Source organism: Diabrotica virgifera, chromosome 9 (assembly GCF_917563875.1).
Source record: "Diabrotica virgifera virgifera chromosome 9, PGI_DIABVI_V3a".
NCBI lineage: Eukaryota > Metazoa > Arthropoda > Insecta > Coleoptera > Chrysomelidae > Diabrotica > Diabrotica virgifera.
Genome location: NC_065451.1, coordinates 215,327,825 through 215,399,913, shown reverse-complemented (window position 1 = coordinate 215,399,913; position 72,089 = coordinate 215,327,825). Strand labels below are relative to the sequence as shown.

The 72,089-nt window shown below is 33.6% G+C and overlaps 1 protein-coding gene across 1 annotated transcript; it reads right to left on the bottom strand.

Moving 5' to 3' along the window:
• Positions 1-39,425: 39,425 nt before the first annotated feature.
• On the bottom strand, positions 39,426-69,345 carry LOC126891616 (uncharacterized). The gene is made up of 2 exons (XM_050660800.1): positions 67,515-69,345; positions 39,426-39,493 (listed from the first exon to the last, which is right to left on the bottom strand). The coding sequence occupies exons 1-2, from the start codon at positions 69,343-69,345 to the stop codon at positions 39,426-39,428; spliced, it is 1,899 nt and encodes a 632-aa protein (XP_050516757.1).
• Between the last annotated feature and the right edge of the window lie 2,744 nt (positions 69,346-72,089).

The following is a 72,089-nucleotide window of genomic DNA, read 5'->3' as shown; positions in this document are numbered from 1 at the left end:
TAGTTCTTTTCACTTTAATTATTCACAAAAGTCTTTAATGGTTCCTCGGAAAGCTCGTTAAAAGAGAAATCTATTTACATTCACTAAATTCTAATAAATTTTAAAACAGCTCAATATACAGGGTGTATCAAATTTATGTGCCCGCGTTATTTAAAAAAAATTTAATTTAATTTTTATTTTGCTTTTGATTGATAAATTGAAAACACAATAGTATATATTGAATAATCCTGGAGATACACAGCATCCATTTCTGAGTCCTTTAGTGACCAGGAAGCCTTCTCACATTTTATTTCCCAATTTAATTTAAATATCATCGGAAGTGGACCGAGATCATCCATTAAAGTCAAGCCAAGTAAAGTCAAGGCCATTGTGCCACTTTACCACGTCCAAATTCAAAGGGCATTGTGCTATTTTAGCAAGATTTCGAGTCCTAAGACCTTTTATACTGTAACACATATATTTCTTATATTAATTTTCTACATGTCGGCAAAAATTGATCCAGTAAAATCTGTCTCTTTTGACTACAAAATATCCTCCAGAGAGACTGCAATTAACTACTTGTAACACAATTTTGTGAAGCTACAATAACTGCGAGTACAAACACCACCTCCAAGCTTGAAGTCGCCCAGAACACTGCCCTTCGCGTCATCACCGGTGCTCCAAAATCAACACCGATTACATCAATGGAAGCCCAGACCGGTATTGAACCAATACAATGCCGCAGAGAGCAACACGCGTTAACCTTCTGGGAAAGGCAAAGACGAATACTTCCACAAAAATGGGACGAATATAGACAAGCAGCCTCACGTCTTAAAACACAAACCACTCCGCTTATAGTAGCAAATCAAATCATGGAAAAATACCACATTGACCTGTCGAAAGCCGCCCCCTTCCCAGCGCAAACTACACTCGCCCGCTGTCTACCAAACACAGAATTGCGTCTTGAAAACCATAACGACCCGAAGCACTTATCGTCAGACATTGTCCTAAGGAAAGCCGCCCTAGAGACGATACACACTAATTACCCAGCGCATGAGTGGCTCCACATCTACTCCGATGGCTCCTCGATGCCGGACTCGGGAAGAACAGGAGCAGGATATGTCTCAACGTTCTCCAAAGGCTCCATAGCTGTGGGTGCCTTTCTCACCAACTATGACGGCGAAATTGCTGCTATACACGAAGCCCCTAAAAGTCTCGAGAATCTCCAACACCCCCAAAAAGTTGCCTTCTTCATCGACTGCCAAGCCGCAACCCTCGCCCTGTCGACAAATCGATATACCGACTGTGCCCAAACAATACCTTGCCGCGTCCAGCTATCGAACTTGCTGGAAAAAGGGTGGCTGATTACTTTACAATGGATCCCTAGTCATGTCGGTGTTGAAGAGAATAAAGCGGCGGATGAACTTGCAAAAGAAGGCACTACTCTTCCACAGCCCCCTAGCTTCCAATCGTACACATCAGCAAAGTCCACCATTAAAAGAGGAATCAAAGCGAAGATAAAAGACCAGCAAATACAAGCCGGTGCTGGAAAATCTTGAGCCCACCTAATAGAGTCACCAATTCCTCAAAACTTGCCGAGACCCATCAGTGTAGCCGCGTTCAGAACAACTACGGGGCATGACTACCTGGCCTCCCATCTACATCGCATCGGCGTCCGTGAAAATGACAACTGTCCACTATGTAATCAGCCCCAGATGGATGCTGCTCACCTCCCAGAGTGCCCAGCCCTGATAACAGACCCACCCGAGGAGGATGAAGATCGCCTACGAGAAACGGCTCGTCTATACTGGTCAGCGCGCCGCCAAATGGCTAACATGCCAAGGGTGGGCGTTGGCTACTAAGTAAGTAAGTACAATTTTAATGCGTGATTATGGCAGTAGGTACCAATTGTTGAACTGTTCCCACTGATTTCCATTCAGTCAACTACACCTGCATACTATAACTATGTTTGGTTATTTCCTACTAAATAAGTCTTAATTCATTTTAAGCTCTTTAGACCAGGAAGGATCTGTTTTTAGGGGGATGTGAGAGGTGGCATTCGGATTTTTGCGGATAAAGTTAGGTGATAACTTCGTTAATAATAATTGACTTATTCTCCTTCTCGAATATGCCCGGAACATTCATAAAAAAATTTAAATATTTAAAAATTTCAAAAAATATCGATTTTTTTTCTATTTTATTTGCTTATAACTTTAAAACGATTCATTTTGGAACAAAGTCGTATAGGAATAAAACAAAGATAATTAAATTTTCTATCAGATAAGATTGGTTAAAAATGTCTTAATTTAACACTCTTGCTGCAAAATAGCAATAAATATAAAATAAGGGGGCAAAACAAACCTGTCCTTTTCAACACGTAGGTCCGGTATTTCCAACCTCACTTAAGCCAAAGCTTACTTTAGGCCTTTGCTTAAGCTTAGATGCCTGTATTTCCACTTCAATTTGAGGCTTAAGCCTAGGCTTAAACCAAATAATTTTAAGCTCGCGCGGGAGTTGGTTTAAGCGTTTGCTTAAAATTTGTTTTCTGTTTTTTGAGGTTATTTCTATAGATTATTAATTATAGAGTTGTTTTGAAAACCAACTTTTAAGTAATAACGGTATTATTGGATTATTAAATAATAATCTATTAATTTATTAATCGTAATAACGATTATTAAAATTCTTACTACTTTTGGAAGGTGTAGGCACATGAAAATTGTTTATTTCTACAATGCTTAGTAGGTATATTTATTTTACAAAAATAAACTTACATTCCAATTTGACATTTTAACAAAATTACAAAGACATTATTAAATTACAAATTATTATATTGCTTATGCAAAATAACAATAAAAATATAACCAGAGAAAATATAGACAATAAACTAAAAACACATGTACCATGTACACAAAATTAAGTGAAGTAAAAATAACATTGATACAGATGACAAGATAAAATTAAATGTCAACAGTAGTGGTTTTTACCTCAGAACAGTTAGCTCTGGCACTTTGACGTATTCAGAGGTACCAAACCAATTAACTTTACAGCTGAGCATCAGTTTAGTTAAAAGAATGATGGAAATACGGCACCCAGCTTAAGCTTCTCCTTAACTTTTGACACAGGCTTAGCTAAGCAAAAGCTTAAGTAGCTATTGAAATATCGGCCCTTAGGTTACACTTGGAACCTTCCTAATTCGCTTAGAAAATTTTTGTAATGTGCTAAAACCGTCTACCAATTAAAATTGACTTACTAAATTTTGCATAATAATTTTGCAATCTAAACTTTTTTTAAAAAATTAAAATTTTTTAAAATCTTGCACAACAAAAACTAGAACATACAAAGATTTGTCAATTTTTTTACATATAAAGAAGCACTTTACCTATCTAATGCACTTTACAGAATTGAAATCAGATTATTTAAGCAGCCTCAGCAATGTTTTAAAGTTATAAACAATTTTTTGGCTTATAAAAAAATTTGTGCTGTGTTCAGGAGGGGGTGCTACCGGCTCCTTTATTTAGATGGACTTACCCTAGTTTTTTTTATGTACTTTGACCAGTAGAACACGAATTTTTTGGGTAACAGTTGATCCGAATGTCGATAAGATTGTTATAAACAAAAAACTTGAGGAATTACATAACATCGATTTTTCGCAAAATAAAACATATTTTTGTATTTCTTGGGTAATTCTAAGCAAAATACGTTCTTACAAGTTTTTTCGTAGGATACATATTTTTCGAGATAAACGCGATGGAACATTAAAAAAATCAAAACATTGCAATTTTTGAACGAGAATGACTTTTGATTAAAAAATAAAATAGCAATTCTGCTGACAGAATTTGAAAGTATAAGTCAAATTATACCGGTTTTTGTTATTTGCATTGCTAAAAATAATTTTTTTATTATTAAACAACGCTATTTTTTTATAAGCCAAAAAATTGTTTATAATTTTAAAACATTGCTGAGGCCCCTTAAATAATCCGATTTTAATTCTGTAAAGTGTATTAGATAGGTAGAGCACCTCTTTATATGTAAAAAAATTAGCCAACTACTAAATGGTCTACTTTTTGTTCAGAAAGATTTTAAAAAATTTGAACTTTTTAATTACATTTACTTTGCAAATTTATTATGCAAAATCTATCAGGTCGATTTTAATGAAATTTAGTAGACCATTTAAGTAAGTTATAATAATTTTCTAAGCGAATTACTAAGGTTCTAAGTGCCACCAAAGTCATTAAGAAACATCGAATAACAACAGGCGTATTTTGCTCCCTTATTTTGTATTTATTGCTATATTGCAGAAAAGGTAATATCATACAAAATAAATTATCTCTATTTTATTTCTCTACGACTTTGTTCCAAAACGAACCGTTTTAAAGCTATAAGCAAAGAAAGCAGAAAAACATCGATGTTTTTCGAAATTTTTAAATATTTTAATTTTTTTATTAACGTTCCGGGCATATTTGAGAAGGAGCATAAGTCAATTATAATTATTGAAGTTGTCGCCTAACTTTATCTGCAAAAATTCGAATGCCACCTCTCACATCCAAAAATACACGATTTTTTTACAGAGTAGTCCTGGTCTAATTCTCGTATAACTGCATCTTATTTATTTATAAGTCATTATGTTTATTTTGACCCTTTTTAAGGATTTCCAGGGAAGTCTGGTGCTTCTCTGGTTTGGTCTGGTACTTCTGGAAATTCTCTTCCTCTTCTTGTCTACGTTTTCTTCTTTTGGTTCTCTTCTTTTCTTGCCTACGTTTTTCTTTCTCTTCTTTTTCTTCATGCATACACTTCTCTTCCCGTTCATTTATTTTTGCAAAACATGCGTTGATCCGGACGTATCTGTAACAATGAATTAATATTTCTTTTATCCCACCGCTGTCACCAATGTTATAATTATTTCTAATCAGTTTTATCGAAAACATCAAACACTATTACAATATTTGATATAAAATTGAAAACTGAAAAACTTTAATTCAGCTAATCAAGTCCGGCCCTGGATGAAAACTTTTTAGGAGATTTAATGTAGCCATTTCTAAGGTAGAAGGTCGTAATGTGATCGCGGAGCAAGTTTTGTCGAAATGTCGAAACTTTTCTGTTTTTAGGCACATCACAAACAACTGTGTAGATTCCGAAAATTTCCACCAGCTCAATTTTCAATGATAAATTGCACTTGGCAAAAGTTTAAAATATTAAAAATTATTGATAAGGCACTTTTCTTTTGATTTATCGCCATTTTACGTGTCTGTCGAAAAGGCTTCGAATAACTTATTTATAGTTTTGGAATTTTATTCGTTCGATGGACGAGATTTTTGATGTTGCGAGATGTGAGAGGCTGATTTAGATTTATAGGTGTTATGATACGGCATTGTTCTATTCTAGGTGTTTTTTATGTAGATCGATATATTTTTGCTCTATATTAGATAACACTGGTATTTTGAAAATAAAAAGTTATATTGTATTTTTGCAATAAGTTGTTACATTATAATGTCGCATCTTTGTTATTTTATTTTCAAATACTTATTTTATTCTAATTCCCTTAATAATTCATTAACTTCATAACCTCTTTTATTGTTTTACACGTTTTTTCCTTGAAAATTAGTTGGCGCTCTTTTATAGACAACTCTCTTTTCAATCTGATTCAATCAAAGAGATTTACGTTCTATTTTGGGCACATTCCATGTCAATCCCAGCCCCACCGTTTTTAGTAGTGACAATCTCCCGTAATTCGGCCACAATGGAGGTGGCAGAATTAGTTTATTTAAAGAGATGTAGCTTAAGTAATGCTTAATTTTTAGTTCGAATAGATAATCTTCTTGGATTTTTGGGAAATAAATCAAGGAACCTTTCTCCCTTCGGGAGCCTGAAGCCTCCATCACCAGTGATGCCACTACAAGGCAAGAACATGTTGCATCTCGTACCAGACAACAACAACCAACAAATTGCAGGAACCTGAGGCAGAACATCTATGCCCAGGTCGATAACTCAACAGCTTTACCATCCGACATCAAGAAGCTACCGACAAACACCAAATACCATAAGTATAATCCAAATTGTTAGCTTTCGACAAAATTTTGAATATATTTCATTGAATCTAATATATCCTATTATTTTCTTTATATTTTTAATGAAAAATAAACCTAATTAGTTAACTTATTGTTTTATTTGCCTCCATCTAGATCATCATTATTCATATTTTTGATTAAAACAAGGCGTACTCACAACCTGAGAGACTGAGCTATGATAGCCTAAACGACAACAACTATAGTTTATTGAAATAATAATTTACGATAGTATTTCAATTTTCTGTGGTAGTTTATCCTCACACGAATGGCAACCAACGCCTTTACAGGAGAGACGCTATTCGTTACAAAATGGCGCCCAACGCGGGGATTCATTTAATGTATCCATTTCCAAGGTAGAAGATCTGTAAAGTGATTGTGGAGCAAGTTTTGTCAAGACCTTTCTGTTTTTGGGCACATCACAAACAACTGTGTAGATTCCGAAAATTTCCACCAGCTCAATTTTCAATGATAAATTGCACTTGGCAAAAGTTTAAAACATTAAAAATTATTGATAAGGCTCTTTTCGTTTGATTTATCGCCACTTTACTTGTCTGTCGAAAAGGCTTCGAATAACTTATTTATAGTTTTGGAATTTTATTCGTTCGATGGACGAGATTTTTGATGTTGCGAGATGTGAGAGGCTGATTTAGATTTATAGGTGTTATCATACGGCTTTGTTCTGTTCTAGGTGTGTTTTTTATCTAGATCGATATATTTTTGCTCTATATTATAGATAGATAACACTAGTATTTAGTAAATAAAAAGTTATATTCCACTTTTGCAATAAGTTGTTACGTTATAATCGTCACATCTTTGTTATTTTATTTTCAAACATTTATTTTATTCTTATTCCCTTAATGGTTCATTAACTTCATAATCTCTTTTATTGTTTTGCTCGCTTTTTCCTTAAAAATTAGGTCGCGCCATCTTATGGGCAACTCTCTTTTCAATCTGATTCAATCAAAGGTATTTACGTTCTATGGTGGACGCGTTCTATGTCAATGTCAACCCAACTGTTTCTAGTAGTGACAACCTCCAGTAATTAGTCCACAATAGAGGAGGCAGAATTGGTCTATTTAAAGAGACGTAGCTTAAGTAATACTTTTTAATTAAAATATACGACCTCCTTGGGTTTTTGGGAAATAAATCAAGAAATTTTTTCGCTTAGGGAGCCTGACGCCTTCATCACCGGTGATGCTACTACAAGGCAAGAACATGATGCATCTCACACCAGACAACAACAGGCCGAACATCTATGCCCAAGTCGACAAATCAGCAGCTGTATCTTCCGACATCAAGAAGATACAGTCAAACACCAAATGCCATAGGTATAATCAAAATTTTTCGCTTTCGACAAAATTTTGAATATATTTCATTGAATCTAATACATCCTATTATTTTCTTTATATTTTAACGAAAAATAACCCTAATTAGTTAACTCATTGATTTATTTGACTCCATCGCACAACCTGAAAGACTGAGCTATGATAGACTAAACGACAACAATCATAGTTTATTGAAATATTAATTTACGATAGTATTTCAATTTTCTGTGGTAGTTTATCGTCACACGAATGGTACCCAACGCCTTTACAGGTGAGAAGCTATTCGTTACAAAATGGCGCCCAACGTGGCGCTTCATTTAATGTAGCCATTTCCAATGTAGAAGGTCTGTAATGTGATTGAGGAGCAAGTTTTGTCGAGACCTTTCTGTTTTTAGGCACATCATAAACAACTGTGTAGATTCCGAAAATTTCCACCAGCTCAATTTTCAATGATAAATTGCACTTGGCAAAAGTTTCAAAATATTAAAAATTATTGATAAGGCACTTTTCTTTTGATTTATCCTCATTTCACGTGTCTGTCGAAAAGGGTTCGAATAACTTATTTATAGTTTTGGATTTTCATTCGTTCGATAGACGAGATTTTTGATGTTGCGAGATGTGAGAGGCTGATTTAGATTTATAGGCGTTATGATACGGCTTTGTTCTATTCTAGGTGTTTTTTTATCTAAATCGATATATTTTTGCTCTATATTAGATAACACTGGTATTTTGTAAATAAAAAGTTATATTTCACTTTTGCAATAAGTTGTTATGTTATAATCGTCACATCTTTGTTATTTTATTTTCAAATACTTATTTTATTCTAATTCCCTTAATTATTCATTACCTTCATAACTTCTTTTATTGTTTTACACGTTTTTTCCTTGAACATTATTTGGCGGTCTTTTATAGGTAACTCTCTTTTCAATCTGATTAAATTAAAAATATTTACGTTCTATGTTGGGCACGTTCCATGTCAATGCCAACCCCACCGTTTCTAGTAATGAAAATCTCCCGTAATTCGGCCACAATGGAGGTGGCAGAATTAGTTTATTTAAAGAGATGTAGCTTAAGTAATACTTACTTTTTAATTCGAGTAGATAATCCCCTTGGATTTTTGGGAAATAAATCAAGGAACCTTTCTCCCTTCGGGAGCCTGAAGCCTCCATCACCAGTGATGCCACTGCAAGGCAAGAACATGATGCATCTCGTAGCAGACAACAACAACCAACAAATTGCAGGAACCTGAGGCAGAACATCTATTCCCAGGTCGACCACTCAACAGCTTTACCATCTGACATCAAGAAGCTACCGTCAAACACCAAATGCCATAAGTATAATTCAAATCGTTAGCTTTCGGCAAAATTTTGAATATATTTCATTGAATCTAATACATCCTATTATTTTGTTTCTATTTTTAATGAAAAATAAACCTGATTAGTTAACTTATTGTTTTATTTGACTCCATCTAGATCTTCATCGTTTATATTTTTGACTAAGACAAGACGTACTCATAACTTGAGAGACTGGGCTCGGCTAGCGTAAACGATAACTATCATAGTTGATTGAGATATTATTTTACGAGAGTATTTCAATTTTCCGTGGGAGTTTATAGTCACACGAATGGCACCTAACGCCTTTACAGGTGAGACGCTATTCGTTAGAAAATGGCGCCCAACGAGGGTATTCATTTAATGTAGCCATTTCCAAGGTAAAAAGTCCGTAATGTCATTGAGGAGCAAGTTTTGTCGAAATGTCGAAACTTTTCTGTTTTTAGGCACATCACAAACAAGTGTGTAGATTCCGAAAATTTCCACAAGCTCAATTTTCAATGATAAATTGCACTTGGCAAAAGTTTAAAATATTAAAAATTATTGATAAGGCACTTTTCTTTTGATTTATCGCCATTTTACGTGTCTGTCGAAAAGGTTTCGAATAACTTATTTAATTTATAGTTTTGGATTTTTATTCGTTCGATGGACGAGATTTTTGATGTTACGAGATGTGAGAGGCTGATTTAGATTTATAGGTGTTATCATACGGCTTTGTTCTATTCTAGGTGTTTTTTTTTTATCTAAATCGATATACTTTTCTCTATATTAGATAACACTGGTATTTTGTAAATAAAAAGTTATATTTCACTTTTGCAATAAGTTGTTACGTTATAATCGTCACATTCTTGTTATTTTGTTTTCAAATACTTATTTTATTCTAATTCCCTTAATGATTCATTAACTTCATAACTTCTTTTATTGTTTTACACGTTTTTTCCTTGAACATTATTTGGCGATCTTTTATAGGTAACTCTCTTTTCAATCTGATTCAATTAAAAATATTTCCGTTCTATGTTGGGCACGTTCCATGTCAATGCCAACCCCACCGTTTCTAGTAGTGACAATCATCCGTAATTCGGCCACAATGAAGGTGGCAGAATTAGTTTATTTAAAGAGATATAGCTTAAGTAGTACTTCATTTTTAATTCGAATAGATAATCTTCTTATGTTTTTGGGGAATAAATCAAGGAACCTTCCTCTCTTCGGGAGCCTGAAGCCTCCATCACCAGTGATGCCAGTACAAGGCAAGATCATGATGCACCTCGTACCAGACAACAACAACCAACAAATTGCAGGAGCCTGAGGCGAAATATCTATGCCCAGGTCGACAACTCAATATCTTTACCATCCGACATCAAGAAGCTACCGTCAAACACCAAATTCCATAATTATAATCTAAATTGTTAGCTTTCGACAAAATTTTGAATATATTTCATTGAATCTAATATATCCTATTATTTTCTTTATACTTTTAATGAAAAATAAACCTAGTTAGTTAACTTATTGTTTTATTTGTCTTCATCTAGATCATCATCATTCATATTTTTGATTAAGACCAGGCGTACTCATAACCTGAGAGACTGGGCTATGATAATTATTTACGATAGTATTTCAATTTTCTGTGGTAGTTTATCGTCACACGAATGACACCCAACGCCTTTACAGGTGAGACGCTATTCGTTACAAAATGGCGCCCAACGTGGGCAATCATTTAATGTAGCCATTTCCAATGTAGAAGGTCCGTAATGTGATTGAATATCAAGTTTTGTCGAGACCTTTCTGTTTTTAGGCACATCACAAACAACTGTGTAGATTCCGAAAATTTCCACCAGCTCAATTTTCAATGATAAATTGCACTTGGCAAAAGTTTAAAATATTAAAAATTATTGATAAGGCACTTTTCTTTTGATTTATCGCCATTTTACGTGTCTGTCGAAAAGGCTTCCAATAACTTATTTATAGTTTTGGAATTTTATTCGTTCGATAGACGAGATTTTTGATGTTGCGAGGTGTGAGAGGCTGATTTAGATTTATAGGCGTTATGATGCGGCTTTGTTCTATTCTAGGTGTGTTTTTTTTTACCTAGATCGATATATTTTTGTCACATCTTTGTTATTTTATTTTCAAATACTTATTTTATTCTAATTCCCTTAATGGTTCATTAACTTAATAACCTATTTTTTTGTTTTGCTCGTTTTTTCCTTAAACATTAGTTGGCGCCCTCTTATGAGCAACTCTCTTTTGAATCTGATTTAATCAAAGGTATTGACGTTCTATGGTAGACACGTTCTATGTGAATGTCAACCCAACCTTTTCTAGTAGTGACAACCTAGTAGTGACAACCAGTAATTAGTCCACGATAGAGGAGGCTGAATTGGTTTATTTAAAGAGACGTAGCTTAAATAATACTTTTTAATTCCAATATACGATCTCCTTGGGTTTTTGGGAACTAAATCAAGGAATATTTTTCGCTTCGGGAGCCTGACGCCTCCACCACCGGTGATGCTACTACAAGGCAAGGACATGATGCATCTCATACCACAACAACCAACAACAACAACCAACAAACTACAATTGCAGGGGCCCGAGGCCGAACATCCATGTCCAGGTCGACAAATCAGCAGCTGTATCTTCCGACATCAAGAAGATACAGTCAAACACCAAATGGCATGGGTATATTCCAAATTTTTTGCTTTTGACAAAATTTTGAATATATTTCATTGAATCTAATACATCCTATTATTTTCTTTATACTTTTAATGAAAAATAAACCTAATTAGTTAACTCATTGTTTTATTTGACTCCATCTAGATCATCATTATTCATATATTTTATTAGGACAAGACGTATTCACAACCTGAAAGACTGATCAATGATAGCCTAAACGACAACAATCATAGTTTATTGAAATATTAATTTACGATAGTATTTCAATTTTCTGTGGTAGGTTATCGTCACACGAATGGTACCCAACGCCTTTACAGGTGAGACGCTATTCGTTACAAAATGGCACCCAACGTGGGCTTCATTTAATGTAGCCATTTCCAATGTAGAAGGTCCGTAATGTGATTGAGGAGCAAGTTTTGTCGAGACCTTTCTGTTTTTAGGCATATCACAAACAACTGTAGAGATTCCGAAAATTTCCACCAGCTCAATTTTCAATGATAAATTGCACTTGGCAAAACTTTAAACTATTAAAAATTATTGATAAGGCACTTTTCTTTTGATTTATCGCCGTTTTACGTGTCTGTCGAAAAGGCTTCCAATAACTTATTTATAGTTTTGGAATTTTATTCGTTCGATAGACGAGATTTTTGATGTTGCGAGATATGAGAGGCTGATTTAGACTTATAGGTGTTATGATACGGCTTTGTTCTATTCTAGGTGTGTTTTTTATTTAGATCGATATATTTTTGCTCTATAATAGATATAACACTGGTATTTATTAAATAAAAAGTTTTATTCCACTTTTGCAATAAGTTGTTACGTTATAATCGTCACATCTTTGTTATTTTATTTTCAAATACTTATTTTATTCTAATTCCCTTAATGATTCATTAACTTCATAATCTCTTTTATTGTTTTGCTCGTTTTTTCCTTAAAAATTAGTTGGCGCCCTCTTATGGGCAACTGTCTTTTCAATCTGATTCAATCAAAGGTTTTACGTTCTATGGTGGACGCGTTCTATGTCAATGTCAACCCAACTGTTTCTAGTAGTGACAACCTCCAGTAATTAGTCCACTATAGAGGAGGCTGAATTGGTTTATTTAAAAAGACGTAGCTTAAATAATACTTTTTAATTCCAATATACGATCTCCTTGGGTTTTTTAGAAATAAATCGAGGAACCTTTTTCGCTTCGGGAGCCTGACTTCTCCATCACCGGTGATGCTACTACAAGGCAAGAACATGATGCATCTCATACCAGACAACAACAACCAACAAACTACAATTGCAGGGACCCGAGGCCGAACATCTATGTCCAGGTCGACAAATCAGCAGCTGTATTTTCTGACATCAAGAAGATGCAGTCAAACACCAAATGCCATAGGTATAATCCAAATTTTTCGCGTTCGACAAAATTTTGAATATATTTCATTGAATCTAATACATCCTATTATTTTCTTAATACTTTTATTGAAAAATAAACCTAATTAGTTAAGTCATTGTTTTATTTGACTCCATCGCACAACCTGAAAGACTGAGGTATAATAGCTTAAACGACAACAATCATAGTTTATTGAAATATTAATTTACGACAGTATTTCAATTTTCTGTGGTAGTTTATCGTCACACGAATGGTACCCAACGCCTTTACAGGTGACACGCTATTCGTTACAAAATGGCGCCCAACGTGGCGTTCATTTAATGTAGCCATTTCCAATGTAGAAGGTCCGTAATGTGATTAAGGAGCAAGTTTTGTCGAGACCTTTCTGTTTTTAGGCACATCACAAACAACTGTGTAGATTCCGAAAATTTCCACCAGCTCAATTTTCAATGATAAATTGCACTTGGCAAAAGTTTAAAATATTAAAAATTATTGATAAGGCACTTTTCTTTCGATTTATCGCCATTTTACGTGTCTGTCGAAAAGTCTTCGAATAACTTATTTATAGTTTTGGATTTTTATTCGTTCGATGGACGAGATTTTTGATGTTGCGAGATGTGAGAGGCTGATTTAGATTTATAGGCGTTATGATACTTCTTTGCTCTATTCTAGGTATGGTGTGTTTTTTTATCTAGATTGATATATTTTTGCTCTATATTAGAGATAACAATGATATTTAGTAAATAAAAAATTATATTGCACTTTTGCAATAAGTTGTTACGTTTAATTGTCACATCTTTGTTATTTTATTTTCAAATACTTATTTCTTCTAATTCCCTTAATGATTCATTAACTTTATAACTTCTTTTATTGATTTACACGTTTTTCCTTGAGCATTAGTTGGCGCTCTTTTATAGGCGCAAAATATATATATATATATATATATATATATATATATATATATATTTTCTTTCCCTATGACTTTGTTCCAAAATTAATCGTTTTTAAATTTATATGCAAAGAAAGTAGAAAAAATCGATATTTTTCGAAATTTTTAAATATTTAAATTTTTTTATTAATGTTCCGGGCATATTTGAGAAGGAGTATTTAAGTCAATTATAATTATTGAAGTTGTCACCTAACTTTATCTGCAAAAATCCGAATGCCGCCTCTCACATCCACCTCAAAACAAATCCGTCCTGGTCTATCTCTGTTTTATTCCATTTCAAAATTCTATACCTCTAAAAACAACCTATATGGTTATAAACTTTAAGTGAAGCACGAGTAATCCAGAACAAATATAGATAGATAATCAATGTCAAAAGGGCAATAATAATCGCGTAATTTTACTTAAGGTATACTCAATGGGAAAATATATTTTTTATATAATAATTAAATATACTATATAAAACATTGTTTTATGTATTTATGTTTTTCATCTTTGTTTTATAACCGTTAAAAGAGCTTAGCTTACTTATTAAACACATTATTGTTCAGTTTCCAGTGAACACTAACAAACCTAAGGACCGCTTTCCATTATTATTCAAAACATTCGTTGCACTCCTTGTGCAGTCTGCGCTTTCCATACATTTTTCCTTTTATTGCGGCCGGAATAATCAACTCTAAATCAATTTGCGTAGTTCTTTTCCCAACAATTGTATATCTAGCAAGGACAATTGGCGAATGTACATAGTTGTAGTTTGGTATTGGAAGAATATCCGCTGCATTGTTAGTACGACCACGGATGTTACGAAGTGGGAAATTTTAAAGGAAACTTGTTTGGAGTTTATTTGTTCAGTAATTTGCAAAAGTGTGACAGGTTTGAGGATATTGTGTGATTGTGCATGTAAATCGCTTGGAAACAATTTCAATTTTTAGAAAATTTGTAACGATTCAAAAAGCTACGAGTTCAGTACCCAAAGTCCATAACGCAATAACTTTTGTATTAAAATTATTTCTTCTATTAAATGTATTTCTTCGAAAAAAAAGTCTTTTATAAACATTTTAAAATCTTCTAAGAAAAATACTTTAAATATTTGTTTACAATAAGAATCATGAGAAGGATTATAATAAAGATCCAATTTTTCTTTTACTCAGCCAAAATTGCGTCTAATAACTTTTTTTCTATTGGCTCAATTAAACCGTTCGTTGCAACGTTGAGAAATATTATTCTCACTGAATACAGCTGAACAACCGTTAGTCTGGCGTGTAGTCAGGCCTTTAGTCTGGGGTGTCGTCTGACACTTGGGTTCTCCTCCCAGTATCATTAATTTCCAGAGATTAAATAAGGCAAGTGCGATTGTTCCTTTATCCGAACATAAAATACGTTCCAAAGGAATACTTTTGGCATTCCGTTCCTCAGGTTGCTGTAGCTTCCTCCGAAGGTATTGTTAGTTGTTTCTCTAGAAAGTATCAGGATCATTTAACACAATTGTCAAAAATTGGTCTCACTGCTCCTGTAGTGATTACAGTTTGTTTTATAAACGGGTATCCGCAAATGCTTCGTTTTCGAGATAGGGGGTGTTGTTTTCTTACAAACTGACGATTTATTTATTGCCCTAAAACCGTTTGAGATATGTAAATAGAATTTGGTGGGTTTTAAGAGGTAGTTATTGTGCATTTTGACGTACAATTAAGAATTTTATATTCAGCATTGGGGCGCATACGGGTAATATTACCCGTCATTACGTCATTACCACAACACTGATAATGTAATGTCCAACACACAATTAGCATTTAGCCATTCAAACATTAAAATTTACGTGTTTTAAATTTATTTTAGAGTCGCATGTTTTTGAAATGATGAATTTATTCCACACTTTTGCATCATACTGTATGTAAGTCTTAAAACCAGTCCATAATAACAAATATATTATTATGCTCTGTATTTTCTCCTTGTTATGAGATTGACAAGCATCTTATTAATTAAATTAATTAATTTGTTAGTTTAATTTCTACTCATGAAACAAAACCAAAATTTATTAAAAATTTTCAATGAAAATTATTCTCAGGGCTAATTGATTGGATGTATTACTTTTATGTTGTTGGTTCTAGTATTTCTCGTTGCTTGCTTTATCCAGGATAAAACAGAGAAAATAAATATACTCAAAATTATATAAATTTTATAATTACTATTGATTTATATACCATAATATAAATATAAAAATTCAAATTTATGCTGAACTTATTCTGTTGTAAAAATTTCTTATCTAATCAAAAATAAATCTTTAACTCTATGATCTCCTTTTGTGAACCAAAATTCATTCAATTGAATCGGTAGACTGTTCTTATTATTATAAAAAAAACAAAATTTAATTTCCACTTTTTAAATAGATTATTTATATCTTCTATGAATTTATGAATGGATATTTTATGCTGTAATTCTATTAAGTTGACAAAAACAAATATGGTATGTAATACAAAACAACTCTCTATTTTCACAAATAATCTATCTGACTAACCTTTGCTCACTTCCTTATTTCTTCTGATGGATTGTGTTGCCCTCAGTTCTCCCATAACGTGCTCCTCGGATTCTGCAAACTGTCCTCCTTCAAACTGTTAAAAAAAAACAGCACTCGTTCGAATTCTCACCTCAAATTAAAATCTCTGACTCGATAAAAACAATATCAATTTTTAGAATTCCAAGATTTTTTTTCCTCAGCTCGGTATCTCGTGCAAAGTTTATACAATACGGCTACTCGTTCCAGACAGAAACTGGAATCTATTCGGACACAAAGAGTTTGTACTTCTCGACTTGATCACGATTTCGTCCCACACGAATCTGCTTCCACGGTCACCAATTTAACAAATTTTACACAAAAATACTACTTTCAAACTCAACTGATTCCTTTCGATATTAATTACACAATGAATTCTTTTTCTCTCATCAATTTGAAACTCACCACTCCATTCTCCTTTCATCGGTCTTCTGAGCATTCTCCACACATCATATCCCTACTTTTTTTCTTAAGAACAAGCAGTATTGTGTACAAAATTTCTTTCTTGTCACTTTCCAGGAGACATTAAAATTAATTTTGCTCACAATCTAGAAAAATTCTCTATTCTAAACTAAACAAAATTGTTTACTATCCGTTTCTTTCTGAGAAACCATTTAGAAAACACTGTCTATTATTCAATCAAACCGCGGTATACATTAACTTTCTAAACAACTATTTGTAGTCCGTTCTGTTGAAATGTATAAATTGTTCGTAGAAACTTTACCACTAAAATTTTTTTCTTCCGCGAAAACTTCTTACGGTTAAATTATTTTATTTACAAAATTTGAACATATACAGGATCATGAAAATTTACGGTCTCGTGGTCTTTGACATAAATTAATTTTTTAAATTCTCTCCATAAAAATTATTTAACAGTATATTTTTACCACGTCTTTCCGATTCAAAAGTTGTCCTTCCCATCGAAAAATTTATTCCACTTATTTGTATTCGTTCCCACGTCTTACTTCGCAATAGCTTGACTAATTCTTTTCAGCTCAAATTCAAATCAAGCGAGTATGGAAGTCATCAAAGTAACTCTCCGTGCGTAGCGCTACAGGTCCCCGGGGACTCCCATGCCGCACCTGATATCAAACACTATATACTTCAGCAATTGAGATTTCTTCGGTCTTCGGGGTATCATTTGTACAATTGGGCTGTAATTCTGTGACTGTCAAGACGGTTTAAAATACATTTTAAGAATGTTCTTCCTTCCTTCCAGGATTTTTTTATAATTTTATGATCATAGGAATTTTAAAAATTTGTTTTTTATGGCTTTAAAATAGTGGATGTTCTTTTTCTTCTGGAAGTTTACTTTAAAGCTAATATAATTAAAGAATTAACTATATTTGCAATATGACTTATTATGTTCAAAACACACTCAGATATAATAAATAACCAGATAACCTTAATAAATCTCACAGCGGCATACGATACAATATCCAGAGAGCCTTGCTAACTAAACTCTATAACACTGGGCTTGACTATGACCTGGTAAAGATCATTAGATCACTGTTGTGTTAAATGAAAAAAAGAGCAGTTGGGGAAAAAAAAAATGGCCTACCTCAAGGAAACGTTCTGGCGCAGTCCCTATTTAACATCTACACCAAGGACCAGCCAATGCTCCACCAAACTGAGAAGTTTGTTTACGCTGACAACCTTGGCATCACCGTAAAAGAGAAAACTCTTACACAAATAGAGTCAACAATGGACGAGGCTTTAAAAATAATGTCAACTTACAACAAACCAAAACCAATCGCAACTTAAACCCAAGTGTGTGCAATCCATCTCAACGACAATTTGGCGCATGTAAAACTGAATGTATCTTGGGAGGGACAACAGTTGAAATATACTGATAGGCCCAAATATCTTGGAGTCATACTAGACCGGTTACTAACACATAAATCCCTCTATCAGATAAACGTTACTACGAGAAACAACCTTCTCCAGAAACTTGTAACGAGCAAGTGGGGTGCAAATCTACAGGTCTTAAAGTCAACAACTTAAGCCTTATTTTTCTCAGTAGGGGAATATGATTGTCCCGTGTGGAATAGATCTAGACACGCCAAACAAGTCACCACGGCATTAAATGAAACATGTAGAATACCTACTGAAGGCTTCTAACTCCCTGTTATTGTCAAATACGGTATAGCTGATGATTATAATACCCACTTTTATCCGTAAAGTTTGCAAGAAACGTGAAAACAGGGATGTTTTCACGGCCACCGCAGCCGTTAAACAATAAATACCGAGAAGAATGTAATTGAAACATAAGAACAGCATAAATGTATTTTTAAAAGTTCCAGCAGTGTAAAGCGAGAGATAAGTCGTGCCACAAATCTTTTTCGAACGAGAGGAAGGACATTACTACCATTTTCTAACGGGTATAATGCTTCTTTGGAAACGACAAAGTGCAAAGTTTACGATAAACTTTTGTGGAGCTCTAAAAAAGGTCATAAGAGGCTGTTCCATACTTTGTTATTTGTATTAGCAGTGGCAGGGCTATGTAGTGTCATTCACAGAGTATTTCGATGAGCCTAGGGCCAGAACGGATGGCTTTGACAAGTTTTCTCTGTTTCATGGGCGTTACTTATCATTGTAAATAAATATATACAAGTACTGAAATTTATTCTCGGAATTTACTTCTCGGATTTATTCTCTAGATTCTTGATTTGCAATTAACCAGTGTAAATTTCAAGCCAACGTCCCGATGTTTCATGTTTAATTAATCTGCTCCACTGGATATGCTGCGCTGAACTGAGATCTCTGATTTGCAATTAACTAACGCGATGTTTAGTAAATGTCAATATAACGTCGCGATGTTTTAAAATTAATTTCTTTGCTCGACTATAATCCTTTACCGGTGGCTATCGTACCAGTCCAGCATATCAAGTGGAACAAATGAATTAAATATGAAACATCGCGTTGTCTTGAAATTTACTCTAGTTAATTGCAAATCAAGAATCAAACTGATTGCATTGAAAGCCCTATATACCGAAAATAAATTTCCATACCTGTATACCAAACTATATACCAAATATTGTAATAATATATATGCATTAGGTAATGGTGGTAACAAAATTATACTATGCAATAAATAAGAGTTTTATTAGCACAAAGAAGTAAGACTGAAAACAAAAATGAAAGTATTTAATACGAGGATTGCGAGTCGCTTTGGGCGCTTTTCGAACAAGTCCCATACTAAGTATATGTAGTGAGTCAGGGCAAACCCCCCTAGAATTTAGACGAGATTTTTTAAGTTTGTCGTTTGCTTGTAAAGTTCTATCCTCTCCAGATAACCCAGTTTATCATAACGTGCATACAAATCGTTTTAATCAGTACTTCTCATCTCACCCTCAATGCAATCCGCCTTTCTATGAACGAATCAACCGATTACTGCAAAAATATCATATAACATTCCCGACCATATACCATCCTGCCGAAAACCCTCCTCCTCCATGGACTGTAAATAAACCACGAATTATTACTGATCTGTCAAGATTTAATAAACATGAATCCCATCCAACCATAATATTAAATCATTTCAAAGAGATTATGGATAGATTTAGCAACTACCAACAGATATACACAGATACATCAAAATCAGCGGACGGAGTGGGGGCAGCAATTTTTTCCAATACCCATAATGCTAAATTTAAGCTGCATAACAACTGGACTATTTCCAATGCAGAGCTGTATGCAATCCTTGAAGCTTTAAAATTCATTAACAAATCGAACCAGAAAAATTACACAATCATAACGGACTCTATGAACGCCCTTGGTGACATTCAAAACATATATTCCTGCAATCCTATTCATAAAGACATTTATCAAGAAATTCAACATGCTGCAAAGGAAAACAAACACGTGGTATTAATCTGGATTCCATCCCATATTGGAGTACACGGTAACGAGGTTGTGGACCGCCTAGCTCACGAAGCAGCAACAGTGCGTGGCAAAACAAGTGGTCGCAGTGTTCCGAAAAATTAAAACAAATTAAAGCCAACGCTGTACAAAAACAGGCCTTTTCTTTACCTAAGAAAAAACAAGTTATCTTCACTCGGCTCCGACTTGGTCACACCCGTCATACACATCTCTACAAAATAACTAGAGACAATTCTCCATTCTGCCAGCAGTGTCAAACAAATGTAACAATTAAACATATATATTATCCGACTGTCAAAAATACCAGCAAACGAGAAGTAAATTTAACCTTCCCAGAGACATATCTGAGCTTCTTGGAGACGATAAAAATATCAACATCATCAAGTTTTTAACGGATATAGGAATAAAGGACATTTAATTGTACCACAAATTTTCCAGGTTTCCTTTTTGTTAGTTCATATGTACTGATGTGATCTTGATTATTGATATGAGATAATATTTTTATATGTCATTTAATTTAATCAATGCATTAATAATAATCTAATTAATTTACCAGATCACATATTATTATCAATATGTTTTCAATCTCAGGGCTTTTTATAAAATTAATTACTTACTTACGTGGCTTCTAAGTATTTCTCAATGGTTCCTAATCGGGATAGGAAAGAAAAAAGTAAAATAATAACACATATGGGTTACAATTGTAATCAAAATATTGTTTATTTTATTTAAATGGCAATCACTGCTTAATATTTGCTATATCTTATTATTCTTAAACATAACATTTACACATGGGAATCTTATTTCCTTTTGGTTTCCAATTGACAGTTTTTATTAACATTTAACTATTATGATTTATTAGCAACAATTCTATTTAAGTTTGATGAAGCTTTTCTGATATTATTGATTATGTTTCTTCAATTTTAAATGTGGTATTTAATACGAAAAACCCATACATTCATGTCCAAACAAATGAGACTGACCTTTTTCTGGTGAACTGAGAATGTCTTCACACAAGACCCGTTTCCTGCTATCCTTGGCTGCAATCAAAACCTCGTCCTGGCTTCCAGTAATGTTCTCCTTTGAAACTAGCTCGTATAGCTCTCGTTTCCTGCTTCTGTCGTGATGCTGTGTTCTACCTTTTTCGAAACTGCAATCAGCTACCGGGAACTCTTGGCTCAAGGAGGTTCTTTTACTCTCAACCTGGCCTACCTCTCGTTCCACGATAGATACTCCACACTCACGGAACTACACCGGCTTTCTCACTCTCCGTACACTACCGTCTACTACTGGACTTCACTTCTCGACAGCTCAAAACATTCTGATCTCTATTTGTCATTCATTCCCCTACTTTCTAAATATCCCTTCCAGATTCACAAATCAAACTTCCACCACCAACTCTCATTCGCAGTATTCCTCAAAACCAATTTTTAATCTTTCTAAATATGCTTAATGGATTTCAAAAGAAAAATAGTTAATTCCCATTCTAAAATTACTTTCTACTAATTACAAAATTTAATGATCTATTATCTACTTCCACTAGGTCTTATTTAGCATCGGCTAATGATCGAACCTTCCGCGAACAACGATAATGACCTATTATCGATTTCACTTGAGTCTTATTTAGCATAGGCTAATGATCGAACCTTCCGCGAACAACGACAATGGTACGCGCCATTCACTTTGTTCATTCTAAGCGCATTGTCCCGAGTTTCGTTTAATCACTTCTTAAAATTAAATATAACAATTTGTTGTATACAGGTTGTTCTAAATTTATATGCCCGTGGTTGAGAAAATTGAAAATATTTTATATTAAATTGAATTCTGTTTATAATTATCAAAATTTAATTTTCATATCAAATAGAAATATAACAAATCCCCGCCTTGTATTCGATAAAATTTATCTGCATTTTTAAATAAATTTTCTCGAGGCAAAACCAAATCCCTGTATATTTCCTTACTTTAATCTACGTCTTATATCCTAACTTACTATCTACTTCATGTAATTCTGTCTTTTATTCGTGATATTTGTATACATCGTGAATATTATAAATTCCTCGGATCTTTTCCGAGTTCCTGTGCCTCAACTCATAACTATTTATCCCATTTTCATTATTCACGATGTACGGGTCTTCGAAAACAGGCATCAACTTTGCGCAAATGCCACCAGGAAGATTTGATACTCGTAATGCCCTCACGAGTACTTTTTCACCCTTTTGGAAAGTCACTGGTCTTCTTTTTCTATTTTGTTCCTGTCTTTGGATATATTTTTCGTTGCTTCGCCGTAATCTTCTCTGTACGGTTTCAATCACCTGTTGATATTCTTTTGGATCTTGGTCTTCCCATGGCCTTATCGGCAGTACACCCTTCATGATTTATTCTGGGGTCTCTTTTGTTACTGTGCTCGGAATTGTATGTAGATACCTTTCTATTTCCACCATTTTCCTGTCCCAGTGGCGATGTTGACCATCTGTTGCAATGCGAAGAAATTTCGTCACTTCCTGTATGAATCGTTCCGAAGGATTACTCTGTGGATGCCTGATGCTGACAAAATTTGTCTCTATTCCTCGTTCTCGAAGTTGTCCCTTGAAACGATCATTTCGGAAATACGTTGCATTGTCCAGTAGAATCTTTTTTGGTGTTCCTACTATGGCTATAAAATTGTCGATTTTTCTTAATATTTCTTCCCCCTTTGTGGTGCGGCAACTATATAATTTTACGTATTTTGAAAACACATCCACCATTACCAGAATATGTTTGTTCCTTTTAGTGGTCATAATTAGATCGCTTAACATATCTATTGCTACAATGTCTAGTTTGTTTCGGGCTTCAATATTTTTGGCAACATTTTCGTTTTTGAAATTCCGACTCTTATACTTTTGACATACATCGCACTTCTGGGTAATTTCCTTTGCAATGCGGTAATCCTGTCGGCTGATGTAATTTTCCCTAAAAACGAGCCAAACTTTTCTGCTACCGATATGCCCATTGTCCTCATGTAATTTCTTTATTATCTTTTCGGCCAATGTCTGTGTCACTAAATATAGTTCCTTTCCGTCTATTCTCTTAAAATATATGTTATTTTCTACTTCCGCTCTTCTTTTTTCTCTTTCCTCTAGGTCTTCCTGGTTTGTCCTTATCTCATTTAACGAATATATCCCTTCTTCTTGTATTAATCTATTTAGTCCCACCTGTAGAGTAATTGTTTCCTTTTTTCCGGTGTCCTCATCCCGTGTTAGAGCGTCGGCTATTATGTTGTCTTTCCCTTTTATATATCGGAACTCAAAATCATACTCCTGTAATAATAGAATGCCTCTATGTATTCTATTATTTACTAATCTATTCTTCATGATATGTACTAAAGCTGCATGGTCTGTTTCGATTGTGAATTTTGCTCCCAATAAGTAAAACCTCAATTTGTTTACGCAATATAGTACACTGGCAAACTCCAATTCTGTTGAGTATTGATTTCCGCAATCTTTCTTTCCACTTCTTCTATGTCTGCTTGAATAGCGTTTTGCAACTTGTTTTCCAAACTTTCCATTTCTTTTTTCTGGCAATTCGTTAACTCCTTCATTTTATTTTGAATTTTCATTTCTTGTTCTTTCATGTGGTCCTTCATTCTCATTTCTTGTTTTTGCATGTGATCTTTAATTTTCATTTCATACTTTTCTATGCGTTCCTCTATTTTCTTATTGTTCTCTTCTATCGCTTGTTTTGTTTCCTGTTGATTGTCATCCATTTTTTGCTCCACTTTATCCATTTTCTGTTCCATTTTTTGTTGTGATTCATCCATTTTATTTATGTTTCTTCCTGATTTTCTTGCATTTTATCCATTGCCTGTTTTGTTTCCCTTTGATTGTCTTGGATCTTATCCATTTTCTTTTGTGTTTCATCCATTTTTTGATTTGATTCATCCATTTTCTTTGATGTTTCTTCCTGATTTTTATCCATTGTTCGTTTTGCTTCATCCATTTTTTGTGACTGGATTTGCATAAGTTGTAATATCTTTTCTATTCCTGATAATTCTTGCTGTTCTGATGCCATGATTGTCGTGTCTAAAATATCTTCTTGGTCTGAATGTTCTTTTTGTTTCTTGTTGTCTTTGCTTTGGCTTCTTGTCACAGACATTTGTTTTCAAGAAATACTGTCCCCGCCAAATATGAAATTTTACTAGTATGTTACCAAGACGACTTTTTCTCACCCAAATATTATAAATTGTCAATAAATATATCAAATGTAAATATCGTAAAAATAAAATATTAAATCAGTTATGTAAAATTTGTACCTAAAGAGATCTAAAATTTTATGTTATCAAATGTAAGTATCTCACTTTTTACCACAGGCATATAAATTTTCAAATACCGGCTTTACTCTTTCTATCCTTCAAATTTGCCACTAGAAATACTTTACAATGCTTTCCACGTTGGACGACAGTTGATGTGATCTTGATTATTGATATGAGGTAATATTTTTATATGTCATTTAATTTAATCAATGCATTAATAATAATCTAATTAATTTACCAGATCACATATCAATATGTTTTCAATCTCAGGGCTTTTTATAAAATTAATTACTTACTTACATGGCTTCTAAGTATTTCTCAATGGTTCCTAATCGGGATAGGAAAGAGAAAAGTAAAATAATAACACATATGGGTTACAATTGTAATCAAAATATTGTTTATTTTATTTAAATGGCAATCACTGCTTAATATTTGCTATATCTTATTATTCTTAAACATAACATTTACACATGGGAATCTTATTTCCTTTTGGTTTCCAATTGACAGTTTTTATTAACATTTAACTATTATGACTTATTAGCAACAATTCAATTTAAGTTTGATGAAGCTTTTCTGATATTATTGATTATGTTTCTTCAATTTTAAATGTGGTATTTAATACGAAAAACCCATACATTCATGTCCAAACAAATGAGACTGACCTTTTTCTGGTGAACTGAGAATGTCTTCACACAAGACCCGTTTCCTGCTATCCTTGGCTGCAATCAAAACCTCGTCCTGGCTTCCAGTAATGTTCTCCTTTGAAACTAGCTCGTATAGCTCTCGTTTCCTGCTTCTGTCGTGATGCTGTGTTCTACCTTTTTCGAAACTGCAATCGGCTACCGGGAACTCTTGGCTCAAGGAGGTTCTTTTACTCTCAACCTGGCCTACCTCTCGTTCCACGATAGATACTCCACACTCACGGAACTACACCGGCTTTCTCACTCTCCGTACACTACCGTCTACTACTGGACTTCACTTCTCGACAGCTCAAAACATTCTGATCTCTATTTGTCATTCATTCCCCTACTTTCTAAATATCCCTTCCAGATTCACAAATCAAACTTCCACCACCAACTCTCATTCGCAGTATTCCTCAAAACCAATTTTTAATCTTTCTAAATATGCTTAATGGATTTCAAAAGAAAAATAGTTAATTCCCATTCTAAAATTACTTTCTACTAATTACAAAATTTAATGATCTATTATCTACTTCCACTAAGTCTTATTTAGCATCGGCTAATGATCGAACCTTCCGCGAACAACGATAATGACCTATTATCGATTTCACTTGAGTCTTATTTAGCATAGGCTAATGATCGAACCTTCCGCGAACAACGACAATGGTACGCGCCATTCACTTTGTTCATTCTAAGCGCATTGTCCCGAGTTTCGTTTAATCACTTCTTAAAATTAAATATAACAATTTGTTGTATACAGGTTGTTCTAAATTTATATGCCCGTGGTTGAGAAAATTGAAAATATTTTATATTAAATTGAATTCTGTTTATAATTATCAAAATTTAATTTTCATATCAAATAGAAATATAACAGTACTTATGTACTTAATATTGTAATAACTGTTTATTTTTAATAATGTATTTTCGATTGTTGTCGTTTATAACCCCAGTGGTTCGGATTACATTAAATAAAAATAAATAAAAAAAAAATACCGTATACGAACCGGAGCTGCTCTACGGTAGTGAAACGTGAACAGCGAACGGCAAAATACGTAGTAAAATTCAAGCATGTGAAATGCGATATCCGCAAGCGGTAACTGGCGTGGCCAGAGGTGATCGTGTAAGAAACGAAGAAATACCTGAAAGGTGCGGTATCGCAATGACCCTAGAAAGACTTGAAAAAAAAACGACCGCATTTGGCCAAGAAAAAAGATATTTTCCACCAGGATAACGTATGTAAAGGTGCACATATGTGCAATTTTCTATGGCAAAAATCTACGAATTTGGTTACAAATTGCTTCCTTATTCTCCAGATTTAACCCCGAGTACCTACTATTTTTTGCGCAAATGAAATGGAACTGAATAGGACACGTGGCACTGCAAAACAACGACAGGTGGATGAGAAACATTGTATATTGGAGACTACGCGAACACAGTCGTAGAAGACCACAGTCGAGGAAGACCACAAAACTGATGACTAGACGACATCAAAGCAAAATTCACTAAATAGCCCAAAACAGAGAAGAGTGAAGAACTCATGGGGAGGCTTTTGTCCAGGAGTGGATGCAAACAGGCTGAGGAAGAAAAAGACTATTTTTTGTTCCCAAAATTAAAGAATTGGCTCAGCGGGACGAGATTGACGCAAATGACGAAATCATCTCACAAACAAAGCATATTTTGATGACTTCGACGAATACTATTATTCGGGAGGAATAAAAAAATTGAAGAATCTTTGGACTAAGTGTACAGATCTCAAAGGAGAAGCTGTTGAAAAATAAAATAACTGATATAAAAACCTCTGTTTTGTTAAAAAAAGTAACTGACTTATTCCAATTTCCAGAGCACATTTCGTAAAATCTTACGTGCATGAATCGGTATCAGTAGAGTCTAATAAAGTTATTTCTGCATATTTCTGCGACGATAGAGACTCGGGCCGATACAAACTCACCCACAGACGACCACAAAATGTCTCCTGCTTTTCATCTTCAAGTAGATAGCTACACAACTGTCTGTCATCTACCTGAATGGCCATAAACGAAAACCATCTAATAAAATGTAGAAGTGTAAAAACAAATTTTCCGAATTAATTTTATTTTTCTTCTTATTGGGCCGGTTTAAAATTTCGATGTTGGCAATCCAAATGGCAATTGTAGCTTCGGAAATTTTTGCACAAAAGATTTCTACGAATGAGCTGTCAAACACTTTTTGCTTGAGTGCTTAGCAGTTCTTTTTACATGTACATGCATTCAAGTACCTCTGTATACGTCCATGATCATTTGCGTTATCCATTTTTGTAGTCTGTTGCTTTTCCTGAATTCTATTTCTTCTTATATAATATATAAGAAGAAAAGGGTTGTCTACAGCTAATGCCGTTTTCCTTCCGTCAGCCAGGACTTCCATTTTTTTCGATCTTCCCAGTCTCCGTCTTCCAATTCTTTCTTGGACATGGCTACGTCGACTTCATTTTTCCAAGATCTTCTCGGTTGTTATTTTCTTCTTGTTCCTCTTGGGCTCCATTCTGCAACCTTGTTTATTCAAGTCAGTGTTTTCTGCTCTGCGTACGTGGCCGTACCATTTTAGTCTTCTCTCGTCTGTATATCATCTTATTCTACTTGCATTCTTCTCCTTATCTCCTCATTTGTTATTCTGTCTCTTCTAGTGAGACCAAAGTATCTTCTCCAGTATTCCATTTCGGTTGCCAGAATGCTCTTTTGGGTTTTTTTTGTTTATGACCCAAATTTCTGCGGCATATGTCATGATGCTTCTTACTATTGTTCGATATATCATTTTTTTTTATTTTCTCCTTGATGTTCTTATTCCACATTACATTATGGAGTTGTCTGATGCAAGATTTTCTTTGTCCCAATCTACTTTTTTATTTCTGCTTCTGTTGTTCCGTTTTTCGACATTATAAAACCAAAATATTTAAAACTCTTCCTTCCTTTTATTTCTACTTGTTCTTCTATTTCTAAGTTTTTGACGTCTCCTTCCGATATTGCTAAGTATTCCGTTTTCTTCATATTTATTTCCAGGCCCACCTTTTTGTATTCCTCTTTTAGTTTTCTTACCATGTAACTGATATCCTCTTCATCTTGAGCCATCACCACCTGATCGTCTGCGAAACACAATGTGTAGAGATAATCGTCCCTTATCGGCATTCCCATACCCCTACATTTTGTCTTCCAAGTTGTAAGTGCGTGTTCTAAAAATATTTTAACTAGAGTTGGTGACGTTGGGTATCCCTGTAGTAATCCTTTTGTTTTTTTGAAGTTAGCAACTACCTTTTTTCCGACTTTTATATTTACTTCATTGCCACTGTTCCTGATTGCTTGTGTTAGTTTAGGTGGTATTCCTATTTTAGTCATTGATTTGTACAGTTCTTTCCTTGGCACGGTGTCGTATGCCTTCCTAAGGTCTATAAACGCCATGTGTACATCTTTGTTCTTAGCTCTATTTCTTCTTATTAGTCCGATATCCATCTAATTATTTTAAGATTGTACAACTAATCGTCATTTAGTTATTTTCTGTTATAATGAATTTGTTTATTACAACACATAATTCGGGTTAGTCTCTAAAAAGACCCAATTAAAAATGTATTAAAACGAATTTAGGAATTTTAGCTCTGACAAGTGTTTTCCATCATAGCAGTCGCAGTAAGCTTTGAGCTTCAGCTTTAGACCATTGTGTTTACGGTTAATAAACTTTTTAAATTTCGAGTTGATTTAGAATCATCGGAATTCTGCTGCTGCTGAAAATAGCACCGCACCAAAGTACAGTTAATTAAATGTGGGTTCTCTAATTCCACGAATATTTAGAGTTAAAATCTTTATTGTGCTTTTAGGTCGGTATTTTAATTTGAACATTCTTTTTTTAAGTTATTTTAATAATGGAAGATTATATTTATTAAAAAAGTCAAAGCATTACTAAGACTAGAAAGAAGATAACATTGGTATCTTGAGCATAACAAAAATCACAGTAAGATAGTTAGAATAGACGTGGAATGTCTTCGAAAATTTAATTGAGTAAGGAGAATGGACTCAAATCACTCAATTTTGGAGCAAAAAAATTTTGGATGTCCGATTTTTCTGAAAATTGATACATAGCTTCTGCGTGACGTAAAAATTTTCTATCGTAAAGTATCAATGAAAAACATAATATTTTAATAGAAAGGACCTAAAAATGTCATTATATGGCATTATAACAGGTTACTTTGTTTCAAAACAAGTTTTTGATCAAATTTTATAGTGTAGAAAACGTTAAAAATCCGATTTTTACATTTTTCTCCATTCCCAAAATACATCATAATCGATTTGGCTGAAAATTTGACCACAGATAGCCAAAACATAGGACTTTAAGTGGTGAGAAGGATTTGAATTATATTACAATACCAAAAAAGTTACATGCAATATTAGGTCTGAATCCCGCGTATGAAAAAAAAGTTGATTAATAGCAAGCTGAAAATTTGTTAATAGCTTAAGGGTGTCTAGTAGGATAAACTTTGATATATGGGAACACTGGAACAGGGGCAGTTTTAATTGTGGAACAGGTTGAAAATTTGGAACGGTCAGAACACGAAAACGGCACATTTATTTTGTCCGACAGAATAGACTTAAACTCTTCGAACAGAGAATAAACTCTCATGCAAAAATTAGACTGCTATTTATCACCTGTCATAATTCCTGTCATATGACATATTCTACATGTTCCACTCATTAAAACGCCCATTTGGTGATAAATAGCAGTCTGATTTTTGCATGAGAGTTTAATCTCTGTTCGGAGAGTTTAAGTCTGTTCTGTCGGACAAAATACATGTGCCGTTTTCGTGGTCTGACCGTTCCAAATTTTTAACCTGTTCCACAATTAAAACTTCCCCTGTTCCAGTGTTCCCATATATCAAAGTTTGTCCTATTAGACACTATTTTCATCAACTATTAGACACTATTAATCAACTTTTTTTTCATACGCGGGATCCAGACCTATATCATAGTCAAAAATATAGGCGTCTACTGTAAGTACAATTAACTCGAAAATATCGACCTCACGACAAAAATTATTAAAAATAAATTATAATAATTGTAAAAACGATTTATTTGCAACAATTTCAGTTCCTACCATTTTTGTCTAAAAGCTAAAATTGGCGGAGATATTGAGCAAAACAGCTTCTCCTTTAAAATCAAGATGGCGGCTAACGGTACGGAGGAATTCATTCGTGATTTTAAATTTAGGCTACTATTGACTCCCCTAAAGATTAGAAAAATAAAATTTTGGGCAGCTCGACATGCAAGGTTAAATGCTATCCCGACTGGTCTAATATACTTTTGAGTCTGATATTACTGCATGTAACTTTTTTGGTATTGTAATATAATTCAAATTCTTCTAACCACTTATAGTCCTATGTTTTGGCTATCTGTGAGCAAATTTTCAGCCAAATCCATGATGTATTTTGGGAATGGAGGAAAATGTAAAAAACGGTATTTTAACGTTTTCTACACTATAAAATTTGATCAAAAACTTGTTTTGAAACAAAGTAACCTGTTATAATGCCATATAATGACATTTTTAGGTCCGTTCTATTAAAATATTATGTTTTTCATTGATACTTTACGATAGAAAATGCAAATTTGTTTAAATAAACACCAAATCACTGTAAAATCGCATAAAATAACATTTTGGGAAAAAAAGAAGAAGATTTTTTGACGGTAAATATCTTATTTTTACGTCCCGCAGAAGCTATATACCAATTTTCAGACAAATCTGAGATTCAAAATTTTTTGCTTGAGTGATTTGACATGGAATTTACCGTAACGATAGGCGTCTTACAACCTATAAAGCCGTTGGAGGCCAATGTGTAACGCTAGCACTACCACAGATAGTTGAAATGCTATTGTTACACATTAGCCCCCAAAACAGGTTGTAAGACGCCTATCGTTACATCTTGGCGCCCCGCGTTGGGCGCCAATCTGTATGTCTAGCACTACCATAGATAGTTGTGCTATTGTAAAATAGCATTTCAATTAACTATGGGAGCCTACCATATATATACGCTTTGCCTAGGCCAGTCTCTCAGGTGTCAGTTCGTTGTGTCTTAATCAAAAATATGAACAATGAAAATTCAGAACGAGACAAATAAAGCAAAAAATTAACTAATCATATTTATTTATCACAAAAAACATAGTAAAGTCATGATATTTAATATGTACAGCAAATTCTGTCTATAGCTTTACAAAGAAACGAAGTGATTTATGGCATTGATGGATTGCTTGTTTCTATTGAGGATGAAGATGGTTATTGTTGGCTCCCGATGGTGTTGGTAAAAGTTTTGGGTTGAGTTATTGGATCATAAATATGCTACCCAGGTTTTGTGTACTTCCCGCAATTGAGTATGAATTCGGGGTAGATACCGTCGAAACCTGGGACTTTCCAGGAGAAACATTTTTAAGGGCGATCTCTATCTCTTCACTTGTGAATGGGTAAGGATGTTCGGTCTCGATCGAATTCGATTTCAATGTTTTTAAATGTTTCCTTACGTTTCTTGTTGAGACCTCTGGTTTCTTTTGATGTCGAGACAATACGAGATGCAACTGAGTTTATGTTTGTTCCTACTTTCCATTGTTGAAAGCTTTTACTATCTCCAAGTTTCCTTATTAGAGCCCAATCTTTTCGATTGATTTTTGAATGGTTAGGTTTTTTACTGCCTCAGTCCATTTTGCTGTCGTGCTGCGTTCAGACTATAAATAAGTTCATATGTGATCTCTTGGTCTACAGTCTAAAAATGTTCTGGTATAATATACAGTACGTAAATTGTTCGGCTGGACATAGGGACGATACATTGGGACAATTATGGCAACTGCGCTCTCTCGATGACAATATGGTTTTTAAAATTAAGAGTCATTAACCTCAAAATTGACAATTTATTTCATATAGAGGTATATATTGTATATATTAACATAGAGTAGCCTACACTCCGCGCTTCCTGACGACAAATCTCTTCTATTGGTTTGCGATATCTCTTTCTAGCACATTGTATCGCGAAACTAAGATGACATTAAGTGTGAGTATAGGCACGGAAGGGGAGGACTACTGTCGCAGCTTTACTATGCGTAAGAGTGAAACAGCACATTCAAAGAAAAATATGGTATCGTCACTTCGCTCTGAATGACACTCCGTCTATCATTATTTAAGTCTATGCCATTTCGGCTGACACAAATAAACGTCCCAACATGACAATATAGTAGATAAATATTTTTGGCCTGAGGAAATGGAAAACCTGTGTCTGTTTAATTTTGAAATTAGTTTAGAAATATTTTAAAAATTAAAGTAACATTATTAACTATTGAATTATAACCTTTGTTTTTGATTTATTTATGGACAGCGTTGCTCCCCTACTCACTCGTTATTAGCGGACAAATATTGCAACATTCTTAAATAATTCATATTGTCAGTTGAAATTGTCAAATTGACGTATATTTCATACCTACTGTCATTGAAGAAGAAAAATTATATATTGCTCCGCAATATTGATATGATATGTAATTATTATATAAAGGTAAATTTAATTAATTGTATTAGCATTTAGTTTTTTTGTCAATTTCACTATTTGTAAAAAATTTAAGTTGGTTAGGCCCATGAATGAAGGGTATACCTGTCGGTCAATTTAATGTTTCCCCCCCTCCTTTTTTTTGCTTTTTATTGATTTCAGTATCTACCTATGTATGTATGTGCGTGCATAATTATTATATGTGCGCATATGTACGTAATCTTATTATATTTGGAATATTGTAGCAAACAGTAATTTAGTATCTATCATGGCTGAATGGATCAAGTAATCCAAAGCCAATAAGGAAAGGAAAAAAAATTAATTGTATTTTGCTTGCAGTACTGCATTTTAATAACTAATTTTATTTACTACATACAATTGTTTACGTTTTAATAACCTAACCTGAATCTTATTTTTTCTTCTTATTATTTTTTTGAACTATGGCCTTGACATTTATCCAGTAACCAGGACTAATATAATTGGCCAATATAATTAAAAGTGCGAATAATGTGGCTGAGCGTAGAAACCAGGTGTCGCTTTGCCGAACTTGCACGGTCCCAATATTCGTTCTACAGCTCTATTGTGAAACGAGTAAGCGATGGACTACCCCAAGCTAATTGAAATAATATTTTAAAATATTACCTCAATCATCCAAGATAGCCATCGTTACACCCTCAGCTTAGCTCAGTCACTCAGGTGTGTGTTCGTCTTGTCCTAATCTTAGAAATGAACTCTGAAAATTTAGAATGAAAGCAAACAAAACAATAATTTTAACCAATCATGTTTATTGTTCGTAAAGATATAATAAAAATATGACTTAGTAAAATTGCATTAACAAATGTATTCAAATTCTTGCCAAAAACTAACAATTCTGGATTATACTTATGGCTTTTGGTATTCGGCTCGATGGTAACTTCTTGATGTCGAATGGTACTGCTGTTGTAGACTTCTCGTAGGCCTGGGCGGATCTTCAGCCCTAGGCCCCTCAGCTAAAGATGTTGGATGCTGGAGTCTGGATGTCATGGTCTCATTCTTCGCCTTAAAGTTGCATCACCTGTGATGAAGGCAGGTGGCTCCCGAGGGGAGGAAGTTGATTTTTATCCAAAAACTGTAACAGTAAAACCATATCAACAATCAAGAAGAAAACCAAATTGTACCTTTGCCAAATAGTATTCAGAAATAGTAATTGGCAAGGTTAAATTAGATAGAATTTAGATGAGGAGAATAGTTAAAATTTGATTCACACGTGCATATTAATAGATAAAAAAAATATAAAAACCAAACACATGATAGAACATTTGAAGGTTAGATATAAAAAATAGAAAAAATGTTATAAGAAGCTAGGTATGGACGGAATATAATGACTGTAAGAAATTATTAAAAAAACTGTATGTAACTCACCCCAAGAGGAACATTTGTTGAAATAAAAATGATTTATTTTTGAAGCTGCTCTGCCTTTTAAAACATTACCCCTCCATTACTAATTGTCATTCTCATTGACATGACAGCGCAAAGTATGAGTAGATGGGCAACCATGTTCCGCATTGAAATTCAGATACTTAGAGAGTAAGAATATATGGGTACGTTCAGTATGTTGATTTAGATGTTAGATAGAAGATAATAAAAGAGGATAATAAAAGAGGGCGCCAACCGATTTTTAAAGGGGGAAATGGGTAAACCAAATCGAAGAAGATAATTATTAATGAAGTGTTAAAGGAACTAAGGTAAAATAATTATTTAAAAATAAAATATCAAAGATGTGACGTTTGTAACGTTACAATTGTACCAAAACTCGGATTCAACAGCACAGTTGCCACAATTAATATCTCAATGTATATTCCCAATGTCCAGCTGTACGATTTACGTACTGTATCACTATTTTGACACTATACTACTGTCAGATATAGTAAGGAATGACCAGAGACATGTTAACCGTAGACAAGGCATACTGAGTAAAAAAGCGTAACGCGCGGCAGTCGATCGGTGATCTATCTATCTCTTTTTACTAAGCGATACCGTTCATATGACGGACAAAGATGGCTAGACCGCTCAAAATGAATATTGACTAATGGCGTCCTTGATATCGGCGTCACACCCCGATGCATTGAGTGGCATATGACTAGCCTCGTCTATGGTTATCATGTCTGGGAATGACTAGTTAAGGTCAAAAACAAAAGTTAAGACTATCGTAACGAAAATTGCTAAAATCAAATGGAGTTTGGTAGGCTACACTGCTAGACAAAAAACCAACGTTGGAACGCGCTAATACAACATTGGACACCTTATAAAGGTAAACTATCAAGAGGAAGACCAGAGATGAGATAGGTAGATGATATAAAAGAATGGTGGAAATAAATTGGAGGTACGTTGCTCACCATAGACATCAATGGAAGGAGTTGGGAGAGGTTCTTTCTAAAAATAAACATTAAAAGGCCAAGAAGAAGAAGAAGGTAAATGAAGTGAAATATCACTGTCTTATTTTTTATTGTCTATTATGCCCACTTCTGTTGCTCAATAATATTTTCGACAACATTCCATCTCTATTCGAACTATCTTACTGTTATTCTTGTAACTTATTTTAAATTTTGTACTCGAGCACATAAAATCGAATACAAAACAGTTAAAGATTGCATTCAAGCAATTCTTCTTCGTCTTTTTGAAAGGCCGGCCCTGTCTTGTGTAAGGGTCGGTTCTTGCCGCGCCACTTGGGAGGAAGAACTCATATCTTGAACCGTCGACGGTGTCGCTGTGATTTAGTGGAACTGTTTTTGACTTAACTCCACATTTTGGCAGGCAGAGCAAGAAATATATCGCAGCAGAGCGAAATTTCTCTAATAAAATTGCTGGCGAGAAGTCACAGCCGACTGCAGTTGCACAAAACTTACTTATTGAGATACAGGCCGTGACTTGTGGTTTTCCCAACAAAGTAACTTGTCTTGTGGCGATAATTGATAGAGATGGGATTGACTTTTTTTTCAGATTTTATTTACTTATAATGTTTTCTGCTGAGAAAATAAAATAAGACGTTTTTATGTACAGTGGTTAAACAGTTATGTTTCCACTAGTGGTAGTTCAAACTGAAATTAAATACAATCTTATTTCTCCATTATGGTAACTTAACAGACCATGCATCTTAACAGGCACGCTAACAGCGACCTCTAGGTATACGAAGCAACAAGAAGTCAGGAATCTTTTCTTTGACAGCGAATTAAGTGAAGTCTACTGTTTGGAAGCAAAATCTAAAGCTTTCTGACAGCTATTGAAGAAAAATTTGATTTCCATTTTTAGTGGGGGCTTTGAATCTGATTTTGGATAACAATTTTTATCATGTTAGCAAGCAAATTTTGAAATTGCTCATTGGTCATCAATATATGAGCACATGGAAGAGAAGCCTCGTATTGCTGCATTGTTACAGATGATTCACTATATAGTAAAAGAAGCTTTTTAATTCTGAGCTAACTTCTAAAATTTCTTTGAACTAAGAAGCACTTCTGAGTTTATACTTGCTCATTAGACGACATCTTAATCAGGGGATAGTCCAAACTAATATTCGTACAAAACAATTAAACAACAATTATTAGCACAATAAAGTAGTTTAAAAGGATATTCAATTGCAAGTACATACTATACACACTCTTGAAACTGGTCAGTGTAAGTTATTTTATGCACTTAAATCTAAAAAACAACCGTCCCACAAAGGTTTGAGAGTTCTTTTCATTAGTACAAAAAGTTCCTAAAATGTTATGTGTATCCTGTATTACTATATGGATGTGAAACCTGGATCATGAAGGTTACATGATGAACAAATTAGAAGCCTTTGAGATGTGGTCATATCGTAGAATGCTCAGAATAACTTGGGTTCAACGCATTTCTAACAGAGAAGTCTTAAACAGAGTAGGTCAAGGCGAAGGTGACTTAATGAAGATGATAAAAAAGAGAAAACTTAAATATCTGGGGCATATAATGAGAGGTAGCAGATACAGGATGCTGCAGTTAATACTCATTGGAAAGATCGAAGGAAAAAGAGGAATTGGTCGAAAGAAATATTCATGGCCCCGAAACCTTCGTCAATGTACTGGCTTATCAGCAGATCAATTGTTACATGCCGCACAAGATCGAGAACGATATCGGCAAATTTTTATGGAAGCTACCCACGCCTAAAAATTTGGGCACGGTACTTAAAGAAGAAGAAGTACAAAAAGTGTTGACTGTTGTGTTGAGAAGGCCCCACGTTGGGCGCCATTTGTAAGATAGATGGGAAATAAACTAAGAAATAGTCTACTTTAATTTAAGTATATTTTGGTGAGATCTGTTGATATATTTGTTGTTAGATACCTTTGATAAAAATTCTTTCTTACACCATTTACCTTACAGGTACCCTTATTTGATTTTTTGTGTATGTGTGTGAGAGAAAGAATGGCTTGGATGCGGGTCCGTTAGCCACTATTTGATTTTTTGAATTTTATAGTTGTAAAATATGTCTGGATTGCTACTAATATTATTGAGAGCGAAAATAAATCCTAATAATCAGTATTATTAGTTATAATTACTGACATTAATGGACATATTGCATCAATGTGTAAAAAGGCGGTCTCCAAGCTAATCTTATATGGATTATTCCCATGTGTTAAATTTGTATAAACTCTTTCAGAATTATCAGTTTTAAGACTCGATAGAAATATATACATATTAAAGTATTTGTAACAAATTCCTGTTAATGATTGTTTTTGCTTTTAAAGTATTGTTTAGAGATTATAGATGTATAGATTATTCACATCTCTTAAATTTGTATCATATCCTTCAGAATTTTTAGTTTTAAGATTCTATAGAAATTTATATTAAAATATTTGTAACAAATTTCTGTTACGGATTGTTTGTGCTTTTAAAGTATTGTTACTCTGTAACAATATACTTAGTATTAAATATAACGATATAGAGAATAATAAATACTAACAAATCTTCTCCTTGTTACAGCATCCAGTGCGTTGCGTTAAGTCGGGTCTTTATTATCGGTATAGGTAAGAGTATAGTTATTTCTGGTGGAGATTTAAGACACATAATAGCTTAAATAGTAATATGAAATATAAGTAGTGATAGTTCAATTAAAAATATAATATAAAATGAAACACAAAATTACTGATATAATAATTTAAGATCAAATTTTGAAATATTCATTAAAGCTAGGGACTCCACAGAGTAAGAGTCAGAGCGAGATTTTGATAACTGTGAGATACAATAGTGGATCATTGACAGTTCCTAAGTGGTCAATAAGCGTAACTAATCTGTGAGTCTTTCGAGGCTGGGGTAAGTTGTTCAAAGCTGATCCGGGTAATTCCAACAAGTCGTCTAAAAGAGGAATTTTGATATGAAGAAGGAAGTTGAAATGAAGAAGTGGGATAAAAAAAACATAAGTGAAGAGGAGGCGAAACTGTAATCGATAGCATTCAAGAAAATTAGAAAAAATCAAAATTCTTTCTTTGAAACACTTAATGGATTACTAATAGAAACTGTTTGGTGATGATATGCATTTATGTCAGAATGAGTTGGTCGCCGCCGGGTTCAGAAGATGTCCGTAGCGATTCACGCGAACTACGTTTGAAAGGATGCAGAGAAGCAGCACCAGTTTACGAGTAATGGATGGTGATCCAGACGAGCAGAATAGGAGATATAGTTCTACGTAGATTTTGTTAAAGGTAAGTTTTAAAAATCTTGTTTATTGCTAATAGACGGAGAGGCAGCGCAGAAAAATCTCTCTGAATTTACTAAAGCTAGTTTTTTCACAGTTGATTACCGTGATTGTGTAGAGAAACATACTGCGGTCGGTCAAGCTAAACGTAGAACAGGGGTTACTGAGAGGGTATCAAAGTTGCTTTCCCACGAAGGTAATTAAATCCATTTACTAAGGCTGAAAATCAGTACACATATTCTAAATTGAATATAAATAAAAGTTATTATAGTCGGTCAGCTGTATGACAGGACAGAGACGGTCGGTCGGCCCCAATGAATGTACAGGTTATTCACTATATTTTGACATCCTTGTAAACTGCTTTATTTACAGAATTAGAAAAAAATGTAAAATACAAAAGTTATTCGATTTTTTAATAATAATTTTTTGACATATATGTCGTACTAGTGACGTCATCCATCTGGGCGTGATGACTTAATCGACTATTTTTTAAATGAGAATAGGGGTCGTGTGCTAGTTCATTTGAAAGTTTATTTAATTCTCTATGAAGTAATATAAACATTAAGATCATTATTAATACAGGGTGTCCAAAATTTTTTTTTTAATTATTAATTAAACAATTAATTTAGATAAAATTTTTTTGGACACCCTGTATAAACAATCATGTTAATGTTGAATAATGTTGAATGGGTTGCATATATGAGTTCATTTTAAATGAAGTAAAGAAACACAGACTTACTCACAATCATTTAATAATACTTTGACGACCGGTTTCGATCTCTACAATATTCAGATCATCTTCAGGTTGGCGTTACAAGTAGTTAAATGCTACAATTAAAGAAAGCCAGAGTTAGAACATTGTCTGGTTGTATCAAAATGCAAATAGAAAGCCCAAAAATTTTGAAAGGTATGTAACTGTTGACACTTTAGAACAATAAACTGGTACATACGTATGCATACATATGAGAAACAGGTACTCATAAGCACGCATACGCACATAGATGCATGCGGTTTATGACTATTTGTTACATTAAGTTAAATTTTAAATTATTAAAAATTTTCTAAAAAACTAAAAAACTATATACTTTTGATCCACTTACATGCCGTTACAAGGGATACTTTGTAAGTTCATCTATGACATGTCTAAACGTCCAGATTATGCTAATAGGATACACTGAAACAAAAAAGTACGTAAATATAATGAAAAAAACATTGATTCAAAAACAGGGAGCATTAATTTTCGTCCAAAGATCAGTATCATTCGTCCAATGTAAGTAGATACATAAACTAATGCTCAAAAATATTAATTTTTATGAATTAGTACGTTCATTCAATGTACTTTCTAGTTAAGAATCAATGTATCGGTACATTGAATCAATGTATCTCCGCAGGTAAATAACTTTCACAAGCTGTCAGTACCACCTTTCTACGTTTCGCTTGGGTCGCGGACATTTCCCCAACTGTCATCAATACGGCTAACTTCACGCGTAACTTTGATACGAGAATTATAAAAAAATATGCATTGGAATCCGGATCTCGTAATTTTTTGAGCGTAATAAAGTGAGTACAAAGTCTACAGAGTAGACTCTGCCGATAAAGTAGAGTCGTGTTGGGAAAAAGTCGCGCGCCCGTTTCGTTTGACCGACCGCAGTATGTTTCTCTATTTACACAATCACAGTAATCAACTGTGAAATAACTAGCTTAAGCAAATTCAGAGAAATTTTTCAGCGCTGCCTCTTGGACTATAATAAAATATAATATGTTTTCGTTATTTCGGGTGAATGGGTGAAAACAATAAGCAATTTTTATGGCAGTATAACAGTTTAGTGTCATAACAGTGACACTAAACCGTTAAATCAGTCAGTATTTTCAACGTTACGAGTCCTACTCCACCTCTATCGCCAATCAACTTTTCTTTTGTACCAAATCGCATAATACGAACTCAAAAGTTTAACTTGTAAAATGGCAAAGACGTCCGATATCGAATCATTGTATCATAATAGTTTTTGTCCGCAGTAACTTAATAAAGATTTCCAATATTTTTATGGAAAAGTTTTGGCTCCACGATGTTTTTCGATATTTTCGGATATTTCCACGCTTTTGTTGAGATTTATAAAACAAACCATGTGTTTCCTGTTGTGACTTAAACGAACTGTTTGTTTCTTTCAAATAACTGTCTTGTTTGTTTTTTTAGAAATAAATATGATGAGGAAGTTACTGGTAACTATATAATCTTTTTAACAAAAACATACATCAAGGAAATCAAGAAAAACTGTTTCCTGAAATCTGAAATTAGTACCTAGTTTTAATATTTACAGTAAATATTGATATAAGTGTGTATGTATTTATGTATGTCACAAACTAACATCTTCTTGTAGTGCCTATCCGTTTCGGATTTTATATTGAACCACGTATTGAAATCATTCTCCTTCTTGGTCCACGTTTTCTTTCTACTTTTCCCTGTAAAATTAGTTGCAGCAGTTCATACCTCTCGCTGTTTCTGTTAATACGACCGAGGTATCCAATTTTGGCTGTTTTTATTGTACTTAGCAACTCTTTTTTTTTGCATTCTTAATAAAACGGCCTGGTTAGTAACGTGGTCGGTATAAGATATCTTCAAGATCCGACGATAAAGCCACATGTTAAACGCTTCAATATTATTGCAGGTGGCGTCTGTGAGAGTCCACGACTCAACTCTGTACAACAGTATGGGAAAGATATAACGTCGTAGTAACCTGATTTTTATGGGCGTTGATAAATCAAGACATTTCTTAGCCAGATTTTAAACTGTATATCTTGCATTCTCTTCCAATATTTTATTTCTGTAGAATGGTCCCAAATTTCACTGACGTTCATTTCAAGGTAGGTGTGTGTTTCTACTCGTTCTATTCGTTGACTGTTCATACTGATTTGTCCAAATTGCTGTTCATTCTTAGATATCATAATTCATTATATTTTCTTAACGTTTAGTGAAAGTCCATACCTCTGACTTACTTCTGTGATCCTATTCATTAACTCCTGGAGGACTTCAGAACTGTAAGCAAATACCCACTTTGTCGTATGCGTATTTAATATTATTGATACATTCTCCGTTAATGCGAATTCCGGCTTGAATACCATCTACTATTTCTTGAACAATTTCCTCAGGCTACGGCTCCACGGGCGACAAATTTACTCTAGCAGTAGCCGTAAAACGAACTTAGGCCGGTCGTCCATTGGAAGCGTAGTCGCGCGACTCGTAGGTAGCGCGTATACGTCCGTGTATGTGCGATCATGCGACTGAGCGACTGGTATCATCCATTGCAGACGACTGTATATTACTTAGTTCGCGACTGTCAAACTGAGTGTCATCATCAAAAGAAAGTGTATTTTTGTGAATATGGTAAAATATACATAGAAAGCATAGTTTGAAAGGAATAATTTATTACACAAATATGTATGTTATTTATTAACAACTTTAAAAAGCAATTGGATATGGCAATTGAGTCAATACTCGTAATCTATAGTTTGTATTTTTTATTAGTTGTTATGTAATCATGGGGCAACCGGTTTCGAGTCTTACAATATATGACTCATCATCAGGCCCAGTACAAAAAGTCTTCTCTATACAAACTACAAGCTAAAAAACACAAAACGAGAGACATGTACACACATATATATATATATATATATATATATATATAAAACATGAAAAACAACTTTGTCTTGGTTTCAATCACATACAATAAAGCCAAGCAACTGTTTAGTATTGAACTCAACAGTCCATATCATGTAAAATGAGACATTATATCATTTGAGTCATGTATGATATAATGTCTCATTTTACATGATATGGACTGTTGAGTTCAATACTAAACAGTTGCTTGGCTTTATTGTATGTGATTGAAACCAAGACAAAGTTGTTTTTCATGTTTTATATATATGTGTACATGTCTCTCGTTTTGTGTTTTTTAGCTTGTAGTTTGTATAGAGAAGACTTTTTGTACTGGGCCTGATGATGAGTCATATATTGTAAGACTCGAAACCGGTTGCCCCATGATTACATAACAACTAATAAAAAATACAAACTATAGATTGCGAGTATTGACTCAATTACCATATCCAATTGTATAATGGACTCGCATTGGCAACCCTTTCATCATTTGAACTTTAAAAAGGTTTGTACCTTTGTACAATGGCCTCCCCTTTAACGGGGATCGACTCTTCCATATATTGTATTTAATTACATTTTTCACCAAATTGAAAAAAAAACATGAAGTAATTTGTTAATAAAAATAATTTAAAGATTTATATAACTTTATATTTACTTGGTTTAGATGTAAGACGTTTATTATTGTAAAAATTTCAAATAAAAATTATTTCGAAAGTTTGTTAATCCTAAATCTATAAGAAGTATTCACTTCTGTCGGCACTCGCAAGTGCCACGCTCTATTTTTTTTTTAGTTTACATTGTAATTATATATTATAAAATAATAATATTAAAAACTCTTATCACTAGCACCTAGTTCTTCTGCAACTTTTGTGTCTTTTGATATCTTGTGTCTTTTACGTTTTGTCCCACAACGGAGACTTTTCATAAACGGCACTAATCAGTTTTTCGTTATCAACTTCCATATCGAAAATAACACAATTATCGAAAATTAATACAATATCAAAAATACCTGCACAGATATTTATTGCAAACCATTGTAGCATCAACATGCGATTACCAGCGACTAATCCCATTCTAGGGGATCGGTCGCCAGTCGCTTGTGGTCGGCCGAGCCCGGTCGCTCAAAGTCGTTTGCAGTGGACGTTGTTTAGTTACATTTTATTTGTTAGGATTAGTCGCTTCTATACGGGCGTATACGCGCTACCTTCGAGTCGCGCGACTACGCTTCCAATGGACGACCGGCCTTAAGGTTCCGCGGAACGGAATAGGAATAGCCGAACTGAACCGACTACGCACAAGTTCTGTAGTCGGTGCAGTTCGGCTATTCCTATTCCGTTCCGCGGAACCTTAAGTTCGTTTTACGGTTACTGCTAGCGTAAATTTGTCGCCCGTGGAGCCGTAGCCTCAGAGTATATGTTGAACAGCAGTGGTTCAACAGAATTTTGATATCGTCGGGTTATCCTGACTCTGTTCGAATAGACAATGTTTGATTCCAGTAAAGATTGCTAATAATTCTCAGATAATTATAATAGTCTCCCGTTTTATTCCGCTTTCGTGGCTTTGGGATTATAGCAGGGAAGGTAACAGGGCCAGTGCTACGCTTCAACCGCCTATTATTACCCCTGGTTTTACCCAAGGTACTCATTTTATTCAGGCTGAGTCGACCTGATGTCTAGTTGTTCTTGCCGGCGTTAGGATTTGGACCCCGGCCTACCAGCACTCGAGTCAAGCACACTACCGCCTGAGCTACGTCGGCCCATAATTCTTAGATCACAGGTGTTTATTCTAATATTGGTTAATATCTCCATCAGCATGTCGTGCTTTACTGTATCGAACGCTTTATGGTAAACAATGAAGTATGCATAAAATCAACATACTGGCTTCTATTTGAAAAGTGAATGGACGTCAAAGATAAAATAAATTTTTTTTGAAGTTATAATTCTTTAGGCGCGATTGAGAGTAAAATTTTATAATGCTGCGCGCATGCGCACACAGGCAGTATGTCGTTTAGTTGCTGAATCTTTCAAGTTATGTATAAATATATTAGTGTAAGAAAAGGTGTGGAAAGAATATATTAGTGTTTTTAGTAAATATATTTATTATAATTTTTGTGTATTTGGATTTGTCTTCCTCAGGAGTAAGATGAGTATTATTAAAACATTTTATTGTATATTTATTATACTTGTCTGTTTGTTACCGTGAATTGTTATTAGGTACGTCCGAACCGATACAGACACAGTCCTCGTAGCGTATTTGGTATAGCATTCGGCCAGAGATCGAGAGGACTTGAGTTCGAGTCCGGAGCTATCCTATACTTTTTTTTTATTTTTTTGAAAGCGGTAAGCACAAAATTAGTTTGGTGTTTAAAAAAATTAAAACAAACTGTTTAAAGTATATTTATTTTTAAGAAATCATATAATAGAAGTATAACTTCTTACGTGCACATTCTTTTTTTCATATTATTTTAATGAAATAATTTGGGATGGTTAACACAGTCAAATGCCTTGTTGATATCACAGAAAAGAGGCACTCCATTGCCTAACCACCATATTTACGTTACAAGACCGGAAATTGGTGTTTTTCAGGTCGAGCCAAGCAGATTCCAGGACGAAACGCAAGCGTGCCCTTGAAAATTTGGGACACCTGAAAAACACTTATTTTCGGTCGCGTGATGTACAATATTTTTTTAAGACCGACACTTCGTCCTATGGAATATCATTTTCTGTGTCAGACAATCTGAATCCATATTTTTAAATTTGCGAACTTACCAAACAAGTTTGACAACCAACAAATTAAAAATAAAGTGGAACTTATCACTTCATAATAAATCGCAACGTTGTTGTCACAGTTACGGAATCAAGGCAGTCTGTGTTATGAAATGAGGCGCTCAGAGCAACAGTGGCCTACAACGAAAAACGAAGTTTTGAGATACCTAAATTTAATCCTGCGTTTGTATTTCCATTGTGCTTAGAGCCATGTAGCCAAATATAGAGGTAGGTTGTGTAGACCATTCTATATATCTAATCAGCCCTAACCATCCATCCTTTGATATAGGCCTCCTCTTCCTTCTTCCACGCCTCTGTATCTTGGGCAATTTGCATCCATTATGACCCAATGTGCTTCTTCAGGTCATCTGACCATCGCATTTGTGGCATTCCCCTTTTTCGTTTGTGGTTCCACGGTCTCCAATGTATAATCGTGTTAGTCCATCTTTAATCCTTCTGCCGTAGGGTGTGTCCGACGAACTTCTATTTAAGTTTTGGTACTTGGGTTAAGACATCTTACACTTTTGTGCATTTGTCTCTCCATGGATCTTTCTGTCTTTTCTATTTTATCCATATTTTCTTTTGTAAACTTCCATGTCTGAGAGCCATATATTATAACAGGGAGTATACATTGATTGAAGACTCTTGTTTTTAGATATTGCGGGTATTTTCTGTTGTTTAGAATATAAGACAATTTTCCGAATGATGCCCAGGCCAATCTTATTCTTCTCTTTATTTTTTCGGTCTGATTTTCTTTATTTAATCTAGTGATTTGTCCTAGATAATATATAATATACTCTTTTAGTTCTTCTATTCTTGTTTGTGCCACTGTAATTATTAGTTCTTCTTGTTGATTGGTCATGGTTTTTGTTTTATTGTAATTCATCTTCAGTCCTATCTTTGTCGATCCTCTATCTAGTTCTTCCATCATTCTTTGTAGTTCTTCGCTTCTTTCTGTTATTAATACAATATCATCAGCATATCGTAAGTGATTCAGATATTGCCCGTTTGTGTTTATACCCAAGCCATCCCAGTAAGTGTAGTTGTTTGAACACATCTTCTAGCGCTTGGTTGAATAGCTTGGACAAGATGGTATCTCCTTGTCTTATTCCTCGGTTTATTTTAATAGGCTCCATTTGTTTCATTAGCTTAATATTTGCTGTTGCCTTATAGTGTAGACCCTTATTAATCCAAATATTTAATGTTGCTGCTTTTATTGATATATTAATCTAAAAATGCTTAATTTGTGGCTTGAGCCACTGTTTTTCTGAGCGCCTCAAATAGCGATTGGAAGATAAAATATAGGGACCGGAAAAAGCTTTTGCTGTTCTGGTCTTGATCAGCAAAAGGGTATTTTCTGTACAGAAAATTATCCAGACAGTGTACATTTTCTGGTCGGTCTTAAAAAATACTTTCCAAACATTTCCAAGAACGCTGAAACAAACTATAATATCTAAGCTACTAGGGCAAACTTCGTGAAATGAAACATCGCCAGCAATAACCGAAATAACCGAAAAAGTCATTGGACGATATTAAAAATATTTGGCACAGGAACAACCAATTCGTCGTATACTATTCCGCATCTATGATTTTGCTTATTTGCAACTCGAATCGTCTATATAGCGATAGTTCCATTCGTAATACAAGGGATAATGTTATCGATTCATTTGCAGTATCTGTTTGGATAATATAAGGCAAATTGCATATACAATCGCATTTCACAGTCTGGAGGACCATATCTGCAACGACTCGATGAGATACCATCATTCCTCTTCCCTCCTAAATTTAACACTGCTCTCCCACTGCTACCCCGTCCGCTACAGTCACTTTTGGGAGCAAGTGGCGTTAATATAAAATGATACGGATATCGTTCTAATGTAGACACAAATTAAGTTTTGTTTTTTTTTTAGTTAGTTTACAATTTTTTCAATACAGTTGAACCCTCTTATCAGAATACCGGTTATAGGAATATTTCGGTTTAAGGATTTGAGGTCTAGAAACGTTTCCAATTTCCCCTTAATAGATTTATCCGTTTGTACGAATATATTAATAAAATAATGCCGCTTAGTAGAATATTTTTCGGGTAAAGGAATAACTTACGTATTATGTATGTACAATTTCCTAAAAATTTAAATAATGTCTAGTTTGTTAGGGAATCATCATCAATGCGTAGGCGTCCACTGCTGGATACAGGTCTCAGTCAGCTCTTTCCATCTGTATCTGTTTTGCGTGGCTTGTTTAGACATTTTATAAAATTTATTTTGTTACACTTTTTAATGTAAGCTTTGATTTAATGATGGATGTTGCTATGGTTGACGCTAACAACTGAAAATAATATTAGAAAACTAACTCTTGTCAAAGCAGCAATAAAAAACTCAAAATATATCCCTTTTTGCAAGTGAAGTTTTTATATTAAATTGATTAATTCAAGAATATGGTCAATCACCATTGATTAGCCCGAAGTTTATAAATAGCTTGCATTCAGTTGCCGATAACATGCTTCAGATCTTCGGTCCATCTGCTTGGTGGGCGTTCTCTGCTCCGTAGTGCTTCTTCTCGTGGCTTTCACTCGACAATACGTTTGTTCATCAGTTGTCTGACAATCTGGCGACGTGTCCTGCCCAATTCCACTTTAAGGACGCGATTTTTTCGGCAGCGTCTGTTGTTTTTATTTTACGACGTATTTTATTACGACACCCAACATCTGGCGCTCCATAGCCCTCTGAGTTATGCCAATTTTGTTCACTACCTTTTGTGTGAGTGTTAATGTTTCCGTTCCATATGCGAGTACAGGCAACACACACTGGTCAAAGATTTTCCTTTTCAGGCAAATGGGTAAATCCGATTTAAATACATAGTTCAGTTTACCAAACGCTGCGCGGGCTAATCCTATGCGAGGTGGGAACTCGCACGTCTGGTTATCTCTTCCCAACTGAATTTCATGTCCCAAGTACTTATAAGATGCAATCTGTCCAATATCCATTCCATGAACAACAATATTACGATTTAGCACCAAATTAGTCATTATTTGCGTCTTATTGATGTTAATCTTTAATCTTTAATCCGACCTTTAAGGAAGCATCATGATTTTGTTTAACATTATTATTGCATCATCCATACTATCATATTCGTTCAGATCTGCCTTCTTAAAAGTGTGTTCTAAAAGGGTTGTGAATAGCTTTGGTGAGATGGTATCTCCTTTCCGTACTCCTCACTGTATAGAGAATTTATTTCTTTGTTGTTCAGACAGTCTTACGCTAGCCGTTGCCTTTTGCTAGACATATTTGATCAGGCCCGTGCGCAGGGGGGGTTTTGGGGGTTCTAACCCCCCCCCATCGAGAATTTTTCCACATAATTTTCCACTAGCAATAGTCCTTATTCTACGAAAGTCAAACCGACTTGATAATAAATATTTTGTTGTCAATTTTTGTTTCGACATTCTCAACTTTCTCGATCTTGTGCACGTTTTTTTTAATTTTCCCGCCTTTTTTACCTCCTATTATCAGTGTCATTGTGAATGCAACCATCGATAGTATCGATTATGGAGACCTGTAAGAAGGAGTGGAAACGCAAAGCATCGTTTGTGGGCTAACTGATGTTTAAATTTAGTTAATAAAAATATAATATGTAAATTAACTACAGACCGAAAGTCTGACTTTTATAAAATTAATGTTAATTTTTGTGAAATATTTTGTCTCAAAAAATGCATTGTTTCGACAGAAAAACTTTCAAGATCCTCCGATTATCACTACCATTTTCAGGTTAAAATGTTAAAATAAAAACCAATAATAGGTAGATAATACACAAATTTTATTTACACCGAACGAAATAACATACAAACGAATATAATAACGAATTTCCTGCGGAAACCAAGGCTCCCGTCAAAACAGACTCAACGCTCCAACGTACAAACTGATTCAGTTCAAGATTATTTTCGCATAACGATTTACATCCCATACATTGATTTGTTTCTGACCCATATACAAGATCGATTTTTGAATCACCGCAAAATTTTATCAAACTTTGCTTGCCTCTTCCCCAACAAAATGAAGAATTTCAATGAAGAATCCTGCGCTCAACTGTTTGAACCACACTCTTCAATTTTGCGGGATGATTCCCGTGACATCTGGGTAGACGAAGTCAAACTTTGGCGTCAACGCATCGCCGGAAAGAACGTTAAAAATTCGCTTGAAGCACTCGATGTGTGCAATGGAGATGCGTTTCCAAATGTACATCAAATGCTTCGCATTTTGGCAGTTCTGCCTGTAACGACAGCAACGAATGAACGCTCCTTTTCAACATTGCGTCGCCTCAAGACTTACCTCAGGTCAACAATGTCTGAAGATCGGCTGAACGGATTAGCTTCGCTCAATATACATCGCGATGTCGAGGTCGATCCGCAAAGAGTTTTGGAGAAGTTTTTTTCTACACCTCGCAGAGTTAATTTATTATATAATAACTGAATATCAAGTCAAGACCAAGACACAATAAAATGTCTTCATTTATAAGAAAAGTTTCTTATTATTTTTTATTAACTTCATAACCTAACATGATACACATATGTCAAAACCCCCCCCCCCCCCCCATAAACGAATTCTGCGCACGGGCCTGTATTTGATCATATTAGTATAGCGATGGTCTATTCGGCATTCTGTCAATGATTTTAACATTTTCTGTTGGCTTACGGTATCGATTGCTTTCTCGTAGTCCACGAATATCAATGCCAATGGTTTGTTGTATTCTGCAGACTTCTTTATAAGGTTTTTATTACCAGTAAGTGGTCGTTAATGCTATATCCGGATCTAAATCCAGCTTGTTCTCTAGGCTGATAGAAGTCTAACTTACAGTCTTTTTTGATAATTTTTGTGAAAAGTTTATATAATATGTGTGATAGTAAACTGATAGGACGGTCCTTTTTTGGATCTGTTATGTCACCTTTCTTGTGTAGTAAAGCAATAACTGCACTGTTCCATTGAGAAGAGACTCCATTGTTAGGGACAGCCAGGTAACAAATAATATAATAATAATAATAATAGAGTTTATTTGTAGCAAATAATAACATTATAAATAAACCCAGTTCCTCACTGAAGTTGTTTGTCACATGGACTACAACTTGTGCGTGAGGGTTAAATTTTGATTATATTAAACTACATTAATTTATCTTCAAGTTTACAAAAAGGAATCAAATATTTTCGCTCATCTGTCTTCAAATTTGGGCTGCTCTTCTCACTAATTCATTTACTGTTAAATTTTGTGTATGGGACCTACGAAACTCATAAAATTGAAGAAAGGATTCCGAAAAATTACTGATGGGATTCTTTTGGTGGACTTCGTCTTCTATGTGAATTATCGTGACTTTTTGAAGGTGTTTTATCCATTTTTACAATACTTTTTACAATTTAAACATTTATAAGTGACATTTTTTATAATACTTCGTTACTTTGTTATGAGCATCGATTCTACCCTTCCCCGAAACATCCACAGGTCATAAAATACTTTTTCATTTTTCCTAAAAATTTCTATTGTCCACCCACTTCTTTGCCTATTAATATATGCATATTTACGCCAGTCAATGGGGGCAAGAATAGGATATTACCTCCGAATTCTGTCCTACTGCATGGATTTTAATGAAATTTTAGAAATAGCCTGAAAATATATCCTTATTCAAAGTCTACCCTATGCCGATGTGCTTTTGTCTTGGGGGTGTTTCCCACCCCTTCTTAGGGGTGGAAAACTTTTTGGTTAAAATTACCACGGAATTCGATAGAGAGCCTAATTCTAAGGAAAGACAGTTCTATATTTTTTTTTTGAAAACAATACTTTTTGAGACATTCGTGGTTGAAAATTGGCCATTTTCATTGAATCATAATAGCTTTTCGGACGTTTTTTTGCGAATACCTTAAAAACTATGCATCTAACTAAAAAAACTATATTAAACATTTTTGTAGGCTATAAAAAAAACAAAAAAACGCTTGTCTTCAGAAATCTTCTAGTTATAATACAAAAAGAGATATGGTAGGTGAAAATAGTTTGTTTTTTGGTACATTCTCAAATTGGTGTATTCAACTTGAAATAACAGAGAAATGGTCGATTTTAGGTGTATAATGCTACTAATACTTTCTGTAGTGCTTGAAAGGACCTTTAAATTGAGCTATATTAAAGGTCCATTGCGTTAAAACTTAGCGAGATATTCTGCAAACAAATTTGATAACTAATTTATTTTAAGAAAAAATGAGAAATAATTTTAAACCCCATCCACCAAAATGTAAATGCATCGTTTTCCTTCCACAATACCTTTTACTATAGTGCTGTTTCTATGTTTAAAAAGTTGGACGGGTTTAAAATGAATGGTTTTTGAAAAAAAAGATCAAATTATAGAGAGCATTTTTAAATTTTCTTAAAAATCTTCCTTTTTCTCCACGTAACTTGAAAATTATTAGAGATGCAGTAATAAAAAAAAGGAAAATTTTTATCTAAAAAAGCCCTACATTTTTGTGTGGTATATTTTTTTCGTATCTCTTATTTTTTACGGGTTATATGGAGGAGAAGGAAGATTTTTAAGAAAATTTAAAAATGAGCTCTGTAATTTGATCTTATTTTTTTCAAAAACCATTCATTTTAATCTAGTCCAACTTTTTAAACATAGAAATAACACTATAATAAAAAGTATTGCAGAAGGAAAACGATGTATTTAAATTTTGATGGATGAGGGGTTAAATAAACTTATCATTTCTTCTTAAAATACATTAGTCATCAACTTTTTTCCAGAATATCTCGCTTAGTTTGAATGTAATCGACATTTAGTATTGCTCATTTTAAAGGTCTTTTCAAGCACTACAAAACTGATTAGTATCATTATACACCTAAAATTGACAGTTCCTCTGTTATCTCAAGTTGAATACACCGATTTGAGCATGCAGCAAAAAAAAACAAACTCTTCTTACCTACCATATCCCTCTTTGTATTTTAACTAGAAGATTTATGAAGGAACGAATCTCTTTGTTTTTTTTTATAGAATAGAATAGAATAGAAATATGCTTTATTGTCACTGAAAATTTTTACAATTTTATGGACAAAGCTTACATACAGTCAAAAGAAAAACATAATATAAATAACAAATAACAACTACAATTTACTAAAATTAGATAAATCGTCAATAATGTACAGTATAAGATATAAAAGCCAAGACAAAAACAATTTATTGCAAAATATATATAAATTGCAAATTGAACATACTACAAATAAAATAAAATAGGTACAACATAAGGAACTAACAAGTTTATGCTACTGCGCATGGAACCCAATTTTCTTAGTTATTCATTAAGAGGCAACAGTAGTGATCAACAGGTAGCAAAAACGCGTTCCAAGATTGCGGCTGTAATTTTGAATATTTTTTCGAGATATTTGGCACACGTATTCGTAATATAATAAAGAATGGCGGTACAGAGCCCAATTTGAAAAATATATTAATATGTGGAAATTACTCTGTAATTAAATACATTATTAAAAAAACGAGCCTGTACCGCCATTAAGAAGAACAAACAAATACACTTTCTTCAAATAAACTTTTTTATCCGATGCCTAGATTTTGTGTCATTTTGGAACTACTAAAACTTTTTATTTCGTTAGTAGTTCCAAAATGACACAAAATCTAGGCATCGGACAAAAAAGTTTATTTGAAGAAAGTGTATTTTTTTGTTTTTCTTATTGGCGGTACAGGCTGGTTTTTTTAATATTGTATTTAATTACACAGTAATTTCCACATGTTAATATATTTTTCAAATTGGGCTCTGTACCGCCATTCTTTATTATATTACGAATATGTGTGCCAAATATCTCGAAAAAATATTCAAAATTACAGCCGCAATCTTGGAACGCGTTTTCGCTACCTGTTGATCGCTACTGTTTCCTCTTAAGAAATTCTTCTATTGAATAATATGGTCTTTTGGATAGATAGGCTTTTGTCATTTTACGGAACTTAGGGAAAGATGTTGCAGATTTAAGTTGTAACGGAAGATGATTGTACAGTTTCTTTGCGGAATATAATATAGATTTCTTTAGTAACTCAGTGGATGGAATCGGTAAATAAATATCAAAGATTGAATTTCTGGTGGAGTAAAGATGATTGGGCCTTGATGGAAAGACATAAAGGTGTTTACGAATTAAACAAACCGTTTCTAGAGTATATAAAGATGGAAGTGTTAAAATTTCGTGATCTCTGAAGTAACTTCTGCAATGTGTAGATCTTCTGAGGCCAAACAAATATCTTATTGCTCTTTTTTGCAATCTAAAAATGACATCAAATTGAGCAGCTGTACTAGAACCCCAAAAAGGAAGACCATATCGAAGATGAGACTCGACCAACGAAAAATATGTTATTTTAGAAGATGCTAAATTGAGTTCCCTTGAGACAGATCGTATTGCATAGCAAGCTGAGGAGAGTTTCTTACTTAACGAATCGATATGAAGGGACCATTTGATGTTGCTGTCTAAAAAAATACCAAGAAATTTTACAGAATCAACGGTACTGATCTGGCTGTTATGAAGTGGCAAAGGTTGAAGATCTCCTTTATAGGATACTGTTTTATAACCTACAGAAATATTTTAAATAGTTTTTTTGTTAGATGCATAGAATTTAACGTACTCCCAAAAATTCGTCCGAAAAGGTGTCATTTTTCAATGAAAATGGCTAATTTTCAACCACGAATAACTCAAAAAGTATTGAGTTTTCAAAAAATAATTATAGAACAGTTTTTGCTTATAATTAGGTTATCTAGCCTCTTCCGTGGCTATTTTAACCAAAACATTTTTCACCCCCGAGAAGGGGTGGGAACCACCCCCAAGATAAAAGTGCACATCGGCATAGGGTAGACTTTGTTTCTTGAGCTATTCCCTACTTACTGTGAAAATATCAAGTAAATCGATGTAGTAGGATGGAATTCGGAGCCAAACACCCTCTTTGACTGCCCTAATTTATATGTTTACCAACAAAAATAATTTAGAATTCAACCAAAGACCTACGCGTTTTAAAGTGAAACGTACCATAATTATGTTCCAAAAGTTTATGTAATTGAAGGTACAAACAAATCAAGTGCATATATTTTCATTGGCACTAATTTGTTGTCTTCGAATGAAAGGATAACTTCAGGGATAGAAAACATTTCAATGTTTTTCATGTGGCTTTCTCTATCTTTGTTCAATATGTTATTACAATGGCACAGCTATTTTAGATCATATTTCTGCTCTGCTGTCCAGTTTCCAATGGTATTTGCTAATAATGGAATTAGTTAATTGACTTTTTATATCTATAAGAGTGAAACTAATAATACCGGAAAAATCACCTCTCTGTACCAATAAAAATGAAGCTTCTGGTAACAAATTATAAATTGTTGTACATGCGGCAGATCTCTTTATAAATTACGTTAATACTCTTAATAACTTAATACTCTTTATAACAAATTGTTTATAATTAATGTTTACACTATGTTTGAAACTGTTAGTCGTTATACTCTAATATGCTAGACCGGCTGTATATCACGAACATTTTTTTATAATCTCTTGTACACTGGCTTACGGCGTAACTTCTGTAAATATAGGGTAAAGTTGTAAAGGTGGTGGATGATATTTTAACATTTTAGCGAGTTTTAAGTTAAATACAACTTCAGTATAGAAACAAATAGATGATATTATAGATTTTTTCCTACATTAACAAAGGATAGATTTACTTTTAATAGGTAATTGCCATTTTTAATCTATATATAACTAAAGATGTTGCATATAAAATACTTACAGTATATTATGTAAAAGATAAAATACGTATCACAATACAATAGATAATGACATAGGAGAATATCAATGTGGATTCAGAAGAGGACGCAATAGAGTAGATCAAATTTTTCTACTGCACGAAATACAAGCAGAAAGCTACGAATATGGAAAATCTACACTGGCTCTATTCGTCGACTTTAAACAAACTTTAGACAAAGTAAAACGAAAACAAATATACAGGGCACTAAATGTAATGGAATTTAGTGAAAAATTAGTAAGAATTTGTTTCGAGCTTCTGTCATATGTTGTATCATCTGTGTATAATATTAATATACACGGATTATACGCTCCGAGCTTCGCTGGTGGCGCTCCTAGCGGATTACTAATTCAACTTTCACCGGTAATTTTTAAATTTATTATTTAATTGTTATCGCTTAACATTTACAACGCAAAAAAGTAATTAAATTGTAATCGATTTTTTTAAGATTTTGCTAATCATTTTGACGTTTTATTGATAAAATATGAATTCTTACTTCGGATACTTTCACAATTATCGTGTAGATGGCGCTAAGAATAATTTATAATTACATATTACGGAACATTAAAAAAACTTAAATTCAGTATTTAAAACGTAAGTATATTTAAGGTAAAAATATATACCACAGCTTTGACCAACTAATATTTTTTTTAATTAATGTTTTTAATTTTAATTTTAAATTAATCACTTTGATATTTATGTCAAATTTCCGGTAAACGTTTACAGACTTGCCACTACTGGCGCTCGCGAATTTGTAAATATCCCCTCTACGTACGAGCTCACAGCGTATACGACACATGACAGAAGCTCGAAATAAATGACTGTGAATGAAAAGCCCTATTGGCTAGGATGATTCTTCTGCGATTCACATCATCAATGTTGTGTTGTGTCATGTTGATTCGTAAATATATACAACTATTTACCTTTTGAAGTTATACTTCTTTAGGCGCGATTGAGATTAAATTACATAATACTGCGCGCATGCGCACACAGACAGTATGGCGTTTAGTTGCTAAATCTTTCTAGTTATGTATAAATATAGCACTGCAAGAAAAGGTGTGAAAAGAATATATTAGTGTTTTTAGTAAATATATTTATTATAATTTTTGTGTCTTTGGATTTGTCTTCCTCAGGAGTAACATGAGTATTATTAAAACATTTTATTGTATATTTATTATACATCACCTTGTCTGTTTGTTACCGTGAATTGTCATTAGGTACGTTCGAACCGAGACAGACACAGTCCTCGTAGCGTATTTGGTATAGTATTCGGCCAGAGATCGAGAGGTCTTGAGTTCGAATCCAGTACAATCCAATACTTTTTTTTATTGAAACCGGTAAGCACAAAATTAGTTTTGTGTTAAAAAATATTAAAACAAACTGTTTAAACTATATTTATTTTTAAAAAATTATATGTTAGAAGTATAACTTCTTACGTGCGTACAAAGTACACACACATTTTTTTTCTAAGTTGTCAACTGTCAGTTAGGTTCCTGTAGTTCTATCCATTCGGCTTTGTACTATAATTTTAGCCTTTTTTTTGTATATAATCATAGACCTATTTCTTTAAATGTGATTTAAGTTTCGTATACGTATCTCCTGCTGATTTGGTTTTGTCCATGATATTTATGACATCTGCATGTGCTTATACATAATTTAGTATTCCTTTCTCTAGTGATATTTTTGTGTCTTATTTCCTATTTTGGGTATTCTCGTCACATGATATCGTCTTCCAAATCAGCTCTGTTGCAGCTGTCGTGCCTGTATTTCTTTTTTATTATATGTTGTGTATACCTTCGTTTTTTTGCATTTCTGTGAACTATCGTGTATTTTGGAGACAGAAATTAGAAGATGCTAAGAACTGTTTGAATATGTAGAGTCATTAAAAGATAATTGTTATGTATCTTCAGCCCAAAACTTATCAATGTTTTAGTAGAATCCATGTTAACTTTTTACCTATTTTAATAGTATATTAAGTATGGAGAACGGTAAGGGTTTTATACCGATCGAAGACAATTGTTTGGAGGAGGAGCGGAGCGACGACTCCAATTATTGTCTGAGATCGGTTACCCTTAACGTTCGACATGCTTATAACGTTTTTTTGCACGATTGATACCATTATAAATTATAAAATTAAACATTTTCGTCATATTGACTAGTTTTATTCATTTTATCAAGATAGATACTTTGGTTGTTAGGTAGTAACTAGGGTGCATAACAACAATGGAGAATTGAGTTTTTATTTAGTTGTCAATAATTTTAAGTACAATTTTGATTATTATAAATTAAAATATGAGCGAAAGTGAATTTGAAGAAATTGAACGGGCTTGGGAAGAAGGGTGTTCCGCAATTATTCCCGAAAAATCCAAAATCAGTTATCAAAATACCTACCAAAGTTTTAAGAAATGGTGCGAAGGCAAGAATTTAAGAATCGAAGAAAAGACTCTATTGGCATATTTCGTTCAAAGACATATGCAGTTGAAAGCTCCTGGAAGCCTCTGGGCAGAATATTCAATGATTAAATCCACCGTTTTTCTTTATGATGGCATTGATATTTCCAAGTTTTCAACTTTGATCGCGTATTTGAAGAGAAACAAAGTTGGCTATAGGCCTAAGAAAGCGAGCATTTTTACACGGGAGCAATTTGGAAAATTTCTGATGGAAGCACTGGATGAAGAATTTCTAGTTCACAAGGTAATATAAGCTAGTTTAGGTAAAAGAGATACTCTAATGAAGATTCTTTCATAATTTGTAGGTCGCAATGATATTGGGAATATCTGGTGCCTGTAGAAGAGAAGAATTATATAATATTACTATGAATGACATCCAACAAACCGATGGTTTAATGATTGTAAAACTACCCAATACAAAAACGAACATTCAGCGTACTCTTACAGTCCTTAATAAACCAGACGATAAAATTCCATATTTAGAAATTCTGCAAAATAAATTAAAATTAAGAGATTTTTTAACTCGACGGTAAGTGAATTACTTACCGTCGAGTTGGATTACTTACCGTCGAGTTGCTAGTAAATGTCACCTACTGACGTAAAATCTGTCACGGTAAACAGTCAAAAATGATCAATCGTGCAAAAAAATTAAGTAATTCACTTACCGTCGAGTTAAAAAATCTCTTAATTTTAATTTATTTTTTGAAAGAATAAAGAAAACTAACGAATTATTTATTAATATTGAAACTTATGGTACAATTTGTTAAATTATTTGTGAACTAGAAATTCTTCATCCGGTGCTTCCATCAGAAATTTTTCAAATTGCTCCCGTGTAAAAATGCTCGCTTTCTTAGGACTATAGCCAACATTTTCTCTTCAAATACGCGATCAAAGTTGAAAACTTGGAAATATAAATTCCATCATAAAGAAAAACGGTGGATTTAATCATTGAATATTCTGCCCAGAGGCTTCCAGGAGCTTTCAACTGCATATGTCTTTGAACGAAATATGCCAATAGAGTCTTTTCTTCGATTCTTAAATTCTTGCCTTCGCACCATTTTTTAAAACTTTGGTAGGTATTTTGATAAAGGATTTTGGATTTTTCGGGAATAATTGCGGAACACCCTTCTTCCGAAGCCCGTTCAATTACTTCAAATTCACTTTCGCTCATATTTTAATTTATAATAATCAAAATTGTACTTAAAATTATTGACAAATAAACAACTAAATAAAAACTCAATTCTCCATTGTTTTTATGCACCCTAGTTACTACCTAACAACCAAAGTATCTATCTTGATAAAATGAATGAAACTAGTCAATATGACGAAAATGTTTAATTTTATAATTTATAATGGTATCAATCGTGCAAAAAAGGTTGTAAGCATGTCGAACGTTAAGGGTAACCAATCTCAGACAATAATTGAAGTCGTCGCTCCGCTCCTCCTCCAAACAATTGTCTTCGATCGGTATAAAACCCTTACCGTTCTCCATACTTAATATACTATTTCCGGCGTCTTTGCTTTAAAACAAAACGAGTCTAGAACTAAAAGCTACGTATAAATACATTTATTCTTAGATGAACTTCATTCAGATATTTCTGAGAGCAAGTCGCAAGAAAATCAGAAAGAGTAAGACTTGCTTTTTGTGTAAATAGGACGAATAAATATACTTAACATTACTAATTAATAAGATATATTTAAAGTCTTTGTTTGCATATTCTTCTCATGTATCTCAATGTTGACGAGATGACAGAAGGAGGTAAATATACTTTGTTTGAAACAAACTTGGCCGTTTCTTTTATTTGTTCTGAGAAGAATTTAGTTGGAAAGTCGAGAGGTACTTGACGAAATTGTTTACACTGTGCTTCCTCTTTTATTTATGCTTTCCTAAATGTGCTTTTTCCTCATAATGTAATTATTATTTATTTATTTTGCTCAACAGGCCATGTAGGCTCTGGGCGTGAAATACACAATTACATTTTTTTTACTATATACAATATATTATATTAATTTGTCTATTAAAATACATTATATTTATAAATATATACATATATAGCTCTCATTTTACAGTACATGGCACATTCTTGTGTTACAATTTCTCTTGCGCTCTTCTTACCACTTCTCTCGATTCTCTTCTGTCTAATACCTTGTCTCTCCAGTTATCTATTTTTAATTCACGTAAATCTGCTTGGACGCTGTCAAACTATCTTTTACAGGGTCTTCCTTTCCTTTTTTTTTCCCGACTGGTTTCCTGTTCAATATCATCCTGGCCATTCTGTGATTTTCCAATCTTTGCACATTTCCCAGCCATCTTATTCTATGCGCCTTTATTACTGCGGTGATTTTTGGTTCCGTATACAGCTCTTCCAACTCTTTATTTGTCCTTCTTCTCCATCCCATTTGTGTATTTATGCCTTCCTAAAATGGTCGGAGAATTTTCCTCTCCCATGTTTCTAATCTTTCTTCATCTGCCTTTTTTAAAACCCCTAATTCAGCTCCATATACAACCGTAGCTCTATTCACTGTCTTGTAAATTCTTTTTTTTGTTTTTCTTGAAACAAACTTAGATTTCATTAGGGATCTCAGAATTCCGTATTTCTGGTTGCCTTTTGTAATTCTGGACTTTATTTCTTTATCTTCCTATCCATTTTCCTTTACTTTCACACCAAGGTAGGTAAATTCTTCCACTCTGTCAAACCTGTATATGTAATCTTTCTCCCCTTGTATTTTTATAAACTCTTTATTTTCTTGTTGTGTATCTCCCATTATCATTTACTCTTAGTTTTCTTTTCATTTATCTTTAGGCCAAACCTATTTGCTTCCTTTTCTATTTTTTTCACAATTCTTTTCAATTCTTTCTTTGAGTTGCTAATATTGTTAGATCATCCGCGAAAGCTATACATTGATGTTCATTTTTAAATATAGTATCTTCCAATTTTATGCTGGAATTCCTCATTGTTACTTCAAGAACAATATTGAATAACGTGGTTGACATCGGGTTACCTTGCCCGAGTCCTTGTTTGATTTCGAACTCCTCTGAGACGTCTTTCCACACTACTTCACTTTTCGTTTTTGTCAACGTCATTTCAACCAAGCTAATGAATTTTTTGGGAATTTTTAATTCTTTCAGAGCACGGTACATTTCTTTTCTATTTATCATAATATAATTAATGAAACATTTTAACTTTAACGTAATTTTTCTTACCGATTTTTTGTTTAAAAGTTTTGGATCCTCTTATTTGGCATAATTTTTTAGGCAAATTTTTTGGTTTCGTTTTCTCTCTATTATTAATAAAAAAAGACTAACACTGCCACCTACAGGGAGCGACCATAGACCTGGATCCCGCGTACCAAAAAAAGTTGATTAATAGCAAGCTGAAAATTTGTTAATAGCTTAATTGAATCTAGTCGGACAAACTTTGATGTATGGGAACACTGGAACAGGGGAAGTTTTAATTCTGGAACGTTATTTTAATTGTGGAACGTGTCATCTTGACAAGTGGTTGTAAATGATTGTGAAAACTAGCAGGTTGTTTTTAAGATTATTCAATAGCAAACTTTATAATAATGTATGAAAAATTATTTGTCCGATAAATATGTTGTGTCAAATGATAGGAATTTTCATTAAAAATAAGTAGAAGAATAAGATTGTGTAGTAATCGGCAGTTGCCCCTGAGAGAAAAAATTTTAATGTCGTTGAAAAAAAGTTTAGTTGTTGCATTTGTCCCATACCAACTCAAAATTTCTACTAAATCAAAGAATAAAAAGAAGATTGTGTATTGATAGACAGTTGCCCCTAGCGTGAATTTTTTTTATCTTGTCATGTTTGTCCCACACCAACCAAAACTGCCAGTTAACTAAAGAAGAAGAAGAAGAAGCAAATTTTACAATGTACTAACTCCAAATTGTAAGTGAATAAGGGATTTTTCCCTTATTCCGCGACGATGAGCTGGCCAAATACATAAGTAGGTGAAGGCCAATAAACTAAAGAAGAAGAAGAAAAATAGGAATTATATTGGTGGTAAATAGCAGTCTGATTGTTGCATGAGAGTTTAAAGGGTAACAAATCAATTCTACGACAAAATACATGGGATGTTTTCGTAATCTCACATTCGAAACCTGTAACCTGTTCCAAAATTAAAACTTGCACTGTTCCAGTGTTCCCGTACATCAAAGTTTGTCCGACTAGACACCGTTAAGCTATTAACACATTTTCAGCTTGCTATTAATGAACTTTTTTTTGGTACGCGGGATCCAGGTCTATAATCGAGTGAGTTATTTTCTGAAATACTTCGTCCAGGCGTTTTTGTTGAGTTTTTTCTTCATATTTAGGCTGATTGCTATTGAGAAGATGAACCTTGGTTTGGAACCTTTAGTCATGTAATCAGTAATGTAACAAACATAAACTATAATAAATTGAAATGGAAAAAAATCTATACAAAGAAGTAGTTAATCACATTTATCCCATTACACGACACAACAATCCTTTAATTAACAAAAGACAGTCATAGTCACAATAAAATCACTACTGCCACATGCTTAAAAGTATTCATCAATTGGACAAACAGAAGAATATACTGAGAAGAAGAATAATCATTAATAATAAATATATGTACGAATCTAACAATAAAACACTGAAAACGTTTGTTTTCTATACTTCCACAAAATTTATTATAACTATGTGACTACAGCTGTTTCGACAGAGTGCCTTTCTCAAGTGATTTAGTTTACTATGGGTTTGACTTTTTAAAGTCTTTAATTAAAGAGGATGAGAAGTGGGGAGCTGTTTGTCTTAAGTTGGTCATTCAGAATTATATCTGATTATATATGTATTTTTTAATTTATTAATTTCCATAGATTCTAATAAAGATAGCTTAAGGCCTTTATTTTGAATATGCAGAATTTGAAACTCTTCAGTAAAAGAATGATTATGATTTAGAAGGTGAAGTGCGTATGTAGAAGTGTCTGTTTTTCTATTGTTGAAAGTTTTTTTGTGTTCTGCTATCCGTTTGTCAAATGTTCTGCCAGTTTGACCGATGTAAGTTTTCGGACAGTCACCACAAGTTAATTTGTAGACATCACTCTGTAGTTGTTTTCTCTTTCGGCACTTATTGTTCTTAATATATTTGCTTAAGTTGTTGTTAGTTCTGAAACCTGGTGTTATTTCTTTCTTTTTTATGTATCTGCCTATTTTTGTTGTTATCTTGCCAGTATATGTGATAGAGCAGAAGGTACTTGGTTCATTTTGTGGTGGTAGATATATTAATTTCAGGGCTTTCTTATGGAGTTTTTGGTTTAAAATTTTATTTATTGTTTGTTCGTTATAGTCATTGTTTACTGCTATTTGTTTAATGATGTTCAGTTATATTTCGAAGTTATTTTTTGACAATAGATATAGAAATTCGAAATAGAACTGAACATCATTAAACAAATATCAGTAAACCATGGCTATAACGAACAAAAAATTAATAAAATTATAAACCAAAAACTACATAAGAAAACCCTGAAATTAGTCTATCCACCACCACCGAAAGAACCCAGTACCTTCTGCTCTATCACATATACTGGCAAGACAGCAACAAAAATAGCCAGATACATAAAAAAGAAAGGAATAACACCAGCTTTCAGGACTGCCAACAACTTAAGTAAATATATTAAGAACAATAAGAGCCGAAAGAGAGAATAACTACAGAGTGGTGCCTACAAACTAACTTGTGGTGACTGTCCGAAAACTTACATCCGTCAAACTGGCAGAACCTTTGAAAAATGGATAGCAGAACACAAAAGAGCTTTCAGCAATAGAAAAACAGGCACTTCCACATACGCACTTCACCTTCTAGATTATAATCATTCTTTTAATAAAGAGTTTCAAATTCTGCATATTTAAAATAAAGGCCTTAAGCTATCTTTACTAGAATTTATAATTAATAAATTAAAAAATACAGATATAATTCTGAATGGCCAACTCAAGACAAACAGCTCCCCACTCCTCAACCTCTTCAGGTAAAGACTTTAAAAATGCAAACACATAGTAACCGAAATCACTTGAAACAGCTGTAGTCACATAGTTATAATAAATTTTGTGGAAGTATAGAAAACAAACGTTTTCAGTGTTTTATTGTTAGATAAAATGGAATTCATCAATTATATGTAGGAATGTAGGTATACAACACTATAACGGTTGTTCATTATTATTTAATTATAAAATATTCTATTATACAGCTTTCTTTTTTCCTTTAAGCAAAAAATATAATAAACTACTATGAAAACTTTCGTTTTTTCATTATTGAAAGCTGGGCTAAAGTTCAACTATGAAAGAAAAGCTTCTTAGTAGATAATGACTTTTAAGTTGATCGAAAGACATTGCTTGTGACGAAATCCTTTCCATCAATTAATTATTTAAGATCATTACCGTCTGAAAAGCTATCAGTTTTAGAAAATAAAAAGGTACGATAATGTTCAGACATTTCAAACTTTCTTTCACCTTATAATATGAATTTTTTTTTATTTTTTAACGTAAAACGGTGACGAAAAACAGAAAGTGAGAAAATGTATCTTGAGTTTTAAGCTTGTTTTGTTTGGACAAAAAACTTTGATAAAAAGCTTCTTTATGAATTGAAGATCTATGTTTAACAAATTTGTAACATATAGCATACTTGATAAGGACAGGAGGGACCGATAATAATAAAATAGACCAAGTTTTGAACAAGGAAATGAATACTGATTTTAAGGACCTGGAAAATATAAACATGGAAGGTAATAAAAAGAAACATAAAAGAGATAGCTGAATGTCGAGCTTAAAAAGAATAAACGCAAAAGTAAGAAGATTGTGGCGACCTGGAATATTGTATAATAGGATCTTTTTTTTAAAGTGCTCGCCCTGTCCCCACATTTGAAATATGCGAGAAATCAAATAATGAAGATTGAGGTATTGGCGCCAACCAATTCTGTATTTTTAAGTCTAATTCTTGTAAAGTAGTAGTGTCTAAACTTGACACACTGATAGTGTATGTGTGTCATAATCACTATACTCCCCCACCTTGAAACCCCAAAGACCGGGTTTCAATAAAAAGTCTTAAAGAAAAAGTCAAAGATCATATTAATTATAGTTTTCAAACAAAAGTTATTGATCTTGGTTAGGCAGAACACATAATTTCACAACCGGTCGTTTAATCTCACCAGAGTTTGTCTTTATCACAACCGACCGCACAATATTGTCACTTCCGGTGTAAGTTTTTAAAATTCTGCCTAACTGCCACTTCAAGGGAGGAAGTCCATCATCCTTTACTAGAACCATGCGTCCAGGCTGGATCAGCTGTTGGCAATTCTCCTTCCACTTGACCCGCTGCTGAAGATGGGATACATATTCTTTGGACCATCTTGTCCAAAAGTGCTGTAATATCTGTTGCACCCTTTGGAATCTTGAAAGACGATTTTCATTAATGTCCATTAAGTTTTGTTGTGGTATACTCGTCAATGAAGATCCAATTAATAAGTGTGCAGGAGTAAGAGGGTTAGGGTCATTAGGGTCATTAGAAAGAGGATAGAGTGGTCTAGAATTGAGACAAGCCTCTATTTGATATAAAACCGTGGTAAATTCTTCAAATGTTAAAATTGCATTACCTACTACACGTTTCATGTGGTGCTTAACTGATTTAATGTTTGACTCCCATAATCCACCGAAGTGGGGAGCACGTGGAGTAATGAAATGCCATTGAATACCGTCGATTGAGAGGTCTGTAATAATGTGATCAGCATTTGTGTTAAAAAATTGTCTGAGTTCATTATTTGCTCCCACGAAAGTGCTGCCGTTATCTGAAAATATTTCGGAGCATTTACCGCGTCGGGCCGTGAATCGGCGTAATGCCGCTAAGAAGCATTCTGTCGTGAGATCACTGACAACTTCTAAATGTATAGCCTTACTGGCGAAGCAAATGAAGAGAGCAATATAAGCTTTAGAAGTTTTGTAATTACGACCCTTTCTATCTCGTAATAAAACGGGACCAGCATAATCGACACCAGAAACCGTGAAGGGACGTGAAGGGGTAACTCGTGACTCCGGAAGATTGCCCATAAGATACTGTTCGGGTTTATTGTTAAATCTAAAACATCGGACACAATCACGAACAATTTTTCGAACCAAATTGCGCCCTGATATTGGCCAGTAATTTTCTCTTAAGGAAGCAAGAAGTGCTTGAGGACCAATATGTAAAAGTTTCAAATGCTCATGGCGAGCAATGAGTATCGTGAGGTGATCTTTCTGAGGTAGGACTATGGGGTGTTTCTTGTTAAAATCAAATGACGAATGATGTAAACGACTGCCAACGCGTATTAATTTTGTTGTTGTATCAAAGAATGGAGTTAGGCCAAGAAGTTTACTTCTTTTGTCAATTTGGTTGGAATTGGAAAGTGCATCATAATCATATGGAAATGACTGACGTTGTACGAACCTAATTAAGGTTAAAAGGGAATTATTGAGTTCTATTGTGGTCAAGGGACCTGTTATTCGTAAATGTTTATGAATCGACAGATTGTCTTTAAATCTTAAGACATAAGCAAAGACGCGTGTTAGTTTATTTAATGAAGAATATTTGTAGTAAAAGGTAAATTCGTTGTTGATGTGATGAAACACAAGAGTTTTGTTACGCAGTTCAGGTAATTCAGAAGTTATACAAACTTCTTGATGTTTTGTATATTGAGGCCATTCTTCTTGAGGCAAAGTGAGCCAAGAAGGGCCATGAAACCATATGTGGGAATTACTGAGCGAAGAAGGACTTATACCTCGTGACAGTAGATCTGCTGGATTATCATAAGTATTAATATATTTCCAAAATTCAGGGTTGGTCAGTTTATGTATTTGTGAGACTCGATTTGCTATAAAAGTCTTAAGTAAATGGGGAGAGGTGTTTATCCATGAAATAACAATTTTAGAGTCAGTCCAATACGTAATGTTTTTAAAGGAGACATTTACAGATGAAGTGACCTTTTCGACAAGTTCAGAAAGTAGTGATGCCCCACAAAGTTCGAGTCTTGAAATGGTTACAAGTTTCATAGGAGAAACTCGAGTTTTAGCACAATAAAGATTTGAAGTGTAATTTCCAAATGTATCTGTGCAGCATATGTAAATACATGCACCGTAAGCCGCCTCCGAGGCGTCAGAAAACCCATGAAGTTGAACAGAAACTGGGTTAGAAGAAACTGGGTTAGAAGAAACCCAGAAACTGGGTTATGTCTAGGTATTTTTAAAGTGTTTAATTTTGTAAGTTCGAAGTAGTATTTCGACCAAAATGTGTAAATACTTTCAGGAACAGATTCATCCCAACTTATCTTGAGTTTCCAGAGCTCTTTAAGAATAATTTTCGATGTAACTGTTACGGGTGAAAGTAACCCCAAAGGATCAAATATTTGTGCTGTACAGGATAAAATCTGTCTTTTGCTAATCTTTAAGTTAATTGTGGAGATATTTATAGAATATTGTAGGGAATCACAAGACGGATTCCAAAGTAATCCTAGTGTTTTGTTATGTTCGTCAGAACCAAAATGCAAAAAATCAGGATCAGAATGATTTTGTAGAGACGAATCATTGGTAGTCCATTTTCTCAGAGGAAAACCGTAGGAAGATAATAAATATGAAATAGTTTCCTTGATTTCTCGGAGTTCTTCCGATGTGTCACAACCAGTTAATAGATCATCTACATAAAAATCGTGCAAAATTATAGAGGAAATTTTTGGGTATTCGGAAATATGTCGATGAGCAATTTCATGAAGAGACCTAATGACAAGAAACGCTGCTGATGCAGTACCGTAGGTAACAGTATTCAGTGTATAAGCAGAAATTTCATCATTTTTAATAAATCTCCAAAGGATCTTTTGAAGGTAACGTTGTTCAGGAGTAAGGAAAACCTGACGATACATTTTAGTTATATCTGCACCCAGTACGAATTTATGGTGACGAAATCTAAGTAAAATGTAAAATAAATTATCTTGTAAATGAGGGCCGACATACATGATGTCATTTAATGAGTAGCCTGTGGTAGTTTTCGCACTACCATCAAATACAACTCTTAACTTTGTAGTGGTTGAAGTTTCCTTTAAAACGCAGTGATGAGGTAAGAAGAATCCAGAATTATCATTAGTGTCATTTATTAGGGACATGTGACCAAGTTTAATGTACTCACGTATGAAGTCATGATATTCTAATTTCAATTGAATGTTATTTTCAAGTTTTCTCTCTAAGTTTAAAAAACGTTTTTTGGCAGTAGTTAGAGAATCCCCTAAAACTGATGGAGATTCCTTTAGTGGAAGAGTAGTGATAAAACGACCATCACAATGGCGAGAAATGTGCTGCTTAAAATGATTTTCACAATAGATGTCTTCTTCGGAAACAAACTTAGTTTTAGGACACTCCTCTAGTTCCCAAAACTTTGTGAGCTGTGAATCTAATTCACTGGTAGAAGAAAAGTAACAATTATGTTGGGGGTGGTGTTGAATATTTGTTGGAATTGGGCCAGAAATTATCCAACCAAGAGTGGTTTTTTGAATGATCGGTAACCCAGGACCAAGTTTAATTTGTCCCACGCTTAAAATATCCCAGAATGTGTCAGCTCCAATAAGAAGGTCTACTGGACCAGGTTTTTCAAAATTCTGGTCAGCTAGAAGTAATTTTGTTGGAATATTGAGCTGGGAACGATTGATCTCTATGTAAGGTAAATTACTTGTTATGTTGGGCAAAATTAGACAAGATATTTTTTTCGAGAAATTGTTAATATCTGATTTAAATGTTAGTGATGTCCGGAAGTTAATATTGTGAGTTAATTGATTAATTCCCGAGATCGAAGTGTTGACTTTTTCCTTGGAAAGTTGTAAAATATCAAAAAATTTCTCAGATATAAAGTTGGATTGACTTCCGTTGTCCAAGAGTACTCTGCATTTATATGAGTTGCCGAACTTGTCAAAAACGTTAACAACAGCAGTTGAGAGTAGAATATACGGTTTAATAGCAGTGTGAACACTTGAGCTTATATGATGTGTTGAAGAGAAGTTAGTGGTAGAGGTAGATTCATTTGACTGCAGCCCAGTGTTTGGAACATTGGAAGGTAATGAAGATTGAGAAGAATTGTTTTCTGTGGAAACTGAATTTGAGGATTGTGAATTCTCGAAGTGTAACATAGTGTGATGGATCTTTCCACATTTTCTACAACCAGTAGAACGACAATCCTTAGTACGATGGCATGTGCCAAGACAATTAAGGCATAAACGTAGACGTTTTGCATTGTTTAACCTATTAGTAGGATTTAGTTTTAAGAAGTCAGGACAATAATATATTTTATGTTCCTTGTTACAAAAGTTGCATTTAAACCTATTCTCTGTGTTAGAAACAAAGGCTCTTGTTTCAGACTTATTACCTTTGTATCGTGGTGAATTTTGATCCTGTTTATTATCATTGTAGTTGTCTAATGACTCTAAGATACGACATCGTTCTTTTAAAAATTTCAGTAAATCATCTAAAACTGGTAGGTTGTCTTTACAATTTTGTGACTCCCAAGAGCGTCTTGTTGAGTTATCAAATTTTGTTGTTAACAAATAAATAATCAAATCATCCCAGTGTTTAGTGGGGCGTTTTAAAACTTCTAAAGCACGTAAATGTTTTTGTGTATTGTCTAGAAGTTGTCTGAGACCTTGATTTGATTCTTTTGTGACTAGTGGTAGGTTAAAGAGAGCTTTAATGTGATTGTTTACAAGTAACTGTTTATTTTCAAATCTTTCGATCAATAAACTCCAAGCAATGTCGTAGTTTGCATCGCAGACTTGCAAAGATTTAATAGTGTCGGCAGCTATGCCACGTAATGACAGACGTAAGTAATGAAACTTTTGTACATTGGAAAGTGAAGTATCATCATTAATAATAGAATTAAAACTGTCGCGAAAGAAGAGGAATTGATCAAACGATCCATCAAATGTAGCTAGATTCAATGGAGGTAACTTAATGTTGCTTGTATTTGTAGGCCTAGCTGCTATTGAACCATTGACACTACGTGAATCAGACGTTTCAGTAGGTCGTCTAGATAAAATAAGTTTTTTGATGTCAGATATTATTTTAAAATATCTGTCCTCAAAAGTCTGCCTTTCAATGGCATGTAATGTGTCATAATTTTCCTCGCAGTCAGGATCATCAGTTTCAATAAGCATCTGAACCTCATTAAAAACATCTAAAAGCCCTTCGGCTTTGAATAATCGCATTTCTAAATCTACGAGGTCGATAATTTCATTATTTTCTATACTTCGAAAATATGTTGTTAAACGTGTAAGAGCACCTTTAGTGGCCATTCTCTTTGTTTTGTTTTGGTCTGACATTTTTGACAATATGACCAAAATGTACGAGGATGCAAAATAATTAAATATTATGTATGTATGTTAATTAAATTATGTAATTTTAGTAATCTAATGTATGTGACGTATATTATACAGATATAAACAATCAAACTGTGTTTGATGTTTCAAGAAATAAATATTTGATCTTCGATGAATGTAATTAAATAAAAAGAAATGATTTATTCAAGTGCAGAAAACGGAAATAAATGTTTTGTAATTCAATTATTATGTACGTAAGAATTATTATTAACGTTTAGTTACGATCTGTCAGAATAAAATAAAAAATCAGCTAGCACATTCACAATGAATACGAGAGTAGGTAAAACGTCAAATATGTCACTATTCGAAATAAATATATTAATTTAGATTAAAACTCATGTACTTAAAATATTTATCAAATAGAGACTGAAAAAATGTGAAATTATAAAAAGGATTCAGTATTCAGTGTTGTAAATAATGTAGCTTCCTGGGGTTGATACAGAGCGGGTCAAGTACGACGTCGGTTTGTAGAATGTAAAGCTGCTATTTTCTTTGTAGTTCTGCTGGCACTGTAGATTCGCAGTTCGAAGGACCAATAGTTTGTGGATGTGGTGAAGAATTTTCAGAATTTCACGTAAATTTTAATACAACAGATCTAAAACAAATTACAATAACTTGAATGTAAGGAGTAAAAATGTTCGTTCATCGAAGCGTTGGTTTTGTGTGTATTCTCGTCGTTATGTATTTTTTCGTCACCCAGTAACCCTGGCGAATGAACTTGGGTCACTTCGTTCGGCAATCTTCGGTAATACGCACTTGTACAATAATTGGCAGAGTCTAATAAATTTCAAAGTCAATGTACTTAACAATCACTTGTTGTTATTAGTAAATGCACGAAAGAGGGATTATTGTTATTAAATAGATTATGGCAGATTCAGTCAAGTTGAACCGACATTATGCTCCGACTAATAATATAACGTGTATTATCATCAACTAAATACTACCATAAGTATTAATAACTGTAGTTGATGCTGAATAAAATACTGATGGATAGAATACTGTATTCCTGTTGATCAACTCCATACCAGAGTAAATCCACCCCTTATTTACCATATGTACCGGGTGTCCCAATAAGAATGGCTCTCGGCCATATCTCAGGAACCGTTTATAGTATAGCTTTGAGAAAAAATATTTATAACAAAAGTTGCCTCGAGAAAAGCCTGGAAATTATTTAAATAATTGTAGGTCCACCGCTAGAGGGCGTAATTGAATATCAAAAATTAAAAAATCAAAATTTTACAAAATACCTTATAAAGGGGACTGGGAATCCAATCATCCTATTCTTTATAGAATTCTGCGCATATTTGATTTCACAAGTTTAAGTCTACCTTTTTAAATTAGAGGTGGGGGTGAGTGGGAACCTTCTTATGAAAAAATGCCTGTAAAATCCGGTTCTGCTAAATCGAATTATGCATACACCGATAGAACAATTTCTTTTCTCCTAAAACACTGATTTCTTTGAGCTATCTTTCCTAAAAGTTACCATATCATATTAACTTAAACATAACGTTTCACATATAAAGAAACTAGTTTTTAAAACACAACTCAATAATTTCTTACAGATAATTTCTTCAATACTAAGAAATGCATTAATCGGACATTTTAATTTTCTTATCCTAAAGTTTTTGTTTCTTAAATTGAAAACTACACATATTTTGCAGTATAAGAAATATATGTTAAATTAATCCATATTTATATTTGTGAACAAGAAATTTTCTTGCAATCAAATAAATATTTTAGACCACAAGAAATAATTCTTCAGAAATACCCTCTGTAGTAACTGTGGTTATTAAATAAAAACTTTATCATTAATGCCGAAATGCTACTTGCAAAGAGATTTTCATCCACAAAAGAATTGCGCAGTACCCATTATTCACTATATTTGTGATTTAATCTCAGTGTTTGGCAAGATAAGATGGCGTGCATGGCATTAGTTCATTTTCATAGATGGATTTTGGATTTGTTATTTGTTGGTTTTCTTTAAAATCTAAGGGATAGTTTGAAGGTACGTACATAGGTATATAAAAGTAAATTGATTACCTAATTTAAGATGTAATAATAATATTGTTGCATATCAGAATATGTATTTCTAAAAGAAACATAATAGTATCTTTATATGCATTTTAGATATCTATAATGATGGACAACTCTGAAAGAAAGGATCTTAGTCTAACTGGGAAATAAGCCACAATTTAACTTAGAAAATGGATTTCATTGACGTTTCGACTTCCACCTCGGAGAGAATAATAGAATATCTATAATACAAAGCTTCATAACAATATTGAAAAGAGCTATTAACCAACTAGGGGCTTCCATAAATGGTAGAACTGTATACAGGTAAGTTCCTTAATAAAAATATATAAACTATAAATGTATAAACTATAAAAATGTAAACTATAAAATGTATAAACTATATAAATGTATAAACTATATAAATGTATAAACTATAATATGTTTCTTGAATGTATCATCTTCTATATACAATTCTACAATTCAAGGTTAAATTAAACATGGCGTGTGCTATATTTGTCATAAAGAAATATTAGTTAGTCTAAAAGAAACATCTTAACGGTTAAGAACTTTTATTGTCGAAAACCGTGAATTAGTTAATATGTATTAAATGACTTAAAATGTAACCTAATAATACTTTCCCGTAATAAAATTTCTTAATAATTAGGTTTGCTGTA

Excerpts from the sequence above, each read along its gene's own strand:
- LOC126891616 (XM_050660800.1), bottom strand. The coding sequence starts at position 69,345 with ATGTCAGACCAAAACAAAACAAAGAGAATGGCCACTAAAGGTGCTCTT. Across the intron at positions 39,494-67,514 it reads CATTCAAAAAACCACTCTTG|TGTATCCTATTAGCATAATC; the intron begins GTTGGATAATTT and ends TTTTTGTTTCAG.